The sequence below is a fragment of the Salvelinus alpinus genome, chromosome 18, assembly GCF_045679555.1.
Source record: "Salvelinus alpinus chromosome 18, SLU_Salpinus.1, whole genome shotgun sequence".
NCBI classification, from domain to species: domain Eukaryota; kingdom Metazoa; phylum Chordata; class Actinopteri; order Salmoniformes; family Salmonidae; genus Salvelinus; species Salvelinus alpinus.
In genome coordinates this window covers 15229745-15301833 of record NC_092103.1, presented here as the reverse complement: position 1 = coordinate 15301833, position 72089 = coordinate 15229745, and the positions used below count along the sequence as shown (strand labels likewise).

Here is a 72089-nt window from a genome sequence, read left to right as displayed (position 1 = left end):
ATGGCTGGAACGGCGCGATCGGAATGGCATCAAACACCAGGAAACCATGTGCTTGATGTATTTGATACCATTCCATTGATTCCGCTCCAGTTATTACCACGAGCCCGTTCTCCCCAATTAAGGTGGCACCAACCTCCTGTGGTTAACATTCACAAGGCCACGGTGCCAGACATATTACCAGGACGCGTACTCAGAGAATCTTTGGGTCTGCTGAGCGCAAACTTCAACGATGTGAAAATTCTGTTCAACTTCCAGCTTGCGTTTACTGTGAACACTGAGGCTGTACCCGCTTGAAGTTACAGTTTCAGACAGTGGTCAAGTAGGCTACTGTGGCTATTTGATCATAATTTAGGCCTACCAGAGTGGCCTACAATCAAAAACAATGGAGAAAATGCATCCCATAACACTTTAACATGGAAATAGCTGTTTTATCATTCAGCCTACAGTAGCAGCCAATGTGTGGTGTTCAATGTTGGCTTACATTCCATGAGACTTTAAAAAAAAACATGCAGGGCTTGACATTAACCACATGTCCTTCAGACAAAGGAGGTGACTTAAAATGTTTTTGTGTTGTTTGATGTAAGAAACCACTTCACAAAATAAAATGCATTATTATTCCCATACCATTATTACAGAGAATTAAACAAATTATGCTACCCTCTGCTTATTGTCAATTTAGCTTATTCAAGCCTGTCTCAAAATACAACACTGCCTCTTTAAGACAAAAAAAAGCTCTTTACCCGACTTGCTTTTCAAAGATGGCTAGCAATGTACACGTTTTGTGCTCTTTAGGAAGCAATCACTCCCCCATTGCTGACTACAAATTATTTATAACTGGGCTAATAACTCACAAATTAGCAAAGGATATGAATAAATGTGCACACGTCGCTACATGTAGCTCTCGTTTTGATCTCAAAACAAGTGCATCTACTCACAACCACTCATGCTGTAAACACAGTCCAGTTTAAAGTAAACGACACAGATCCATATATGGCAATGGTCTATTTGCATATAGGCCTACTGCAGCTCTGATTGGTTATGCCGCACCGGTCTGTATAGAGTATGGGCTGAGTCCTGTGTGTCAATGCAATTGAATGCTACTCCGATGCATTCTGACTACAACAAAATCTCTTGCATAGTTTGTTTTGTTTCGGTATGTTGCATTGAAAGTGGCTAATATTACGTTGATTCGATCACAATTTCCACAGTAAAGGGTAACGTTGATAGTGTTATAAGTAAGGGGGAAAACTCTAGAAAGTTGAGTGAAGTTCAATCTCATGCCTCTCTGCGTGGGCTGTGTGGCAGTCCCAGGGAGCTGCGCGCCCGTGCATGTGCACAGCTGAGAGGGAACATTGCATACCGCCCCAACAGATCCACAGATGACGCAATCTCTATTGCACTCCCACCTGGATAAGAGGAACACCTTTGTGAGGATGCTGTTCATCAACTACAGCTCAGCGTTCAACACCATAGTGCCCTCCAAGCTCATCACTAAGCTAAGGATCCTGGGACTGAGCACCCCCATCTGCAACTGGATCCTGGACTGACAGGCCGCCCCAGGTGGTGAGGGTAGGCAACAACACATCTGCCACGTTGACCCTTAACACAGGGGGCCCCTCAGAGGTGTGTGCTTAGTTCCCTCCTGTACTCTCTGTTCACCCATGACTGCGTGCCTGTGCAGGACTCCAACAATGCAGGACTCCAACTCACAGACAACACAACGGTGGTAGGCTTGATCACTGACGACAATGAGACGGCCTATAGGGGGAGGTCAGTGACCTGGCAGTGTAGTGCCGGGACAACAACAACTTCTCTCAACGTCAGCAAGATAAAGGAGCTGATTGTGGACTACAGGAAATGGAGGGTTGAGCATGCCCCCATCCACATTGACAGGGGTGTAGTGGAGCGGGTCGAGAGCTTCAAGTTCCTTGGTGTCCAAATCAATAAGGAATAATATGGTCCAACTTTGATGTTGTTCTACAAACATGTAAAGTGTTTGTTCACAAAATATACACACACCAAAATAGTTGTAAAGAGGGCACGACAACGCTGAATTTTTTTGCCATGGGTCTTCAGATCCTCAAAAAGTTCTACAGCTGCACCATCGAGAGCTTCTTGACTGGCTGCATCACCACTTGGCAACTGCTTGGCATCCGTCTGCAAGATGCTACAGAGGGTAGTGCGTATGGCCCAGTACATCACTGGGGCTGAGCTGTCTGCCATCCAGGACCTCTACACCAGGCGGTGTCAGAGGAAGGCTGTTACGGATACAGGTATCCTGTGTGTGTGTATCCTGTGTATTTATTTTCTCTCCTTCTCCCCTCACAGGTGGCAATCATCATTCCCCAATCAGTCACCAATCAGTCATCAATCAGAAGACACACCTCCTCCTGTTTCCATTACCCTATCACAACCCCTTTCCCTTGGTTTAAAAACCCTGTCAGTTGTCCTCTCTGGAGCTCAATCTCTCTGTCATGCCATCTCTCTGGAGATCTCTTGTTTGGTTTAGCAACTACATCAGCAACTACGTCACTTTGTCCGTTACCCTGTGAGTATTGTTTTTGTTATGGTGTTTGACTGTTTGTTTGATGGTGGGAAAAGGGGGTACCAAGACAAGTCGCCCATGGGCATACACTACCCGTAGGAATACTTTGTCTAAGAACACTAGTTAGAGCTGGGCAGATCACCCACTGTATTTTTGGTTACTTAGCTGTTGTTGAAGTAGGCTAGTCTAGCTTAGTCTAGCTTGTTTTTGGATATTTGTTTCTTTCCTTGGGTCCAGCTCAGCCCCTTTTCCTGCCCCCCCCTTTACTGTGTGTTTAGCAAATAAACCATGAGTGTTTGACAGTAATTTAGTTGTCTGTGGTTATTTCGTTCTCACTGTTACTTTTTCACTACTATAATTTGCATGAGTTATGTTACGGGTCTCGTTACCATCCCCCTAGACTGCCGGGCCAAAGGGATTTGTAACAAAAGCCCTAAAAATTGTCAAAGACTCCAGCCACCCAAGTCATTGACTGTTCTCTCTGCTACCAAGCGGCACAGACGTCTGGCACCAGCAGGACTCTGAACAGCTTCTACCTCCAAGCCAAAAGACTGCTAAATAGTTAACCAAATAGCTCCATGACCCTTTTTGCACTAACTCTTTTTGACTCCATGCACACACACTGGACTCTACCCATACACTCACACATACTTACCCTGACACTCCAACACACACACACACACACACACACACTTACACACTCACCACATACACTGCTGCTACTGTTTATCTATCATGTTGCCTAGTCACTTTATCCCTAGCTACTGTATATGTACAGTTGAAGTCGGAAGTTTACATACACTTAGGTTGGAGTCATTAAAACTCGTTTTTCAACCACTCCACAAATTTCTTGTTAACAAACTATAGTTTTGGCAAGTCGGTTAGGACATCTACTTTGTGCATGACACAAGTAATTTTTCCAACAATTGTTTACAGACAGATTATTTCACTTATAATTCACTGTATCACAATTCCAGTGGATCAGAAGTTTACATACACTAAGTTGACTGTACCTTTACACAGCTTGGAAAATGATGTCATGGCTTTTGAAGCTTCTGAAAGGCTAATTGACATAATTTAAGTCAATTGGAGGTGTACTTTTGGATGTATTTCAAGGCCTACCTTCAAACTCAGTGCCTCTTAGCTTGACATCATTGGAAAATCAAAGGAAATCAGCCAAGACCTCAGAAAAAATATTGTAGACCTCCACAAGTCTGGTTCATCCTTGGGAGAAATTTCCAAATGCCTGAAAGTACCACGTTCATCTGTACAAACAATAGTACGCACGTATAAACACCATGGGACCACGCAGCTGTCATACCGCTCAGGAAGGAGACACGTTTTGTCTCCTAGAGATGAACATACCTTGGTACGAAAAGTGCAACTCAATCCCAGAACAACAAAGGACCCTGTGAAGATGCTGGAGGAAACAGGTACAAATGTATCTATCCACAGTAAAACGAGTCCTATATCGACATAACCTGAAAGGCCGCTCAGCAAGGAAGAAGCCACTGCTCCAAAACCACCATAAAAAAGCCAGACTACAGTTTGCAACTGCACATGGGGACAAAGATTGTACTTTTTGGAGAAATGTCCTATGGTCTGATGAATAAAAAATAGAACTGTTTGGCCATAATGACCATCGTTATGTTTGGAGGAAAAAGTGGGACGCTTGCAACCCGAAGAACCACATCCCAACCGTGAAGCACGAGGGTGGCAGCATCATGTTGTGAGGGTGCTTTGCTGCAGGAGGGACTGGTGCACTTCACAAAATAGATGGCATCATGAGGCAGGAAAATTATGTGGATATATTGAAGCAACATCTCAAGACATCAGCAAGGAAGTTAAAGCTTGGTCGCAAATGGGTCTTCCAAATGGACAATGACCCCAAGCATACTTCCAAAGTTGTGGCAAAACGGCTTAAGGACAACAAAGTCAAGGTATTGGAGTGGCCATCACAAAGCCTGATCTCAATTCCAAAGAAAATGTGTTGGCAGAACTGAAAAAGCGTGTGCTAGCAAGGAGGCCTACAAACCTGACTCAGTTACACCAGCTCTGTCAGGAGGAATGGGCCAACATTCACCCAATTTATTGTGGGAAGCTTGTGGAAGGCTACCCGAAACGTTTGACCCAAGTTAAACAATTTAAAGGCAATGCTACCAAATACTAAGTGAGTGTATGTAAACTTCTGACCCAGTGGGAATGTGATGAAAGAAATAAAAGCTGAAATAAATCATTCTCTCTACTATTATTCTGACATTTCACATTCTTAAAATAAAGTGGTGATCCTAACTGACCTGAAACGAGGCATTTTTACTAGGATTAAACATCAGGAATTGTGAAAAACTGATTTTAAATGTATTTGGCTTAGGTGTATGTAAACTTCTGACTTCAACTGTACATATCTAACTCAATTACCTCTTATCCCTGCACATAGACTCGGTACTGGTACCCTGTGTATATAGCTAAGTTATCATTACTCATTGAGTATTTATTCCATGTGTTATTATTTTTCTATGTATTCTTCTTGTTACTATTTTTACTATTTTTATATTATTATTTTATTTCATTTTATTCTGCGTTGTTGGGAATGGGCCGTAAGTAAGTATTTCACTTTTAGTCTACACTTGTTGTTTACGAAGCATGTGACAAATACAATTTGATTTGATTTGGCTCCACCTTGGTAATTAATTTCACAAATGTCATCACTGATCATTCATCATTGTTTTGGTCATGGTTGGTTAAATCAAAAATGGAGTAGCCGGTTTATTAGTTATAAACAACATCATAGTTGGACCGTCATCATCTGATGAAAAGTGGGCTTCTCTGAAACACAGATGAACCAAACAGGAGTTTCCTGACAAAATCAACTTTTGTGGGTTTCAAGAGATTTGAGGTGTGTCTTGGTTTGGTGTTGGGGACAGAGAGACACTACAGGGTGTGGTACTGTTGTTTCCTGACCCACTTTGGTGACTCTGACCCTTTCTTTACACTGTCTTTTACACACTGGGGAAAGTCTCTTGAGAAACTCTCGTCCTGTGCGTTGAAAAGTTCCCGTGAGCCCACATGCAAGGGTTTCTCTTGAACCTGAAAATGGGTACAGGGTCTTAACTGACACACTGGGAGTTCACTCTGTTTTGTTTCCTCTATATACAAGAACACAGTTAAACAGTATTTTCTTTACTGATCAAAATATAAACACAACATGTAAAGTGTTGGTCCAATGTTTCATGGGCTGAAATAAAAGATCCCAGAAATGTTCCATACTTTTTGTGCCCAAATGTTTATATTCATGTTAGTGAGCATTTCTCTTTTGCCAAGATAATCCATCCACCTGACAGGTGTAGTATATAAAGAAGCTGATTAAACAGCATGATCATTAAACAGGTGCACCTTGTGCTGGGGACAATAAAAGGCAACTCTAAAATGTGCAGTTTTGTCACACAATACAATGCCACAGATGTCTCAAGTTTTGAGGCAGCATGCAATTGGCGTGCTGACTGCAGGAATGTCCACCAGAGTTTTTGCCAGAGAATTGAATGTTAATTTCTCGACCATAAGCCACCTCCAACGTTGTTTTAGAAAATTTGGCAGTACATCCAACCGGCCTCACAACCGCAGACCACGTGTAACCTCGCCAGCCCAGGACCTCCACAACCGGCTTCTTCCTTTGCGGGATCGTCTGAGACCAGCCACCCGGGCAGATGATGAAACAGGAGTATTTCTGTATGTAATAAAGCACTTTTGTGGAGAAAAACTTATTCTGATTGGCTGGGCCTGGCTCCCCAGTGGTTGGGCCCAGTCATGTGAAATTCATAGATTAGGGCCTAATGAATATATTTCAATTGACTGATTTCCTTATATAAACTGTAACTCAGTAAACTCATTGACATTATTGCATGTTGCGTTTATATTGTTGTTCAGTATATATTCCATGCAACTACTATGTGTAACTATGTGGGTTGCTCATATTTTCCGGTCGCTGCAGCTAGCGACTGGAACGAGCTGCAACAAACACTCAAACTGGACAGTTTTATCTCCATCTCTTCATTCAAAGACTCAATCAGGAACACACTTACTGACAGTTGTGGCTGCTTTGCGTGATGTGTTGTTTCCTCCACCTTCTTGCCCTTTGTGCTGTTGTCTGTGCCCAACAATGTTGTGTTGCTGCTGCCATGTTGTGTTGCTACCATGTTGTTGTCATGTTGTGTTGCTACCATCCTGTGTTGTCATGTGTTGCTGCCATGCTATGTTGTTGTCTTAGGTCTCTCTTTACATAGTGTTGTGTTGTCTCTCTTGTCATGATGTGTGTTTTGTCCTATATTTTTAATCCCAGCCCCCATCCCCGCAGGAGGCCTTTATCCTTCTGGTAGGCCGTCATTGTAAATAAGAATTTGTTCTTAACTGACTTGCCTAGTTAAATAAAGGTTAAATGAAATACATTTTTTAAATTGATGTTGTTCTCTAAAGCGCATAAAAATAACTTTGATGATTTAACCATATGTACTTTGGATGGTGTGCATACTGATCGTGTCCATGCTTACAAATATCTGGACATCTGGATAGATGAAAACTGTCTTTTAAAAAGCATATTGATAAGTTAGTAAAGACGCTGGGAATACAAATGGGCCTCTTCTATAGAAATAGGTCCTGCCTCTCGCTAAATAGTAGAAAGCAGATTATTCAGTTGACGTTCCTATCAGTCCTAGACTATGGCAAAATCATCTATATGAACACAGCTGCCACCTCATTAAAGCAGTCAGATGCAGTTTATCATAGCACACTGCACTTTATTACGGGAGACAATTTTAGTACTCACTGCATTCTCTACCAGAAAGTTGGTTGGCCCTCTTTGATGTCACGTAGGTTGATACATTTCTATGTTTTCATGTATAAAGCACTTTTACAAAAAGTCCCACTGTATCTAACATCATTACTAAACTTTAGACATTCGAGTCACCGCACCAGATCTCAGGGATGGCTAACTCTGGACATTCCTTTGGTCTCTACTGAGTTAGGTAAATCAGCTTTTCGTTTTCTTACACCTTTTTTGTGGAACAATATTCAAAATGTTGTTATATTTGATGTTCTGGTGCCTATAAAGCAATTCAGAAAGCTCGTTGAGGACCTTATTACTGATGAATGTGTTTTGATTACCGTTTTTTTTCTTTCTGCTTGCATTCTATATTTTGATGTCTCTATTTTATGTAATTCAGGGCTAATCTGTAAAAGAGACCTTTGGTCTCAGTAAAATAAAGGTTAAATAAACAATTGATAAAAACTATAAGGAATTTAAAACGATATCATATGATACCCAAACTGAACAGATTGCAACACTGCATTCACTTCTTTTAAAACTTCACAACCACTTACTCTAGGAGGCGACAGCACTACTACAATGAATTGTGTCAGAGTGGGTTGACCTCTTGTGACTGGTATAAAACAAATGACCTCACACATGCATAGGTTATTATATGAATTTGTTAGCACAGCTTTTACAGTACACTACCTCAACTCAAATATTGTAATCCATTGACAGTTATAGTGTTTGTAAATGTATGTGCTCAATCCTGAACAAGGCAGGTAACCCACTGTTCCTAGGCCGTCATTGAAAATAAGGATTTGTTCTTAACTGACTTGCCTAGTTAAAAAAAGATAAATAAAATGTTTTAAAAAATTATATACAAATTAATATACCTGCAATGCTGTAATATATACTGTAGATACATCTGGTATCTGTGAACCCTGTGGGAGTGAGCTCAGACCACAGACAATGCTGAACATACACATACATTTAGATTTGGTACATCAAATAAAGCAATTCAGGTCTGAAAAACAAATCTGGGAAATGCAGTTGCTTCACAAAGAAAGAGCTGAGCACGTCATTTCCTCCAATGACAAATGCGTGGTTTCAGTCTTTTAAAACGTTTTTCAGGGGAGTGATCATGACTAGTCTGTGTCTAACACTTGGCCTGTGTCATTGTATGGGAAATGAGTGGTCATGTAAAGAATATGTGTCCTCAGCTGACCATATCACAAGCAGCAAGAAGTAAGTAAAATTACATTATAAAACCATTATTGCTATATTTCATATACGGTGAATAACTATATATTCAACCATGTGGATACTGTACTGTACTTGCTGTAATGTCACATGTATTTATGGAACATCAATGTGCCGACATTAAATTAAGGATGATGTGCAAATGTTGAATATTGATTTTTTTTTGTGTATGAATGATTGTACTCATATGGATAGGTACAAACTTAGTATGTGTCCTCTCAACTTTTATTGTGTCCTTTGCTCATTATATAGACATTTTAAATACTGTAACTGTTACCACAGCTACTTATCGCAATATATTTCATACTTCTAATTTAGATTGTCATGTAACTATGCTAAAGTCTGTGATATAGGTGTTAGTGTGGTGTTTTTAATTGTCTCACCTTGCTCCTCAGCATTGCTCTCTCTGTTACTGGTTGCTGCCATTGATTCAGTGAGTGCTGGAGTAGTATGTAGGAAGCAACCGTGTGGGAGTTCCCTACAAAGAACTTTGAAGCTAACCAAACTCATACACAAGGAATCTGTGGACCTCTTAAAAACATACGTAAGTCAAGGCATAATATTTGTCTAGTATTTTAACTGGGTAGTTCGAGCCTTGAATGCTGATTGGCTGACAGCCGTGGTATATCAGACTGTATACCATGGAAATGACAAAACATGTATTTTTACTGCTCTAATTACGTTGGTAACCAGTTTGAATGCTGATTGGCTGATTGGCTTAATTATAGCCTCGGGTAACATGTACACTTGAAATCGGAAGTTTACATACACTTAGGTTGGAGTCATTAAAATTTGTTTTTCAACCACTCCACAAATTTCTTGTAAGCAAACTATAGTTTTGGCAAGTCGGTTGGGACATCTACTTTGTGCAAGACACAATTCATTTTTCCAACAATTGTTTACAGACAGATTATTTCACTTTATCACAATTCACTGTATTAATTCACTGTATCACAATTCCAGTGGGTCGGAAGTTTACATACACTAAGTTGACTGTGCCTTTAAACAGCTTGGAAAATTCCAGAAAATGATGTCATGGCTTTAGAAGCTTCTGATGGGCTGATTTACATCATTTGAGTCAATTGGAGGTGTACCTGTGGATGTATTTCAAGTCCTACCTTCAAACTCAGTGCCTCTTTGCTTGACATCATGGGAAAATCAAAAGAAATCAGCCATGACCTCAGAAAAAAAATTGTAGACCTCCACAAGTCTGGTTCATCCTCATCAACAGCAAAGGACCCTGTGAAGATGCTGGAGGAAACAGGTACAAAGTATCTATATCCACAGTAAAACGAGTCCTATATCGACATAACCTGAAAGGCCGCTCAGCAAGGAAGAAGCCACTGCCCCAAAACAGACCAAAAAAAAGCCAGACTACAGTTTGCAACTGTACATGGGGACAAAGATTGCACTTTTTGGAGAAATGTCCTCTGGTCTGATGAAACAAAAATAGAACTGTTTGGCCATAATGACCATCGTTATGTTTGGAGGTAAAAGGGGGACGCTTGCAAGCCAAAGAACAGCATCCCAACCGTGAAGCACGGGGGTGGCAGCATCATGTTGTGGGGGTGCTTTGCTGCAGGAGGGACTGGTGCACTTCACAAAGTAGATGGCATCATGAAGACGGAAAATTATGTGGATATATTGAAGCAACATCTCAAGACATCAGTCAGGAAGTGAAAGCTTGGTCGCAAATGGGTCTTCCAAATGGACAATGACCCCAAGCATACTTCCAAAGTTGTGGCAAAAAGGCTTAAGGACAACAAAGTCAAGGTATTGGAGTGGCCATCACAAAGCCCTGACATCAATCCTATAGAAGATTTGTGGGCAGAACTAAAAAAGTGTGTGCTAGCAAGGAGGCCTACAAACCTGACTCAATTACTACAGCTCTGTCAGGAGGAATGGGCCAACATTCACCCAACTTATTGTGGGAAGCTTGTGGAAGGCTACCCGAAACGTTTGACCGAAGTTAAACAATTTAAAGGCAATGCTACCAAATACTAAGTGAGTGTATGTAAACTTCTGACCCAGTGGGAATGTGATGAAAGAAATAAAAGCTGAAATAAATCATTCTCTCTACTATTATTCTGAGATTTCACATTCTTAAAGTAAAGTGGTGATCCTAACTGACCTAAAACAGGAATTTTTACTAGGATTAAATGTCAGGAATTTCTGAAAAACTGAGTTTGAATGTATTTGGCTAAGGTGTATGTAAACTTCCGACTTCAACTGTATATGATGGAATCATCCACAGTCTAATGGGGAATGTAAAACTACTTTTAAGCTATTTTATGGCCAAATCATAATGGATTATAGGCTACCTGTTGCATTTTGTAAAAGTGCTTCCAAGAACTTCCACTCATTTGATATTTTTTTTCATTGATCTCCAGAAGGTCAGTCAAGGAGACATGTCAGAGCTGTTCTGCCAGATGTCAATCAACAACGTTCCTGACCCAAACATCTCTGGCCTGGACCCCTCAGAGCGGATGCTGAGCATCTACTCCCACTGTAAGGCTTTCCTACCACACCTGAAGAGGGTCACTGAGCAACAGACAGACTTACAGCCACCATCCAGCTCACTGCTGAGCAAACTCTCTACTGCCCATAACCGCACCAATGGTCTGGCCAACCAAATAAACTGCATTTACCAAACCCTCTTTCCAAACCTGCCCACCCCACCTGAACCTGTAGACGGACCGACTTCAGTACCCCCCTCCCAGAACGTGTTCCAGCAGAAGGTCTATGGCTGTGTGGTTCTAAAGAGATTCAAGGAGTTCCTGTCACGGGTCACACGTGAACTAAGGACCCTAAAGAGCCAAGTGTGCACTAGGAGGACAACATTTGCAGACACAAATGCACTGTTCTGAGGCTGACCTTCTATTTATTTTATTTATTATTTATTGTACACTTGAAGGTATGGAGGCTTATTGCTGCCACTGAAAGATAAAATGGCCGGCCAATATTTTTCAGTGGCAGCAATAATCCCCTGTGCATACCACATCATTTGAACATCGTCATTTCTGTAATATTTGGTTGAGATGTTAACCAATGAGATTTCAATCTTCATTCATCCACTCAAAAAGACAGCCAGAATTTTGTTGAATTCCCAATGTGTTATCGATATGCTTTCAACCATCTAAAAGCACAACCAAATTCCATTGAAAAACAATGTCAGATTATAATTTTTTTTTGTCATGTAAATGTATTATCGCTGCACTTTCAACCTTAGCACAACAAAGTTCAAATGGGAATAAAATGTCAGATATTTTGTATTTATGCAACAACTTAATGTGTTATCACTGTGCTTCATCTAATAGCACAACCAAATGACGTGTATTGCAGCTGAGATTACATTAAAAGTACATAGCGCAAGCGATCAATGCTGTTCAAGATTTTGTGCAGATTCAAATAGCAATTGTGAAGATCTCCACTGACCTGGGACCTTTGCATGCTATCTTGAACATGAATGCTTTCGATGATTATAGAAGACATTTATAGTTACAGTAACCTCAACGTGGCAGTGGATGTGTTGCTCATTTTAAGTTTCTATAAATACTGTTACATTCGTTTGTAGGACAGCCTTAAATTTGGGCTTTAAACTGTATTGCCAAATGTCAACATTTGAAGGAGATGTATCTTCTGCTTGGATAGTTCCATCTGTTCCACTGGCTTAGTATAGCATTAATTCCACTTTGTCTACAAATTCATAATTGATACACTACTGGTCAAAAGTTTTAGAACACCTACTCATTCAAGGGTTTTTCTGTATTTTTACTATTTTCTACATTGTAGAATAATAGTGAAGACATCAAAACTATGAATTAACACATATGGAATCATGTAGTAACCAAAAAAGTGTTAAACAATTCAAAATACATTTTATATTTGAGATTTTTCAAATAGCCACCCTTTGCATTGATGACAGCTTTGCACACTCTTGGCATTCTCTCATCCAGCTTCATGAGGTAGTCACCTCCAATGCATTTAAAATTAACAGGTGTGCCTTCTTAAAAGTAAATTTGTGGAATTTCTTTCCTTCTTAATGCGTTTGAGCTAATTAGTTGTGTTGTGACAATGTAGGGTGGTATACAGAAGATAGCCCTATTTGGTAAAAGACCAAGTCAATATTATGGCAAGAACAGCTCAAATAAGCAAAGAGAAACGACAGTCCATCATTACTTTAAGACATGAAGGTCAGTCAATCTGGAACATTTCAAGTGCAGTCGCAAAAACCATCAAGCTCTGTGATGAAACTGGCTCTCATGAGGACCGCCACAGGAATGGAAGACCCAGAGATACCTCTGCTGCAGAGGATAAGTTCATTAGAGTTACCAGCCTCAGAAATTGCAGCCCAAATAAATGCTTCATAGAGTTCAAGTAACAGACACATCTTAACATCAACTGTTCAGAGGAGACTGTGTGAATCAGGCCTTCATGGTCAAATTGCTGCAAAGAAACCACTACTAAAGGACACCAATAAGAAAAAGAGACTTGCTTGGGCCAAGAAACACCAGCAAAGGACATTAGACCAGTGGAAATTTGTCCTTTGGTCTGGAGTCCAAATTGGAGATTTTTGTTTCCAATCGCATTGTCTTTGTGAGACACAGTGTGGGTGAAAGGATAATCTCCACATGTGTATTTCTCACCGTAAAGCATAGAGGAGGAGGTGTTATGGTGTGGGTTGCTTTGCTGGTGACACTGTCTGTGATTTATTTAGAATTCAAGGCACACTTAACCAGCATGGCTACCACAGCATTCTGCAGCGATACGCCATCCAATCTGGTTTGGGCTTAGTGGGACTATCATTTGTTTTTCAAAAAGGACAATAATCCAGCACACCTCCAGGCTGCGTAAGGGCTATTTTACCAAGAAGGAGAGTGATGGTGCTGCATCAGATGACATGGCCTCCACAATCCCCCGACCTCAATCGAATTTAGATGGACCACAGAGTGAAATAAAAGCAGCAAGCAAGTGCTCAGCATATGTGGGAACTCCTTCAAGACTATTGGAAAAGCATTCCAGGTGAAGCTGGTTGAGAAAATGCCAAAAGTGTGCCAAGCTGTCATCAAGGCAAAGGGTGGCTATTTGAAGAATCTCAAATATAAAATATATTTTGATTTATTTAACACTTTTTTGGTTACAACATGATTCCATATGTGTTATTTCATAGTTTGATGTCTTCACATGTAGAAAATAGTTTTTAAAAATGAAGAAAAACCCTTGAATGAGTAGGTGTTCTAAAACGTTTGACCGGTAGTGTATGTTGGATTCACATCTCCATTTGAACCAAAACTCTAAGTTAAAGAATAGGACTAAATAACATCAAACTACACAGATGGAGCTATCCAAACAGAAGATACATCTCCTTAAAATGTTGATATTTTGTGGCACTGACAGCTAAACATAATTCAATATTCAGTTTGTCTACAAATTAATAAATTATATGTTGGATTCACGTCTCCATCGCAACCAAAAATCTAAGTTAAAGAATAGGATTAAATCAAATCAAACTTCAAATGCATTTCAAATCAAGTTTGACCTGATTAAGTCCTATTCTTTAACTTAGATTTTTGGTTGAGCTGGAGACGTGAATCCAACATATGAATTATTGACTTTAAGATTCAATTTTAAAATAGCCAAAACTTGAAACCCTAGGTGTATATCTATTGTCTATTTTTAGCTGAACCCTGGGTTGAATTTAAGCAATAGCTGTTGAAGACTTGGCACATGTTACACTGAGTGTACAAAACATTAAGAACACTTTCTAGTCGCCGGGGCATGGACTCTACAACATTCTTAATGTTTTGCAAATAGTGTCATTAGTGATATACACTAAATGTAAAAAAAACATTAGGAACACCACATGACATAGACTGACCAGGTGAATCCAGATTAAAACTATGATCCCCTATTGATGTCACTTGTTAAATCCACTTCAATCAGTGTAGACTAAGGGGAGAAGACAGGTTAAAGAAGGAGTTTTAAGCCTTGAGACAATTGAGACATGGATTATGTGTATGTAACATTCAGAGGGGGAATGGGCAAGACAAAATATTTAAGTGCCTTTGAACGGAGTGTGGTAGTAGGTGCCAGGCACACCGGTTGGAGTGTGTCAAGAACTGCAGCGCTGCTGGGTTTTTCACACTCAACAGTTTCCTGTGTGTATCAAGAATGGTCCACCACCCAAAGGACATCCAGCCAACTTCACACAACTGTGGGAAGCATTGGAGTCAACATGGGCCAGCATCCCTGTGGAGCGCTTTCGACACTGTGTGGAGTCTATGCCCCGACAAATTGAGCCTGTTCTGAGGGCAAAATGAGGTGAAACTCAATATTACGAAGGTGTTCCTAATGTTTCGTACACTCAGTGTATAACAAAGTACGGTTACATTTCATTTGCTCTGTTAAACCTACCCTTTGGAATGACTTCAAGCAACAGTGAATCTATTTAGTTGTTAAGAGATCTCTTAATAATAATTCTCATGATAGCACATTGGTAATAGTCAGTGACAAATATCGAAAGCAAAGCAGGGATGGCCTAAGTTAGAACCCTGGAAGGGAGACCAGATTGATAGTTGTAGATAAATCAACTACTATGTGCTGACCAGATGTATTATTTAATTATGATAGTGGATATAACATTGAAGATCTGACATTGTTTCAAAGGTACAAATTCAACATATTTTATACAAGGTTGTCTATGTTGAAATTTGGTTACCATGATGACATAATCCTGTGGTTGAAATTTCACCCTCAAAACAACAGTTTATGTTGATTATTTTTTTCAAATCTAATGTATTTTCCATGTAGATCCCACATCACCATACGTTGACAAATTAAGTTGATTCAATCAGTTTGTGCCAAGTAGGAAACTTCCGTTGGGAGTATAATTAACGTACGTAGTTATATTATGTTTGTGTGGAGAATGTATTAACTTGTGTTAATATTGCCCTGCAGTATTTTTGTACAATAGGGTCATAAATACTGTGAGATTTTTTTGTCAAATCTGAGTCACTTTTATAGTTTTGTAAGCTCAAGTAAAGTCTATGATGTTAACCTTACACTGCAAAAATTCAACCCAGTGGTCCAAACATGAGAGATTATTCTAAACCAGGAAGCAATTGAGACACTGAGTCTGTGAGTCTGTGATCTCATCTCACAATGACGCATGTCTTGAAGACAGCACAGCATCTGATTGGAAAGATTTTGTGAAACTGGCGGGCTTCTGTCTGGCCAGTCACAAGGTGTGGGTGTGTATGGGTCAGATTATCTGTGTGTTCCTGGGTGATGTGTTCATATAGATGTAATGGTAATCTGCATTACACCATATAAGGCAGATCTGTACTGGCACGCAATACAAGAGTTCCATGATTATTCAAACATTCTATGTCAAACTAATTATCAATAGACTATCAGTTTACATGATCAGGTGCCAATTACAACCAAAGTATGTTGTGTGAGTGTTTCTTGGGTGGATAACGGTTGTTAAGTAAACGTGTTGGCAGTTGACATGAATGAATGAATGAATGTAACTGATAGTTTGGTAACAGTGAGCATCTGTCGAAAACAATCCAAATAAGCAGTACAGACAAATACCATCAGAAATATTCTAGGCTTTCCTTAGATCACGAGCTCATGCAAAACTGGAAGTTGAGGAGGGATACACTCTAGGTCATGAATCAAGTTCCCTGTTTTAACCCAGAACTTTACTTAAAGAGACAAGTGGGTAAGTCTGGGCAACATCTGAAATCCTAAAACATCACTGGAATAAAAGGTCATTAACACAGATTCCCTTTGGGATTGAAACATACGTGATAATCATCCTTTTTAGGTGAACCTAAGCTTTCTATTTATCATGTTATTTTCTATATCCAAGATGAGGCGAAAGGTCATATATATATACAGGGAAAATGGGAGGATGATGAAAGCTGCTACAGTCAGCTAAAAGTCAGTCAGCTCACAAAGAACAGACAGAGAAAAACTCCCTTCAGATAAATTTGGCAAATAATGGGAGAACCAGGAAGTCTGCAGGATTATTCTCCTTTGGAAGTTGTTCATGTAAATGTAATGTACTGTGCTGAAAACTACAAATAAAACCAAATTACAGTCAACTATGGTAAATCATTGTTCATTTACAAGAATGCACGCACAATACAATTAGGTCAGTATGTTCAAGTTCAAGTTTCAACTTTATTGTCCCAGTGGGAAATTGGTTTTGCAGCAAAGGAGGATTAAAAACAACATTGAACAAACAGTATAAAATCCACATGGATTACAATGACACACAGTTCTAGTGAATACAATGGTCTAGCTGGTCCATCAATACTAATAGCCATCAATACTAATATATACAGTAGGCCTACTAGTGACCGACATTAGCAGAAGCACAAAAGTACAGTGAGCCAAAGTTGTCTAATAAGTAAAGTGTTCTGTGCAATCTTAGGTCATCTTGTCAACAACATATCATCAATGTGCTGACAAAACCCCAAAAACAACGGCAACATCACCTTCATCATCATCAACAACATTTTACCACCATCATCATCCTCAAAATCACCCCTAGCCTACCTCATTATCTTCCCTATATTCAAAAGGGCAATGGCTATAGTGGTGACAGAGTGCTTGTACCTATTAGTATTACCAGTGGGGAATCTACATCGGGAGGCAGAGGGTAGGACCTGGAACTCAAGGTGTAGGGGATGGGCACAGTCAGACAGGATGGATTCTGCCTTCTTCACCATTTATCTGTTCTCTTGTACAGGTCAGACAGACTACTCTGCTGGACTTCTGTGATCTCACTGCCCACTTTCACTATTCTAGCTATCATTGTGCCAAGATACTTGTAGTTGTCTACACTGTCTATCACCTGTCCTTTGATGATAATGCTCTCAAGGTAGGGGGGTGATGCCTGAAATCCATACACATATCTTTGGTTTTTGTCACATTCAGTTGTAAGAATCCACTTCCACACCAATGTACAAAATCCTCAACAACAGGGCCATGGGGCAGTTTCATTGGACTGAAGGAGACTAACTACTACAGTCATCCCCAAACTTCAGTGTCGGTTCTCGTACTGGCTACGACAATCACCAGTGTACAGGATACAGAGGAGGGATGAGAAGACAGACCCCTGGGGTGAGCCTGTTGATGATGACAGCTCCCCTGACAGGCATCCATTCACCCTCACGCTCTGGGTTCTGCTGGTTAGAAAGTCGAGGATCCAACCCACTACACGAGAGTCTACACCAAAAGCATTAGTGAGTTGGTTCACAAACAGATGGGGTTGAATGGTGTTAAAAGCAGATGACAAATCAACAAATAAAAACTTGCCATGAGTTTTTTTGCTACCCTAGATGTTTGAAGCGCTTTCTTAATCAGTTTCTCAAAGGACGTAATGACCAAGGAAGTCAAGGTGACTGGTCTGTAGTCATTAAAAACCTTTGGGTGGTTGTTCTTGGCGACTGGTATCACAGTAGACTGTTTCCATAGATTTGGCACCCTCTGCTGGCTGAGCGACTTAAAGACGTAATTAAAGATGGGGCCTAGTTTCTCTGCACAGGAGGTGAGCAGGCGGCTACCTATATTGTCTGGTCCCGGGTAAAACTCCTGTGCCAGTTGATTGTCAGAATTAAAGCCATCTAGTGACACCTTAAAAAAAAAAAAAAAAAAGTATCCCCACAATAGTTTTCATACCATCCCAGGCCGAGACTAAATTGTTACCGAGATCTCTTTCAATTGTGTCCTTGTACACCTGTTTAGCTCTCCTGATTTCACCTCTTTCTGCAGCCTATTTAACTCAGTAAGGTTTCCATCTTAACATTTATCTTACTGTTTATCCAGGGCTTAATATTTGGGTACGTAAACCTTCACAACATTATCTGGGATGACTACATCTTCACAATATGAAACCCAGGAGCTAACAGCATCAGTGAGATCGTCAATATCAGCACAACTCTTTAAACATGTCCCAATCAGTACACTCATTCAATACACCCCTGAAGGGTCAGGGAGGAATCTCAGTCCAGTTCTTAATCCGCTATGTAAGCACTTTACCCCTCCACAGGGCTGTGCGATACACCGGGATAAGGGCCATGCAGTTGTTGTCAGCTGTGCCCATTTCGGAGGTAGGGGGGGATTTATACGCTCCCTTAAAAGAACCGTAACACAAGACCAGGATCTTGTTATTTCTGGTGGGCATGTGACGTACTGATGAAATTTCCTCAAAGTTTTTGACAAAGTACGGTGGTTAAAGTCCCCAAGGATGATGTTCGGGGCATCTGGAGATTTTGTTTGTAATTTCTGCGTTGCCTGGAGTATTAACTACGCGGCATTACTCTCATTTGCCTTCGGGTGAATGCAAACCATGGTGTGGAATATTTAAGGAAATTCCTGGGGCAGATGGTGGGGGCTCAATGACACGTATAGCAGTTCAACATCCTTCGTGCATAGTTTTTCCCTAAACAGTAGGCTACAGTTTTTTACCAGCGCTCATTCACATAAAGACACTCCACCACCCAGTGTCTTACCGGTAACCTCGGGCCTCTCGGTCCTTATATGTGTATATAGGTGCCCCAAACCAGTCAATCACCAACTCACAGTCCAAGTCCATATTCTAAACCATGTCTTTGTAAGAGACAGAGTACAGGCATTTCTGAATTCATGTTGGAAACGAACATAGGCTTGCAGTTCATCAGTTTTACGAAGAGACTGTGCATTTTCTAGAATGATAGAAGGCAGGAGAATGCATGACAGAGATTGGCGCTTTGCCCTTTCCCAGACTCCACTCTTCCCCCGCTTTCTCATCTTGCGGTGTAGCCCGCCAGCAGCCCGCTGGTAGAATCCCATTGACCATTATTATAATCAAATGCATCAAGGTTTGGGTAGATTAGATCCAGGGGAGGATTGGCATTCTGGGGATTATTCCATTGGAGAAGAACACTTGTGGCTGTACTGGATCCATTGATTATGAATGGGGAAGTTCTTGCAAACTTTGTGCCAGGTGAAACACCGTCCACTATAAAAACAACGCTGCTAACGCCATGTTCCCGAAAGGAAATAGAGGAAGAGTTCAACACTGCTCTTTCTATTTCATTGATCTACGAGATCATTGTATTCAGTGATTTAAACCAGATGATCTAAAACTGGTAAAATATAAAATAACAAACACAGACAGAGAAACACTTTGCGGCTGGTCGCTGCAAGAGCATGCGGACCATGAGAGTACAACCTGAGTTGAATGGAAACTAGTTTAGATGGGCAGTGAGGTCTGTGGTGTGTTTGTCATGTTTGGCTAAGGTAAGGGTGACCACCCTCACCACAGCATAAACACTATGACTGAGGGAGTAATGATTTAACTGATGTCTGGGGAAAACAGTATATGAGGTGTGTGGAAGTTGAAGGTTTTTGAGAAGGTTAATTACATAAATGCACTTTGATGTTGATTAAGCTCAAAGTAAATTTAAGTTTCACTCTAGATCTCTCTCCAAGGCTGTACGAGTTTTAAAAAATGCTGCAATTCCTACATCATCATTCAAATTAATACCAAAATCATACACATGTTCTATTTTAATGTTATCCCAATAAAAAGAGAAGGTCACATCATTTACATTATTCCTTGCTACAATAACATCCCAAAAAAGGAATGGAAATATTTTATTTTACAGTACAAACATACAGTATATGGACATATGTATATTCAAATACAAAGACAGCTAACATGCGTAGCTAACATTCATATATGAGGGGATAACATTGTTCCCATTTCTAACAGTCAACAAATGCTTGTCTGCGAAGGTTTCATTCTTTGTAAAAGTCGGATGCACATTTGACTTGAAAGAACAATCTTCAATATCAGGAGGGTGTTGCCATAGCTCAAGTACATTTGCAGTATGCTATACTGTATACCAGTATGCTAGGCTGGTCAGTCAAACATCGCAACGGCAATAAGTACTTTGTTTCTATTGGTCAGTAACTTGTTAATGCACATGGAAATCTAACTTTTGATTCCAAATTGATGGCAGTGGCAGCACAACAATTTTGGTGTGCAGGATGGTATAGATAGAAGACGCATGCTCTTGGTTTTCCTTGTGCAAGTTTTTTTTTAGCTCATTCCACACAGTGCCATAGATACAGTATAATAGGAGATGAATTGCATGCACTTTAATCATAGCGCTGCATGATTGGCTATTGCTTTATTGAGATAGTATTACTGGTTTATTGCTTTGCTATTGAATTGATTATCGATTGATAACATTTAGTGCATTGTTTATATTCTTGCATAAAAAAGTATGTTGTGACAGATACAGGTTGTCATCAAAACTGCATGCTAAATTCATAACATACCAACTGTTAATCTGTGTATATTTGCATAGTTACTCATTCATATTTTCAATGCAGTCCATTTGTAAAAACATAAGTGTCAGAAGCTACTAGACAGTAGAAGCTTAAACCTTCCCCTGATCAAAAGCTCATAACAACCCAAAACCAAACCATAAACAGAGCTTTCTAATAGTTTGTCAGTGTACTTAGTCAGTGACGTGCAGTCAGGGTAGGCCCTGTTGACCCTGTGATAATGTAATAAAAAAAGCTGTTATGAAAAGCCAAAAAAACAATAATTTTTTTGTTCATGTTTTTTCTCGGTGAATCTGGTGTTTTTTTTATGCAAAACCTCAGGAAAGGCGCTAGGGTATTCATGCCTTCCTTTCCAGCCATTCAAATCGTTGACACTGCGGCCGTTCCTGACTCCAGTCACTGTTAATAGACAGGGTCAGCTTAGGCATCGCTGCTTTGCCTAGCTTGAAGTATCTTCATGTGTTGTATTGAGCCAATTTCATATAGGCATGCGTATTGCCTAAACATGTTGTGTGGGTATTGCCTGGGGTAAACTGTGCATATTTGGACATGTCTACATGATTTCACGCTTGCACCGCTTGAACTGAACAAAGCTAGCTAGCTAGCAAAAATAACCTGACAAATTGACACTATACTGCACCTCAAACAATTTTCCAAGTTGACATAATGGAACGCACTGTTTAGAGGGTTCAAAGAGTGGAATGTCAACTAAAATTAAAGTTAAGACCATAGAGAGGCAGCATACAGGATCTCTACAAGACGTGGCATGACAGGTGTCATGTGTCAGGCAGGTGAAAAGTGAGTACTGGGCTGTCCAATTGTTTGAAACATCATTACCAATTAAGACTTTTTACCCCGACTTTTAGACATCTTGGACATTTGCTTTAGCTTTGTGGACGTAATGGGAATGGGAATTACTTTTTGAGTCAATGTGAAAATGGAACCGAAGGAGGCCTTGGAGATGTGTATCCCACACGACCGTTTGAATGCATTTTTCAGTCATTTCGATTGTTGATATGAACATTTTGTTAGAACCTTATTTATTATATACAGTGGGGAGAACAAGTATTTGATACACTGCCGATTTTGCAGGTTTTCCTACTTACAAAGCATGTAGAGGTCTGTAATTTTTATCATAGGTACACTTCAACTGTGAGAGGCGGAATCCAAAATAAAACAAAAATCCAGAAAATCACATTGTATGATTTTTAAGTAATTAATTTGCATTTTATTGCATGACATAAGTATTTGATCACCTACCAACCAGTAAGAATTCCGGCTCTCACAGACCTGTTAGTTTTACTTTAAGAAGCCCTCCTGTTCTCCACTCATTACCTGTATTAACTGCACCTGTTTGAACTCATTACCTGTATAAAAGACACCTGTCCACACACTCAATCAAACAGACTCCAACCTCTCCACAATGGCCAAGACCAGAAAGCTGTGTAAGGACATCAGGGATAAAATTGTAGACCTGCACAAGGCTGGGATGGGCTACAGGACAATAGGCAAGCAGCTTGGTGAGAAGGCAACAACTGTTGGCGCAATTATTAGAAAATGGAAGAAGTTCAAGATGACGGTCAATCACCCTCGGTCTGGGGCTCCATGCAAGATCTCACCTCGTGGGGCATCAATGATCATGAGGAACGTGAGGGATCAGCCCAGAACTACACGACAGGACCTGGTCAATGACCTGAAGAGAGCTGGGACCACAGTCTCAAAGAAAACCATTAGTAACACATTACGCCGTCATGGATTAAAATACTGCAGCACACGCAAGGTCCCCCTGCTCAAGCCAGCGCATGTCCAAGCCCGTCTGAAGTTTGCCAATGACCATCTGGATGATCCAGAGGAGGAATGGGAGAAGGTCATGTGGTCTGATGAGACAAAAATAGAGCTTTTTGGTCTAAACTCCACTTGCCGTGTTTGGAGGAAGAAGAAGGATGAGTACAGCCCCAAGAACACCATCCCAATCGTGAAGCATGGAGGTGGAAACATCATTCTTTGGGGATGCTTTTCTGCAAAGGGGACAGGACGACTGCACCGTATTGAGGGGAGGATGGATGGGGCCATGTATCGCGAGATCTTGGCCAACAACCTCCTTCCCTCAGTAAGAGCATTGAAGATGGGTCGTGGCTGGGTCTTCCAGCATGACAACGACCCGCAACACACAGCCAGGGCAACTAAGGAGTGGCTCCGTAAGAAGCATCTCAAGGTCCCGGAGTGGCCTAGCCAGTCTCCAGCCCTGAACCCAATAGAAAATCTTTGGAGGGAGCTGAAAGTCCGTATTGCCCAGCGACAGCCCCGAAACCTGAAGGATCTGGAGAAGGTCTGTATGGAGGAGTGGGCCAAAATCCCTGCTGCAGTGTGTGCAAACCTGGTCAAGAACTACAGGAAACGTATGATCTCTGTAATTGCAAACAAAGGTTTCTGTACTAAATATTAAGTTCTGCTTTTCTGATGTATCAAATACTTATGTCATGCAATAAAATGCTAATTAATTACTTAAAAATCATACAATGTGATTTTCTGGATTTTTGTTTTAGATTCCGTCTCTCACAGTTGAAGTGTACCTATGATAAAAATGACAGACCTCTACATGCTTTGTAAGTAGGAAAACCTGCAAAATCAGCAGTGTATCAAATACTTGTTCTCCCCACTGTACGTGTGTGTGTAATAATATTTCACATGATAATATTATTATGTGTGTGTGTGTGTTTACGCGAGAAGCGCATTGGAAGAATTGTAAATCCACTGTGAAAGGCTATGGAGTTAGTGTTGCAAATTATTCGGATGAAATGTGTCCATATATTAGTCTTTTAGTGCCACCTACCAGTTGTAATTGTGGATGCTAGATTTGTCTATTGCTGAGTTGAGCAGTGCATCATTTTGTAAGATGATATGAAATATGTCGCAATCGTATCTTGGCTACATAGGTATTTACATTTGTGACTCGTTTCAGTTAACTAGGCATATGTTGTGCATCACTACTTGTGAAAATGTAAACATTTTAAAAATCAAAATGTGTTTTTGGGCAGAAATGCCTTCTGGGACATGTGAAATTTCATGTGCCTTAATAACAAACTTGTATGCAATCTGTAAATACGAATAAAAAATTGTTAAATTACGAGCTTAGTTGGTTTAGCCACGGAAAAAGACAGGAACCTTCCCGCTAGCCAGGATTGGCTGACATAATGGATGGACTGGACATGCCAAGAGATGAGTTCAGATTGTTCTGCCATGTAGCACGCTTCTGTCTATAACATAAGCTGCTCAGTATGTGTAGGTAATCCTTTCTAACGCAGCTTTTTTTTAAAGATATCACGAAGAACTACAAAAGTGTTGTTAATGCGCTCCACTTTTTGGAGGACCACGTTTTGAAATCAGTGGAATGTCCGGTGAAAGCAGAGTATGATAGCTAAGGAGATGGAGAAAATTCTGGCGTTTGATAGCAAATATGCGGAGGGAGTCAAAAATAGAACACACTGTTCTATCTAGGCTGTTGTGTAAAACACCAGTCTCCGGATTACATCTTCAAACTAAAAGAAACTATGGCATCCGTGAGAGGGAGAAGCGTTCATCCATGTACACGGGTCAGAGAGTCTAGCTAGCTACATTTTCAGAAATGAACTGTTTCTAATTTTGTCAGAAAGTAATTTTCATTGCAAGTTAAAGCGTACTGTTAGCTAGCTAGCTAACGTTAGCTGGCTGGATCGCTAGCTTACGTTACATGTATGATCTGTGTAGTAATATTATTTGTATCTAAGAGCCATTTGCATTGCTAGTTATAGCCTAATGTTAGCGAGCTAGCTAAAATTGAACCTAGTTGGCTAGTTTTTAGCTACCAGCAGATTCATGCAGGCTAGTAACGTTATGAGTTGGGATTATCGTTTATTGTTTAACTAGCTAGCTACATGTCTAAACAAAAAACTCCACTATAAGCAATCATTTCACTGTACCGTTTACACATTCTGTATCCTGTGCATGTGACAAGTAAACTTTGATTTTATTTGATAAAGTTTGTGTTTACCAGAGATGGTAAGGTGAAGAACAAAATGACCTGCACCAAAGTCAAATTAGGATATAACATTAGGCCAATGAGACAGTGTTCAAGTTCTAAAATTCTCCAGTAGAATGCCCTTTTATTTTGTCACACTCACAACCTTAAGCTATTTTCTGTAATTAGCTCACCATTAACTTGTAAATAATGATCTTGTTGTGAGTTTATTTTCCTGTAATAAAGAATATAAATTAGTTGAAGTAAAGACATTGTCAGCAATATGATATGGTCATTATTTGAACTGGCTAGCCAGCTAACTCAACATTAGATAGCTGGCTAACAAGCAAGAAACGAACCACAACATTGTTTAGAAAGTTGGTTGGTTTTAGTTGCCTAGTTTGCTAGATTGACACATACTAAATACATTTTTAAACGGATGGATTTATTGGTGTTAAAATACACCAGTTATGCTATTTTGGACCACCAGGGTGCTGATTACATGCAGCCTGTCAGTTTTGTGTTTATACTTTTTCATAACAACAACGACAAGTTTGTTGTCGGACGACAATAGAATGTCCATGATGTTACTGCGACAACTGTCTACAGACATGACGCTAGACATAGTGTAAACCAGCCTTAAGTCTTGAAAGCTTTGGTTGTTTAGTACACTACAGTACTCACTCTGCATAGCACATGGCCTCACATGTGAATCCTTAAAGAGATGGGTGGGGCTAAGGCTTAAGAGGGTGTGAACGATTCTGAATTGGAGTAGACAAAGATGAGCTCTCCAGTAGGTGTACCAAAATATTCAAGGGACATTTTCTCAAAAGTGGGGTTATAAGTTTATCAACGTTCTAAGCAGAATTACTTTCCCATTGTTCCTCAACTGTAGTGTATGATATACCATTTTCTAGATCTCTGAGTCTCTACTTTTATCCAATGTAAAAAACACCATTTCAAATTTTGATGCATAAGACCGAATCGAGCCGGTTGGTCACATTTGGTGAACATTGTTGTCAATTTTGGTTAATAGCCTGTGTCATTCTGGTTGTTGGAGCTATCTGTTGTATGGTGAACTTGGGCTTCATGAAGGTTTATTTGTGAGTAAATCTGGCTTTGATAACAGCCAGTGCTTACCCAGACACCAACCACACGTCACTGCTTAAAGTGTGCCCTAACTGGCCACTAAATAAAATACCATAAAAGAGTGCTGGTGCTGCGTAGTAATAAAAAAGGTGGAAGATCCTCACTTGCACAGGTTCGTCGTGTCCATATTCAAAAAGCGAATGTTCATTCTTGTCTCGATCTCAATATCTTTCAGTATCTGAAAATAAATTGTTTTACTACCAGTATATTACATAGTTACTAAACTCTGATGATGCCTTCAACTATGTGTACTCTAATAACAAGACAACAATTGTGCTGCTATTGGCAAACAGCAAACAGCAGAGGGATGGGGCTGGAGAAATGTAACCACTTTAATATTCTAAGACAGAGCAATGGATGCAAGGACAGACCATCCATCATATCAAAATGATAGTTTTAACCATATTTTGAAGCTATACAGTGTTTGTTTGCAAAACCATTGAAAAAGAAAAGCTAAAGCCATGACTTTTTTTTAGATACAAAATTATGTTTTATTACAAACCTTTAGGAAATGTTCAAAAGTGATCCCCTCGTAAAACTCATCTGGTTCCTGAGAATGAAGAATGAGATTATTGAATATAATTAAAAAAACAACTAATAATAGGTTCCAGGTCTAACACTCAGAGTGAGGAATATAATGTTTATAAAGCAGCCGTACCATGTGACCCATGGAGATACTGGCTACCTCCAGCATGGCAGCGTCTGCTATGCCTTTAGCCGTTTCCTTCCCCAGGGCTCCACTCCGAGACAGCAGCTCCTCCACTACCTACAGTACATACAGAGGCAAGGCAGTCACGGTTACAACAGTGATAGGCCGATAGTGTATTTTTGTATTTCGAAAGATAGGGCTGAGCAGTGGCTTACATGTCGGTACTCCTCCAGAGTGATTGTTCCGTCATTGTCTGTGTCGTGCATGTTAAACAGGACTGGGGAAAAAAATAAGAAAGTGTTAAACTCTTTTCTGTTGGTCTGTCTTTACAAATATTTCCTTAACAAAAGGTCTGCAAGTGTCACGAGGCATCACTGTAATGCATTTGCTGAGTAATGCTGTATATTATGGGATATTTTTGTTATTGTTTGTTTATTTATCTTTTGCAGAAGCAGCAGCTAATCTTCCTGGGATCCACAAAAAACACAAAACATGACAAGTAACAAAACACTGATACACTGTGTGGAGGAAAAATGTATAGTCTGGAGGGACAGGCTTGAATTGTACGTCTTGTCTCATACAATCATTGGTTCCTGTAGGTGCTGGGTAGAGATATGAGGGGGAGACTGTCATGACCCCCCCCAGAGCCCTTTTGGAAGAATACCCAGAATATGTTCTATAAGTTAAGATATGAGACGGTGCCAGACACACGCAGGAACCAACCCTATGAACCATGCCTATGTAGCTTGTCTGTGTAAGCAGTACATAAGAGAAGTAACGGGACTGCCCGGCAGAGCTCACTTCAGACCGGTACTTTATGCATCTAAGTTTGACTGTGACCTCTCCAGCTTGCTGACAATAAATAGTGATTCATTTAAAATTGACTTCGAGTGTCCCTGTGTTGAATTTCGATGACAATTTGATCAGTGATTCCACCTGTGGAGCATCCCAGTGAAGGTCTGCAAGGGAGACATAGTGAAAAAGCGTAAGTGAATTTCCCGTCTGACCAAAGACAACGTGGACCCGCCCAGACCAGACTTTTACTGAGAGCTGCCCGGGAGAAGATACCTGATCTGTGAACCTCTGAGGGACATGTCATCTGAATTTTAGTAAGTCAATTTAAATTAATTTGTATAATTAAAACTAAAATAAAACTAAACATAAAATGGTACTACTAGTCTTGAGGCTAGAACTAGTCTTAAGAGAAGACTAGAGTGAGGGCAAGTAACGGTACCTTGGTAAAGCCCTGCTGACACCTGTCTGTAGGCATTTATAAGAGAAGTGTCTACGTGGTCTGCAGCCACTACTAATAGCACGAGGTGTTATTCAGCATGAGGTGTAATTTGTTTATGTATAGGAAGTAGTGGCAAGAAAAATGTTGAAGATACATATTGTGCATAGGAAATAACAACGAGAATCATTCAAGATGCAAATGGAGTAATAAGGGACATTACTGAGTGTGTTTGGGAATAGTACTAAGTGAATGTGAGAGTTGTGCGAGTGTGGAAAGGACGTGTTAAGCTGATTTAAATGTGGATAATAAGAGAAATTATTAGTGTTAAGAGAAGAGAAAATGTGGATAATCAGTGGTAAACTGAGTTCAACAAAGGATTTACATTTGGGATAATAAGAAGGTTTAACTTTGGATAGTAAGAGGATTGAAATTTGGATATTAAGCTGATTGGAATTTAGATAATAACAGGATTGAAATTTGGATAATAAGAGATATTATTATTACTATTAAGTACTGAGTGAATGAGAGTGTCAGGGGACTAGCTCCGGTGTGAAAAATGTGTGTTTGAATGAATAACCCACCCAGTTCCGTGTGAGCTGAGTTTTCCAGTTCTGTGTGAGCTGAGTTTTCCAGTTCCGTGTGAGCTGAGTATTCCAGTTCCGTGTGAGCTGAGTTTTCCAGTTCCGTGTGAGCTGAGTTTTCCAGTTCCGTGTGAGCTGAGTTTTCCAGTTCCGTGTGAGCTGAGTTTTCCAGTTCCGTGTGAGCTGAGTTTTCCAGTTCCGTGTGAGCTGAGTTTTCCAGTTCCGTGTGAGCTGAGTTTTCCAGTTCCGTGTGAGCTGAGATTTCCAGTTCCGTGTGAGCTGAGTTTTCCAGTTCTGTGTGAGCTGAGATTTCCAGTTCCGTGTGAGCTGAGTTTTCCAGTTCTGTGTGAGCTGAGATTTCCAGTTCCGTGTGAGCTGAGTTTTCCAGTTCTGTGTGAGCTGAGTTTTCCAGTTCCGTGTGAGCTGAGTTTTCCAGTTCTGTGTGAGCTGAGTTTTTCGATCTATAACGTTATCTAGGGGTTCTGTCCACCACCGCCCGTCGATCTACAGGTAGTGAGCACTGTCAGGAGAAGCCATTGAAAAGTTTAAGAGGGTAACAGCTGAGATGGGAAAGGGCTGTTCATTTATGCCCCCGGACACTGAGATTTCCTCGAGAACATGATATGTGTACCTCTCGGGCTAGCTGCGCTGTGATCGTTGCTGGTGGTGTGGATGCAAATACCTAAGTTGATTTATAACCATATATAGGGATTCTGTGTATGTGAAGAGATGAAAGGAGAGAGTACTATTCCTGAATATGCTGTTAAATAGAACGCTAGTGTAAATTTCAACTTAAATGTTATTTGTCACATGCGCCGAATACAATACACCTTACAGTGAAATGCTTACTTACAAACCCTAAACCAACAATGCAGTTTAAGACAAAAAGTGTAAAGAAAGTAGGTACAAAAATAAACTGAAGTAAATAAAAAATAAAAAAATAAGAAAAATAACAAATAATTAAGGAGCAACAATAAAATAACAGTAGCGAGGCTATATACAGGGGGTACCGGTACAGAATCAATGTGTGGGGGCACCGGTTAGTCGTGGTAATTGAGGTAATATGCACATGTATGTAGAGGTAAAGTGACTATGCATGGATAAAACAGAGAGTAGCAGCAGCATAAAAATGGGTTTGTGGGGGGCAATTTAAATAGTCCGGGTAGCCATTTGATTAGCTGTTCAGGAGTATTACAGCTTGAGGGTAGAAGCTGTTAAGAAGTGTTTTGGACCTAGAATTGGCACTCTGGTACTGCTTAATGTGGCACATTTTTGGGCCTTCCTCTGACACCGCCTGGTATAGAGGTCCTGGATGGCAGGAAGCTCGGCCACAGTGATGTCCTGAGCCGTACGCACTACCCTCTGTAGTGCCTTGTGGTCGGAGGCTGAGTAGTTGCCAAACCAGGCGGTGATGCAACAGGCCAGAATGCTCTCGATGGTACAGCTGTAGAACGTTTTGAGGATCTGAAGACCCATGCCACATCTTTTCAGTCTCCTGAGGGGGAATAGGCATTGTCATGCTCTCTTCACAACTGTCTCGGTGTGCTTGGACCATGATAGTTTGTTGGTGATGTGGACACCAAGGAACTTGAAGCTCTCAACCTAGTCCACTACAGCCCCGTCGATGAGAATGGGGGCATGTTTGGTCCTCTTTTTTCTGTAGTCCACAATCATCTCCCTTGTCTTGATCAATTTGAGGGAGAGGTTGTTATCTTGGCACCACACTGCCAGGTCTCTGACCTCCTCCCTATAGGCTGTCTCATCGTTGTCGGTGATCAGGCCAAACACTGTTGTGCCGTCGGCCAACTCAATGATGGTGTTGGAGTCATGCTTGGCCATGCAGTCATGGGTGAACAGGGAGTACAGGAGGGGACTGAGCACGCACCCCTGAGGGGCCCCCATGTTGAGGATCAGCGTGGTAGATGTGTTGTTACCTACCCTTACCACCTGGGGGTGGCCCGTCAGCAAGTCCAGGATCCAGTTGCAGAGGAAGGTGTGTAGTCCCAGGGTCCTTAGCTTAGTGATGAACTTTGAGGGCACTATGGTGTTGAAGGCTGAGCTGTAGTCAATGAATAGCATTCTCATGTAGGTGTTCCTTTTGTCCAGGTGGGAAAGGGCAGTGTGGATTGCAATAGAGATTGTATCATCTCTGGATCTGTTGGGCCGGTATGCAAATTGGAGTGGGTCTAGGGATTCTGGCATAATGGTGTTGATGTGAGCCATGATCAGTTTTTCAAAGCACTTCATGGCTACAGATGTGAGTGCTACAGGTCGGTAGTCATTTAGGCAAGATACCTTGGTGTTCTTGGGCACAGGGACTATGGTGGTCTGCTTGAAACATGTTGGTATTACAGACTCGGTCAGGGACAGGTTGAAAATATCAGTGAAGACATTTGCCAGTTGGTCAGCGCATGCTCAGAGTACACATCCTGGCCTTGTGAATGTTGACCTGCTGAAAGGTATTACTCACATCGGCTACGGAGAGCATGATCACACAGTCGTCCAGAAGAGTTGATCTTCTCATGCATGCTTCAGTGTTGCTTGCCTCGAAGCAAGCATAGAAGTTATTTAGCTCGTCTGGTAGGCTTGTGTTACTGGGCAGCTCTTGGCTGGGCTTCCCTTTGTAGTCCGTAATAGTTTGCAAGCCCTGCCACATCCGACAAGCGTCGCAGCCAGTGTAGTACGATTCGATCTTAGTCCTGTATTGACAATTTGCCTGTTTAATGGTTCATCGGAGGGCATAGCAGGATTTCTTACAAGCGTCCAGGTTAGAGTCCCACTCCTTGAAAGCGGCAGCTCTACCCTTTAGCTCAGTGAGAATGTTGCCTGTAATCCATGGCTTCTGGTTTGGTTTTTTAAAGTATTGTCACTGTGAGGACGATGTCATCGATGCACTTATTGATGAAGCCAGTGACTGATGTGGTGTACTCCTCAATTCCATCGAAAGAATTCCGGAACATATTCCAGTTTGTGCTAGCAAAATAGTCCTTTAGCTTAGCATCTGCGTCATCTGAACAGTTCCTTATTGAGCGAGTCACTGGTACTTCCTGCTTTAGTTTTGGCTTGTAAGCAGGAATCAGGAGGGTAGAGTTATGATCAGATTTGCCAAATGGAGGGCGAGGCAGAGCTTTATACGCGTCTCTGTGTGTGGAGGAAAGGTGGTCACGACTCAGTGAAACATACGATATTACAGTTTTTAATATCCCATTGGTAGGATAGTCATGATCGGAGGTAATCCATTTTGTTATCCAATGATTGCACGTTGGCTAATAGGACTGATGGTAGAGGGGGATTACTCACTCGCCGTCGGATCCTTACAAGGCACCCTGACTTATGTCCCCGTCGGGTGTCTGAAGTAAATACTTTGCGTCCGACTCATTCAAGATAAAATCTTTGTCCAGTACAAGGTGAGTAATCGCTGTCCTGATATCCATAAGCTCTTTTAGGTCATAAGAGACGGTGGCAGAAACATTATGTACAAAATGAGTTACAAATAACGTGAAAAAACACACACAATATCACAGTTGGTTAGGAGCCCGTAAAACGGCAGCCAACTCCTCCGGCGCCATCATCATCAGATATTTAATATTTAAACCCCTTTATGAATAGAACACTAGTGTAAAGGAGGAATTTGTGAAGAAGAGTATAATGGGTTACTAGAGATTTGATAAAGTAACAATGGAAATAATAATAATAATAATAATATACAACTTGCACACCCACACATAGACGTACGCAAGTGGTGTAAAAAGTATTAAGATAAATGTTCAGAGTTGGCCCTTTATGGATCATTTGATGAAGATAAGGTTAAAGCATTGTATGACTGTCTAAAGGGTCTGGGAAATAAAGTCTCGGGCAAAGATTGACTCGACTTACCCCTAACAATAAAACTATGAACGCTTATGGGACTTCCTCAACCCCGGTAATACATGCCCTGTTGAAAGCAACCAATGAATGTTGAACATGATTTTCTGTATTCACCTACTCAACCGTTTAACTTGCTAGGTAGAGACCTATTATGGACAGAGCATGCCATCGATAGAGGACTGATAGACAGTGCCAGCCTAGTTATAGTGAAAGTTGATGCCAGATGCAGACTCTAGTCTCGAGAGCTACCTTAAAAAAGGAAGCTACTTCCAAAGTTTATTTCTTCCCTTCTGAATTGGCCGATGTATTTTATAAGGGAGCTCCCAAATTAAGTAAGGCCTGGACATTTTGTTTGTTTTTACCCTACATTTTACCACACACCAGCACCCACACACAGCCCACCTGTTATGAATATTTGTTAGTGGTGTTAACACTGTGTTTGATTTATTGTGTGGGGTCTTTATATTTTGGTTTTAGTGGGTTTTTCATTGGTTAGAAAGGATGCACCTTAAAGGGTACACAAATAACATTTTCTGAGGTATCTATTGTCCGATTTTTGTTTGCACACATGTAAATTCTCTTGATAAGAAATGCCTTTAAATAATGAGTCTGAAGTACACAAAATGTTTGAAACGAAACACTCACTTAAATGGGGTTTAATGACCTTTGACCTCTGTTCTGATTTTCTGGTGAGGCCTGATCACGCTCACTAGAAAGGCTAGAGACATTGGGCGAGATTTAAATGTAATATGTAAAAACTGATAATTACAAAGAAGTTTATAATTTATCAATAGTCTTATGTGTGATTCGGACCACGATATAGAGAGAGATAGAGCGAGAGCGCTGCCCCTGAACGAGGGAAACCTTTCTCTAGTCTATTTTACTATTCCTTGAATTACCTTATGGGATACAATTATTTTAAGATGGAGTTATCAAGGGTTGTAATTCTAAGTTTATTTGTTATTTTGATTTAACCGGCATTGTTGTTGTTTTTTTGAGACGCATGAATCATGATGTGAGTTATGTGTCAAAAGGGAAGAAGTGTATTGTTGTTGTTGTTTTGTGTGTATTGTTGTTATTGTTTTGTTTATTAGTTTTTTTCTTGCTTCAACACAAATCTCACCAGATTGGGTCTGCTGGATGGTTGGGACTTCTCCCTAAGGATTAGCCCTCTAACTCCTTGACAATGTAACTCTGCGGTGAGATCGGTAAGATGATATGGGAGTATAAGCCAATTTGCAAAAATGGATTCAACTGTGTGCTGTTATTCTCTTTGACATTTGTCTTGACATTTGCATGAAGAATATTGGTAGAAGTAATACAGTTCATTCAGAAAGTATTCAGACCCCTTGACTTTTTCCACATTTTGTTACATTACAGCCTTATCCTAAAATGTATTAAATAGAATGTTTTCCTCATCAATCTACACACAATACCCTATAATGACAAAGCAAAAACAGGGTTTTAGAAATTTAGCAAATGTATTAAAACTAGAAAACAGGAATACCTTATTTACATAAGTATTCAGACCCTTTGCTATGAGACTTGAAATTGAGCTCAGGTGGATCCTGTTTCCATTGATCATCAATCAATCAATCAAATGTATTTATAAAGCCCTTCTTACATCAGCTGATGCACAAAGTGCTGTACAGAAACCCAGCCTAAAACCCCAAACAGCAAGCAATGCAGGTGTAGAAGCATGGTGGCTAGGAAAAACTCCCTAGAAAGGCCGGAACCTAGGAAGAAACCTAGAGAGGAACCAGGCTATGAGGGGTTGCCAGTCCTCTTCTGGCTGTGCTGGGTGGAGATTATAACAGAACATGGCCAAGATGTTCAAATGTCCTTGAGATGTTTCCACAACTTGATTGGAGTCCACCTGTCATAAATTCAATTGATTGGACATGATTTGGAAAGGCACACACCTGTCTATATAAGGTCCAACAGTTGACAGTGCATGTTAGAGCAAAAACCAAGCCATGAGGTCGAAGGAATTGTCTGTAGAGCTCAGAGACAGGATTATGTCGAGGCACAGATCTGGGGAACCGTACCAAAAAATGTCCGCAGCATTGAAGGTCCCCAAGAACACAGTGGCCTCCATCATTGGTTGGAACCACCAAGACTCTTCCTAGAGCTGGCCACCTGGCCAAACTGATCAATCGGGGGAGAAGGGCCTTGGTCAGAGAGGTGACCAAGAACCCGATGGTCACTCTGACAGAGCTCCAGAATTCCTCTGTGGAGATGGGAGAATCTTCCAGAAGGACAACCATCTCTGCAGCACTCCATCAATCAGGCCTTTATGGTAGAGTTGCCAGACGGAAGTCACTTCTCAGTAAAAGGCACATGACAGCCCGCTTGGAGTTTGCCAAAAGGCACCTAAAGACTATCAGACCATGACAAACAAGATTCTTTGGTCTGATGAAACCAAGATTGAACTCTTTGGCCTGAATGGCAAGCGTCACGTCTGGAGGAAACCTGGCACTATCCCTACGGTGAAGCATGGTGGTGGCAGCATCATGCTGTGGGATTTCTTTTTGGCGGCAGTTACTGGGAACCTAGTCAGGATCGAAGAGAAAGATGAACAGAGCAAAGCACAGAGAGATCTTTGTTGAAAACCTGCTCCAGAGCGCTCAGGACCTCTGACTGGAGCGAAGGTTCACCTTCCAACAGGACAACGAACTTAAGCACACAGGCAAGACAACGCAGGAGGGACAAGTCTAAAAATCGGTTTGCCTTTTCATTATTGTGGGTAGATTGTTGAGGTTGGAAAAAACGATTAAATTAATTTTAGAATACGGCTGTAACGTAACAGCATGTGGAAAAAGTCAAGGGCTCTGAATACTTTCCGAATGCACTGTGTACTGCATGTCAATGTAAACGTACATACAGTGTCGGTGTGGGCCTGTCTCTGAGACAGAATGTTTCTATAAGGCTGAGATAAGTCCCGAGCCAAATGGACCAACGCAGGCCTGGAGTAGTGGCCCAGAAGATGGTAATCGTAGAAGGAGTCCTGAGCCAAAGGGACCAACACAGGCCTGGAGTGGCCCAGAAGTGATAGAAGTGCAGATGGTGATGATGTGCAAGTAGAGATACTGGGGTGCAAAAGTGAAAGAAGATAAATAACAATGGGGATGTGGTAGTTGGGATGAGGTAGTTGGGTGTGCTATTTACAGATTGGCTGTGTACAGGTACAGTGATGGGTAAGCTGCTCTGACAGCTGATGCTTAAATTTAGAGAGGGAGATATAAGTCTCCAGATTCAGTGATTTTTGCAATTTGTTCCAGTCATTGGCAGCAGAGAATTGGAAGGAAAGGCGGTCAAAGGAAGTGTTGGCTTTGGGGATGACCAGTGAAATATATCTGCTGGAGCGAGTGCTATGGGTGGGTGTTGCTATGGTGACCAGTGGGCTGAGATAAGGCAGGGCTTTATCTAGCAAAGACTTATAGATGACCTGGAGCCAGTGGGTTTGGCGACGAATCTGTAGCGAGGGCCAGCCAACGAGAGCATACAGGTCACAGTGGTGGGTAGTATATGGGGCTTTGGTAACAAAACGAATGGCACTGTGATAGACTACATCCAGTTTGCTGAGTAGAGTGCTGGAGGCTATTTTGTAAATGACATCGCCGAAGTCAAGGATCGGTAGGATAGTCAGTTTTACGAGGATATGTTTGGCAGCATGAGTGAAGGAGGCTTTGTTGCGAAATAGGAAGCCGATTCTAGATTTAATTTAGGATTGGAGATGCCTAATGTGAGTCTGGAAGGAGAGTTTACAGTCTAACCAGACACCTAGGTATTTGCAGTTGTCCACATATTCTAAGTCAACCGTCCAGAGTAGTGATGCTAGAAGGGCGGGCGGGTGCGGGCAGCAATCGGTTGAAGAACATGCATTTAGTTTTACTAGCATTTCAAAGAAAAGGATGTGGTGATTGACAGAGTCGAAAGCCTTGGCCAGGTCGATGAAGACTGCTGCACAGTACTGTCTTTTATCGATGGCGGTTATGATATCGTTTAGGATATTGTCCGGGGTAGGGGTAGCCAGGTGGAAAGCATGGCCGGCCGTAGAAAAATGCTTATTGAAATGATCGATTATCGTAGATTTATTGGTGGTGCCAGTGTTTCCTAGTCTCAGTGCAGTGGGCAGCTGGGAGGAGGTGCTCTTATTCTCCATGGACTTTACAGTGTGCCAAAACGTTTTGGAATTAGTGCTACAGGATGCAAATTTCTTTTTGAAAAAGCTAACCTTAGCTTTCCTAACTGACTGTGTATATTGGTTCCTGACTTCCCTGAAAAGTTGCATATCGCGGGGGCTATTCGATGCTAATCCCACAGGATGTTTTTGTGCTGGTCAAGGACAGTCAAGTCTGGGGTGAACCAGGGGCTATATCTGTTCTTAGTTCTACATTTTTTGAATGGGGCATGATTATTTAAGATGGTGAGGAGAGCATTTTTAAAGAGCAACCAGGCATCCACTACCGATGGGATGAGGTCAATATCCTTCCAGGATACCCGGGCCAGGTCGATTAGAAAGGCCTGCTCGCTGAAGTGTTTTAGGGAGCGTTTGACAGTGATGAGGGGTGGTCGTTTGATAGTAGAACCAGTACGTACGCAGGCAATGAGGCAGTGATTGCTGAGATCCTTGTTGAAGACAGCAGAGGTGTATTTAGAGGGCAAGTTGGTCAGGATGATATCTAAGAGGGTGCCTATGGTTACAGATTTAGGGTTGTACCTGGTAGGTTCCTTGATAATTTGTGTGAGAATGAGGGCATCTAGCTTAGATTGTAGGATGGCCGGGGTGTTAAGCATATCCCAGTTTAGGTCACCTAACAGTACGAACTCTGAAGATAGATGGGGGGCAATCAATTCACCTATGGTGTCCAGGGCACAGCTGGGGGCTGAAGGGAGTCTATAACAAGCGGCAACGGTGAGAGACTTGTTTCTAGAAAGGTGGATTTTTAAAAGTAGAAGCTCAAATTTTTTGGTCACAGACCTGGATAGTATGACAGAACTCTGCAGGCTATCTCTGCAGTAGATTGCAACTCCGCCCCCTTTGGCAGTTCTATCTTGAAGGAAAATGTTGTAGTTGGGGATGGAAATGTCAGGATTTTTGGCCGCCTTCCTAAGCCAGGATTCAGACACGGCTAGGACATCCGGGTTGGTGGAGTGTGCTAAAGCAGTGAATAAAACAAACTTAGGGAGGATGTCAGGTTTTGGCCAAGACTGTTCGGGTTTTGGTCACTAGATGTCCCCATTGCACCTTTTTTGTACCTTTTGTTTTTTCTTGCTCTAATTATTGTTTGCACCTGTGGGTCGTTCCCTTGTTAGTATTTAAACCCTGTGTGTTCCTCAGTTCCTTGCTCAGTGTTTGTAAGTTAGCACCCAGCCCCAGCCTTGTTTTATACAGATATTTCTCTTGTTGGATTTTCCAGAGGTTCTCTGGTTTAGTTCTTGTGTATTATTTGAGTAGTCTTTTGAGGTTTGTTTTTCCCTGCTGTTTTTTACCACTTTGTGGAGTTTCTTTTGTATTGTGGAGGATTTCCATTTTGTGCCTCTTGGCTTTATTTTTGGACATTGTGGATTTAGTTTCTTTGCCTGAAGATTTTGTTCTTTAATTAAACCACCATCTCTAGTACTGCTGTGTCTGCCTCATCTTCTGGGTTCTGACGATTATTAGTGACTGTTTCTCGCACCGGGTCCTGACAGAGGAGGCTTCTAATGTTAACATGCATGAAACCAAGGCTTTTACAGATACAGAAGTCAACAAATGAGAGCGCCTGGGGAATGGGAGTGGTGCTGAGGGCTGCAGGGCCTGGGTTAACCTCTACATCACCAGAGGAACAGAGGAGGAGGAGGATAAGGGTACAGCTAAAGGCTATAAGAACTGGTCGTCTAGTGCGTTCGGAACAGAGAGTAAAAGGAGCAGATTTCTGGGTGTGGAAGAATAGATTCAAGGCATAATGTACAGACAAGGGTATGGTAGGATGTGAGTACAGTGGAGATAAACCTAGGCATTGAGTGATGATGAGAGAGGTTTTGTCTCTAGAGGCATCAGTTAAGCCAGGTGAGGTCACCGCATGTGTGGGGGGTGGAACAAAAGGGCCATCTAAGGCATATTTGGCAGGGCTGGGGGTTCTACAGTGAAATAAGACAATAATCACTAACCAAAACAGCAATAGACAAGGCATTAGGGAGAGGCATGTGTAGCCAAGTGATCATAGGGTCCAATGAGTAGCAATAGGTGAGTCAGGGAGCCATTACGTAGTTGCTACTACGCTAGGCGAGCTGGAGAAACAGCGATTCAGACAGCTAGCGGGCCGGCGACGTCACAATGGAAGAGCCTGTTGAAACCACCTCGGACGATTACGTCGGCAGACCAGTCGTGATGGACCTAGGGATGACCAAATTGCTCTGGAACAATTGAATGGGGAACTAAAAGAATTGCGTAAATTGGCTCTGAAAAACAGAGAGGGTCTTGACTATCTTTTGGCAGGTCAAGGGGGCACTCGTCCAATCATTAACGATGAATGCTGTACTTTTGTCCCAGATCACTCTTCTAATATGACTGATCTCACCGAATACATTGCCACTGTGGCTAAGAATAATTCCCCACAACCAGAGTGTTAGCTTGCAACTTGGTTGGAATCCCTGTTTGGAAGTTGAGGATCCCAAATTGCCAAAATAATTGCATAATTGTGTTATTAACATGGTGTGTATGTGTGTGTATTTTTGATAAATTCACTCCTGTTAATAAAAGTATAACCTTTATTATGATGATACTAATTAGATTGTATAACCCAGAATGAAGGGTTTGAAAGTGTCTCTCATTAAATGTTTAACAATTATTATCATAGAAGTGATAAAAGTAGGGAATGTGGTGGAAAAATGTATAGACTGGGGGGACAGCCTTGAATTGTACATCTTGTCTCACTCAATCATTGGTTCCTATACGTGCTGGGTAGAGATAAGAGGGGGAGACAGTCATGACCCCCTCAGACCTTTTGGCATAACGCCCAGCTCGCTGACAATAAAGAGTGATTAATTTAATATTGACTTTGAGCGTCCCTGTGTTGAATTTCCACGACAACTGATAGACAAGGAGAGTCACACAAATGTAAAATACAACGCTATACAAACAATACAACAACAAAATGACACCAACAATACAACTATAAAATAATGTGCGCGTTCGAGTGTGTCTGTGTGTGTGTGTATGCCCTCACAGTCCCTATTGTTCCATGAGAAGTTGCTGAATCCATTTTGTAAAGGTCACTTTAATATAGATCTGTTGTATCCCAGCAGAAAGTTGACAGATTATTGAGCCCATTATTGATTCCAGTCACAGTGTGAGCCATAGTACACCTCAAACGTGCACAGTATCTTGTACAACCAATGTTTTCAATGTCATTGTAGTAAGTACACACGCTAACAATAATGTTGGGTATCCATTTCAATGTAGTGTAACACTTGCCAGTGATACTGAACTGCAATACATCTATCTTAACACCACTCCATACAGTAACATTTTAATGATGGCACTCACAGCGGAGTTTTTCCCTCCTGATAATCTCTCTCTGTTCCTCTGTCATGTCCAGTGCTGGAGGTCTGAAGTGGGACATGACCACCAGGAACTCCTCAAAGCTGATCTCCTGGACAGTCCCCTCACCATTCTGATGGAAGTTTCTATAGAGGCATACGAGCAAGGAACATAAATATCTTCATTGTGTGAACATATATTTTCTGTATTGCTCATTAGAAATTAACCTTCTAGGCACTTCACATAAATGTCAAAGAAATGGATACCGTATACAATATGGTAATAGCTCCAACTTGCATATTGATATCTTAGGTTGTGTGACTGCCATATAGATTATACATATTCAATCCTTTCCGATCTACACAAATATAGTGGGTAGGGGTAGCTAGGGGTTGTTTTTGGACCAGGCTCACATTTGACTAATCCTGTGCGGTACCACCAAACCTACTGTATAATGAAAATCATACTATGTAGGTTAAAGCTGGGGGCATATTGAGAGCAGTTAACCTTAAGTCTTGTTCTTGTTGAGGTACTTAACATAAACATGATAAACACCAACCTTTTGTCAAAGAAGGCCTCTATAATTTGGGTTCGGATCGGATTGCATGACAGGTCTGGAATTGTGTTGAGGTCATCTCGTCTACAAGTGAAAAGACAAGAAGATAATTAGGTTTGCAGCAGGAAGCTGGTCAATTATAACACCTGCTAAACAAAAGGCAAAACAAAACCTGTTAGGCTGGTTTATGCTAAAGAGATGGGAAGAACCACTTAATCAGAAATGCATTATGCCAGGAATACACCCATGTGTGTCTAAAACCCCCAAAGTAACAACAGCACAAGTTAAAAATAAAGTGTGTTAGGATGTGTATGAATGCCAAAAATGATTAGAGAGTCCTACCTCAGCATGTCTTCATTGTGGCTCAACTGCTTGAATCTTTTATGCAGGATTCCAATCTGCTCGAAGGAAACTGAGGAACAAAAAAGGGACTGTCATGAGTCCAAGACAGAGAGGTACATCCTGCCAAACTACCACAGCAGGTTAGAGGCCTAGATGGATGGAGCGGAAATTATGTGCATCTTCAAGAAGCATCTCCAATTAGCAAAATGCCAGGCAGCACATCAGTTACCACTGAATTAGCAGGAAACCATGACAAACTGCAGAGTAATGCTGTTAATGGAACACAATTGTTTTTTAATCTTTGCAAATACAATTTATGTTTGTGTCCTGTTCTTATCTCTAATGTATCATTCAGGCTGCCTGATTTGACATCCCCAGGCCTAACACATTATACACACGGTGTAAGCAGAGAGCAGTGCTGAATGTTTATTCAGCATCTATTTTCAGTTGATGCCATCTTTCCTCATGTGAAAAGTGTATATTTGTATATTCAGATGTAAAAACTATTTCACTTTGCATTCTTTCATTGTCATTGTCTATGTGAGTGCATAGAGTATAGAGAAATACATTGTTTTTAAATGTATATTTCTAATGTAACTTAAATAAACTGTAAATTACATGTAGTCGGAAAGAGAAAAAAAGTGTTCTGGCTGAACAACAGGGATAAGCTCAAAGTATTGAAATTCATTCAAACAAGGACTGATGTCTAACAATCGCCACAATATTTGAATTGAGAGCGAGTGAGTGTTTATGAGTGAGTGAGTGATTGTGTGAGTGAGACAAAGTGAGTGAGTGTTTTTCAGTGTGTACAAACAATACATTCCTCAGGTTATTGTATGGACAAACTAGTATGAGCTAATATTGGATTACCAGTGGTATGAGGAAACTCACTGAGGGTGGGGATTTCAGACAATGTTAGAGACAGTGAAAAAAAAAGCCTCTTTGTTCATGGCCTCATTGCTTGCATTCTTTCTGAAGCTATAAACACAATATCTAATCTATTATTCATGGTGGTTCAATCAAGCCTACACTGTAAACGTACATAAGATACCCAGAGAAAAAAGTTGCTACTCCACATGCAATTTGCAGGTTGAATATTTTATAGCCACTGCATGGAGATACAGTACCTGGCCTATACTAGTGTCTTTCTATCATCATGTCAGAATACAGCCCTTAAATAAATATAGGAGATTCATCTGGTCTAATACTATTACCAAGTTTCATTTCTTTCATCTGACTTTAGTCACAAGGACATTCCATAGTTGCTCAAACTGTAAAGGGGTGCGTAACTGGTGGCAGGGAAGTCAGACGCAGGAGAGCAGAACTAGGTAGTAGCCGGAGCAGTTTAATCCAAAAAACCCGACGCGCACCAGTAAACAAGTGCACAAGCACTTACAACAAACAATTCCACACAAAAACACGGGGGGAACAGAGGGTTAAATACACAACAAATAATGAGGGAAATGGAAACCAGGTGTGTAGGAAAACAAGACAAAACAAATGGAGAATGAAAAGTGGATCGACGATGGCTAGAAGACCGGTGACGCCGACCGAACAAAGAGAGGAAACGACTTCGGTGGAAGTCGTGACACAAACAGTCTTCTCCTTGTTCGGCTTTTAATTTAGACATGGTAGTGTGATAGAATGAAATGTGCCTGAGTGCTATAATGAAAATAATACTACAGTATCATAATGTGTACCAGCAAGCAATATGCTAATCATGGTATATGAATGTTGATAATACGATCTGTGTGCTCAGTGATGTCTGTTTTTGCTGTGTTTGATTGGTTATGCCTAGGAATTCCTATAGTGGGTTGGAGAGGCTATATTGACACGCCTGGTGCCAAAATTGATGATGACATACACTGAGTGTACTAAACATTAGGAACACCTGACTTTCCATGACAGACTGACCAAGTGAATCCAGGTGAAATCTATGATCCCTTAGTGATGTCACCTGTGAAATCCACTTCAATCAGTGTAGATGAAGGGGAGGAGACAGGTTAAAGAATGGTTTTTAAGTCTTGTAAGAGGGTGAATGGGCAAGAGAAAAGATTTAAGCCCCTTTGAACAGGGTATGGTAGTACAGTAGGTGCCAGGCGCACCGGTTTGAGTGTGTCAATAACGACAATGGTGATGGGGTTTTCACGCTCAACAGTTTCCTGTGTGTATCAAAAATGGTCCACCACCCAAAGGTCATCCAGCCAACTGTGGGAAGCATTGGAATCAACATTGGCCAGCATCCCTGTGGAACGCTTTCAACACCTTTTCCGAATGTTTATATACTCAAAGTATGTCGCTCAGCTGAGAGTCGAGTGGAGATGAATGGATTAATTTCAGTAGTCCTGATGAGCCCTTCCCTGATAGCTACACTGAACAAAAATATAAACGCAACATAAAGTAAAGTGTTGGTCCCATGTTTCATGAGCTGAAATAAAAGATCCCAGAAATGTTCCATACGCACAAAAAAAATATTTCTGTTTACATCCCTGTTAGTGAGCTGTTCTCCTTTGTCAAGAAGATCCATCCACCTGACAGGTGTGGCATATCAAAAAGCTGATTAAACAGCATGATCATTACACAAGTGCACCTTGTGCTGGGGACAATAAAAGGCCACTCTAAAATGTGCAGTTGTGTCGCACAACACAATGTCACAGATGTATAAAGTTTTGAGGGAGCATGCAATTGGCATGCTGACTGCAGGCATGTCCACACGAGCTGTTGCCAGATAATTTAATGTTAATTTCTCTACCATAAGCCGCCTGTAAGGGGTGCTTAACTGGTGGCAGGGAAGTCAGACGCAGGAGAGCAGAACTAGGTAATAGCCGGAGCAGTTTAATTACAAAACCAATGGCATAAAGAAATAACATGGGTACAAATCTCGACACGCACCAGTAAACATGTGCACAAGCACTTACAACAAACAATTCCACACAAAGACATGGGGGGAACAGAGGGTTAAATACACAACAATAAATGAGGGCAATGAAAACCAGGTGTGTAGGAAAACAAGACAAAACAAATGGAAAATAAAAAGTGGCTCGACAATGGCTAGAAGACCGGTGACGCCGACCGCCGCCCGAACAAGGAGAGGAACCGACTTCGGTGGAAGTTGTGACACCGCCTCCAACACAGTTTTAGAGAATTTGGCAGTACATTCAACCAGCCTCAACCACAGATCATGTGTATCGCATTGTGTGGGCAAGTGGTTTGCTGATGTCAACATTGCGAACAGAGTGCCCCATGAAGGCGATGGGGTTATGGTATGGGCAGGCATAAGCTACGGACAACGAACACAATTACATTTTATCTATGGAAATTGTGATGCACAGAGATACCGTGACGAGATCTTGAGACCCATTGTCGTGCCATTCATTCGCCGCCATCACCTCATGTTTCAGCATGATAATGCACAGCCCCATGTCACAAGGATCTGTACACAATTCCTGGAAGCTGAAAATGTCCCTGTTCTTCCATGGTCTGCATACTCACCAGACATGTCACCCCACCCATTGACTCTGAATCGATGTGTACGACAGTGTATTCCAATTCCCGCCAATATCCAGCAACTTCGCACAGCCACTGAAGAGGAGTGGGACAACATTCCACAGGCCACAATCAACAGCCTGATCAACTCTATGCAAAGGAGATGTGGTGCGCTGCATGAGGCAAATTGTGGTCGCACCAGATACTGACTGGTTGTCTAATCTACGCCCCTACCTTTTTTTAAGGTATCTGTGACCTATAGATGCATATCTGTATTTCCAGTCATGTGAAATCCATAGATTAGGGCCAAAGTCATTTATTTCAATTGACTGATTTCCTCATATGTACTGTAACTCAATAAAATATTTGAAATTGTTCCATGTTGCATTTATATTTTTGTTCAGTATAGTTTATGCTGGCAAGAAGAGCAGCATGGCACTAGTTAAAATGAAATTATGCTTATTTCAATGGGAGAAATAACTGGTAGTATTTGTCACCTTGACCTGCCAATTAGCTAACGTAACAACAAGCCGATGAGAATGACCAGTGCAATATCAAGGTACTTGCCAACGTGAGTTGCTTCTCACTGGGCAACTGTATCACATGTTGCCGGCATTAGCTAACGTGGCCAATTTGTCCATCCCACTTGATTTTATTTAGAATAGGATAGCAGCCTACACAATAAATAATTTGTAACCATCTCGATGTCACCGTGATACAGTCTAACTACAATGGGGAGAGTTTGTGCTGCAAGCCGGCACCACAACAACACAGGCACGGTGTTCTTCACTTCCACTTGTTCAAGAACTGCTGTCCGGCAGTAAAGAGAGGGAAGTAGCTAGATAGAGTAGCAAATATAAGGCCAGGGTGACAGCTAAAGCACATTTATTGCAGTGATTTTCACTGAAAATGTACAACTACGGCATTAACATCTACATTTTAGTTTTAAAAAACGGAAGAATTACGGAATGATTCTGAACACTCCCAAGTTCCAATCATGGTAGCCAAGTTTCAAATTATCGCTGAAGTTTCTAGCCACAAGCATAAGCTAGCTAGCTGGGAAGTGTTCATCAGGACGACTAACGGAACCAAATCCGTTTGTCTCCCCGGCCCCTCTCAGTTGCGTTATCAGTTTGGGCACGGGCGTGCCCATATAGCTTCTCCCATACGGGGCAGGTCGCACGGAGCTTTCCAGTTCATTCATTACACTGACGTGAAGCTGAAGTAACTTCTCTGTGTGATTAATTTCTATGTTTCCCCCTATCAGGTACGAATTCGATTTAGAATATATTTCAAATCCAATCAAATAAAATGTTATTTGTCACATGCTTTGTAGACAACAGGTGTAGAATAACAGTGAAACGCGTACTTAGGGTCCTTTTCCGACAATGCACATTTGTGGCCTGCTGGAGGTCATTTTGCAGGGCTCTGGCAGTGCTCCTCCTTGCACAAAGGCGGAGGTAGCGGTCCTGCTGCTGGGTTGTTGCCCTCCTACGGCCTCCTCCACGTCTCCTGATGTACTGGCCTGTCTCCTGGTAGCGCCTCCATGCTCTGGACACTACGCTGACAGACACAGCAAACCTTCTTGCCACAGCTCGCATTGATGTGCCATCCTGGATGAGCTGCACTACCTGAGCCACTTGTGTGGGTTGTAGACTCCGTCTCATGCTACCACTAGAGTGAAAGCACCGCCAGCATTCAAAAGTGACCAAAACATCAGCCAGGAAGCATAGGAACTGAGAAGTGGTCTGTGGTCACCACCTGCAGAACCACTCCTTTATTGGGGGTGTCTTGCTAATTGCCTATAATTTCCACCTTTTGTCTATTCCATTTGCACAACAGCATGTGAAATTTATTGTCAATCATTGTTGCTTCCTAAGTGGACAGTTTGATTTCACAGAAGTGTGATTGACTTGGAGTTACATTGTGTTGTTTAAGTGTTCCCTTTATTTTTTTGAGCAGTGTATTTATTTGTGCACTTGAGAAATGTATGTAAATTGTAAATTGTTGATGATTTTATGCAAAAGATGAATTACACTGATGTGAAGCTGAAGCAACCTCTGTGTGATTCATTTCTATATCCCCCCCTTTCAGGGGTATAACAGTAGCTCTTCTCCTTGCAAGGCATCCGGGAAAACACTGCTATAGGCTACTTGTAAAGATTCTCATCCAGTAGTGCTGTCGCCAACAGCAATCTATAACTCATGTTGTTTTGCTCTGTAAATAGCCCCCAGAACACCTACCACACATGATGACGTTGTTATGGGGATCCTGTATTGTAGGGCGTTTCATTTCACAATAATGATACACTTTAGCGCAGGATTACATAAGCCCAGAAATATGATTATTCTCAACAATTATAATCGTATCCTACAGGAAAAAAACGTAATACTCACAGCCGGTCTTCTCTGAGAGATCTCTGTATTCGAATTCATCAGGTAACGACTGTAATGCACCCATAACTCTGTAAACACGCTAGGCGACCAATCCAGACGCATGAAAATAACGATTGGTCTCGCTCAAGACAACGCAGGTAGGATACTGAACTCGAAACGGTGTCAGTTCAATGGAACAGATATTCTTTCATTATCATATCCCCAACAACAAATCATGTCACAGGTCGATATGTACTGTAGGCTGCAAGGTCCTAATGTAAATGCATTTCAAGCTGCCAGCCTCTGCTGAGCGCGCACTTCCGCAACTTGGCTATCCAACGACACAACACTTTCTTCAACAGTGCATTATTTAGGTTCCTGTGATCTAGTTCTCATACTACAGTCAGCAGTGTCCTACTTAGGCTACATTGTAGTACAGTACGACATTCAATGTTGAACGCTTTATTACATGAGCTGCATTCATATCACTTGCCCTGAAGTCCTCTGTAATGTAACCCAGTCATATAAAAGACCCTGCAATATTCCATATTTTTCCATATTCCAAACGTTTGTTGAAATTGACCAATGTTGTGCCTCCAAAGTCTACCTTGAAGCCAAACCTTCCAAAAACAAATATATAGCAGTTCTGTTTTCTTGGGGAGAAGACTCGGAGCATTTCGTATTATTCTGTAAGTAAATCTGAGACATTCCATTTAGTATGATATGTTATGTTTTGTGTAGTTACATAAGGGAGATGGTTACTTAAGCCAAAAATGAAAGTAGGGTGGTTGGTCAGGGTGGATGGGTAGGCATATAATGCGAACGTCTAGCAACTCAAATTTTGCGAGTTCGAATCTCATCACTAACAACTTTAGCATTTTAGCTAATTAGCAACTTTTCTACTGCTTACTACTATTTAGCTACTTATCAACTACTCAGCATGTTAGCTAATCCTTCCCCTTCCCCTAACCCTTCCCCTAACTCTAACTCTAACCTTAACCCTTTAACCTAACTCCTAAACGTAACTGTAACCCATAGCCTAGTTAACGTTAGCGAGCTAGCTAATGTTAGCCACCTAGCTAGAATTCGACATATCATACGATTTGCAAATTCGTAACATATTGTACATTTTGCAAATTCTTATTATATTGCACATTTAGCAAATTCGTAACATATACAGTACCAGTCAAAGATTTGGACACACCTACTCATTCAAGGGGTTTTCTTTATTTTACTATTTTCTACATTGTAGAATAATAGTGAAGACATCAAAACTATGAAATAACACATATGGAATAATGTAGTAACCAAAAGTGTTAACAAATCAAACCAAAGGACAGATTTCCACCAGTCTAATTTCCATTGGCCGTGTTTCTTGGCCCAAGCAAGTCTGTTCTTATTATTTGTGTCCATTAGTAGTAGTTTATTTGCAGCAAGTCGACCATGAAGGCCTGATTGACGCAGTCCCCTTTGAACAGTTGATGTTGAGATGTGTCTGTTACTTGAACTCTGTGAAACATTTATTTGGGCTGCAATCTGAGGTGCAGTTATTCTAATGAACGTATCCGTATCAGTTTCATCTTAGCGCTTGATGGTTTTTGCGACTGCACTTGAAGAAACTTTAAAAGTTCTTGAAATGTTCCAGATTGACTGACCTTCATGTCTTAAAGTAATGATGGAATGTCGTTTCTCTTTGCCTATTTGAGCTGTTCTGTCCATAATATGGACTTGGCATTTTACCAAATAGGGCTATCTTCTGTATACCTTGTCACAATACTAGAGGTCGAACGATTAATTAGGGCCGATTAATTAGGGCCGATTTCAAGTTTTCATAACAATCGGAAATCGGTATTTTTGGACACCGATTTGACCGATAGTTTTTAAAAATATATATATATTTTTTTTACACCTTTATTTAATCTTTATTTAACTAGGTAAGTCAGTTAAGAACACATTCTTATTTTCAATGACGGCCTAGGAACGGTGGGTTAACTGCCTCGTTCAGGGGCAGAATGACAGATTTTTACCTTGTCAGCTCGGGGGATTCAATTTGCAGTTGGACTAGTTAACTAGTCCAACGCTCTAACCACCTGATTACATTGCACTCCACGAGGAGCCTGCCTGTTACGCGAATGCAGTAGAAGCCAAGGTAAGTTGCTAGCTAGCATTAAACTTATCTCATAAAAAACAATCAATCAATCATAATCACTAGTTAACTACACATGGTTGATGATATTACTAGTTTTTCTAGCGTGTCCTGCATTGCATATAATCGATGCGGTGCGTATCGTTGCTCCAATGTGTACCTAACCATAAACATCAATGCCTTTCTTAAAATCAATACACAGAGGTATATATTTTTAAACCTGCATATTTAGCTAAAAGAAATCCAGGTTAGCAGGCAATATTAACCAGGTGAAATTGTGTCACTTCTCTTGCGTTCATTGCACGCAGAGTCAGTGTATATGCAACAGTTTGGGCCGCCTAATTTGCCAGAATTTTACGTAATTATGACATAACATTGAAGGTTGTGCAATGTAACAGGAATATTTTGACTTATGGATGCCACACGTTAGATAAAATATGGAACGGTTCCGTATTTCACTGAAAGAATAAACATCCTGTTTTCGAGATGATAGTTTCCGGATTCGACCATATTAATGACCTAATTCTCATATTTCTGTGTGTTATTATGTTATAACTAAGTCTATGATTTGATAGAGCAGTCTGACTGAGAGGTGGTAGGCAGCAGCAGGCTCATAAGCATTCATTCAAAGAGCACTTTCCTGCGTTTTGCCAGAAGCTCTTCGCTGTGCTTCAAGCCTATCAACTACCGAGATTAGGCTGGTGTAACCGATGTGAAATGGCTAGCTAGTTAGCGGGGTGCGCGTTAATAGCGTTTCAAACGTCACTCGCTCTGAGACTTGGAGTAGTTATTCCCCTTGCTCTGCATGGGTAACGCTGCTTCGAGGGTGGCTGTTGTCGTTGTGTTCCTGGTTCGAGCCCAGGTAGGAGCGAGGAGAGGGATGGAAGCTATACTGTTACACTGGCAATACTAAAGTGCCTATAAGAACATCCAATAGTCAAAGGTTAATGAAATACAAATGGTATAGAGAGAAATAGTCCTATAATTCCTATAATAACTACAACCTAAAACGTCTTACCTGGGAATATTGAAGGCTCATGTTAAAAGGAACCACCAGCTTTCATATGTTCTCATGTTCTGAGCAAGGAACTTAAACGTAAGCTTTCTTACATGGCACATATTGCACTTTTACTTTCTTCTCCAACACTTTGTTTTTGCATTATTTAAACCTAATTGAACATGTTTCATTATTTATTTGAGGCTAAATTGATTTTATTGATGTATTATATTAAGTTAAAATAAGTGTTCATTCAGTATTGTTGTAATTGTCATTATTACAAATAAATAAATACAAATCGGCCGATTAATCGGTATTGGCTTTTTTGGGGTCCTCCAATAATCGGTATCGGTATCGGCGTTGAAAAATCATAAATCGGTCGACCTCTACACAATACAACTGATTGGCTCAAATGCATTAGGAAGGAAAGAAATTCCACAAATTAACTTTTAACAAAGCACACCTGTTAATTGAAATGCATTGGAGTTGACTACCTCATGAAGCTGGTTGAGAGAATGCCAAGACTGGGGCAAAGCTGTCATCAAGGCAAAGGGTGGCTACTTTGAAGAATCTCAAATATACAATATATTTTGATTTGTTTAACACTTTTTGGGTAACTACATGATTCCATATGTGTTATTTCTTATTTTTGATGTCTTCACTATTATTCTGTAATGTAGAAAATAGTAAAAATAAAGAAAAACCCTTGAATGAGTAGGTGTGTCCAAACTTTTGACTGGTACTGTATTACGAGTTGTAATTTGTAACATATCATACGTAATAGGTCATGGACATCCACAAATTAATAAGATATCATACTATATGAAGTATCTCGGATTTACATACAGAATAATACAAACTGCTCTGAGACCAGGTTGAAACCAGGAAAATAGAAAGCAGAAAAAATAAAGAAACTGAAAATAGAAGAAAGAGGACCATGGGGGATTACAGAGGAAGTACTAATAAAGTTAAAGCCTTTTTTTAATTGCCAAAAATAATGTAATGAGTAAAGAAAACATAAGTAGGACCCAATTGAAGGATTCATGAGTAAAACACTCCTTCACATTGTTATGTAGACAGAGTAGACTATTGGGGTGGTTGAGACTTGGACTGACTGATTACTTGTACTTGACTATTTGGGGTGAAATGGGCAATAGCAATTATGGCCTATAGCCTACATAAACGTATGTTACCACTATTGAACAAAATCTGATGAGTTGGTTTTTTCAAGTGAAACCACAATGTTTTCTATTACTCAAGCTTCACGCCACAAAATGCACTGTCACAGTGAACGAGGGAACTGTGGTGACCTTGACATGCTGCAGTCATCATTCACAATGTATCATCTTTGGAACAGATACAAGATGCACTTGTAGGATAGTTTATAAAATAAACTATTAACCCCCTTATAACATAATCTTTTATTTTAGAAGGATTTACAATAGATGTGAAGTGTTTCACAAAATTAATTCGTTTTTTATTCTTTAATAATAGGGAGAACAAAAATATACCACACTTTTCTCTGTATTCTGTTTCAACTTGTATTTATTGAAGGATACCACATGGTGGCAGCAGTTATTTACTATAGAAAGCATTTTCTGGAACCCATCTCACCAAATGACTGAAAAGTAATTACATGTACAGTAGATGGCATTGTTGGACCCTCAGACCATTTTCACAGAGGCACACCGGGTTTTGTGTATGTATTTTATGCTTTATAAAGACATAATGTTTATTATACAAGAGCACTATACATACAGTATGTTGCGTTATAAGCATGTTGTGGACTATAGTTACACTGTTGTAACACGCCTCTATGTTAGTGTCAAATCGAAAGCAGTGTGTGGGTTTTACATAATGGCTACTGATGCTGATGGTTTGTGTCACTGACTCATCCATGATCATTCATGGCAGTTTAAACAGACACTTTTTTCTTATGCACATTAACAAATATTAAATTAATGAGTCTAGCTGCCACTTAACTAAGGAACAGGTGCACACTAAGTGCCATGTTGTGTCTAGCTTAATTGGCAACAGTTTGCCCACAGGGAAAGGTAAGATTGTAATTCTGTATGAAGGAGATTATGAACTCTTTTTAAAAATACATATCCATTGCTGTTGTGTGCATGTTGAATGTAGATGGGGAAATGTTGTGCAAACAGCAAATAACCAATCCAAACCTGCCACAGACAGCGTGAGTGCATTGTAAATGTTGTGCTTCTGACAAGATACCTCTGCCTGCTCGCTATCTAGAATCTCATACACTTGCATTTACTTGAAATTAAAAAGCCAATCTGAAAATCTGAAAGCTCAATAGTGGGAGCTATTACACAATGTCACGGTTCTGAGATTACAGCCTGGCTCAAGACTGCAATCTCCTCAGCCGACAGGCACCCAACACTGACACCTCCGTGGTTGCTTAACAGAAAGTTTACAAATCCAAATTTTCACCATCTCCCATCTCATTCTGAGACAGAGGCGGATGTCTTGTTATGCACACATGGTACATAATAATAAAATGCAGGACGACAGGATCTTTATAAACTCGCTATACTTTATTAGCTAGACTCAGGCATGTTCCTGTCTCTGGCCATGAATAACTGCAATGACCTCATGATTGGTCTTAACCAATCATAGCACAGTATGTTATGCAGGACAATTTAACCAATAGTAATTCAGTATGCAAGCACATATGAATTTTACAGTGGGTTATCGTTGAAATATTTAGCTCCTATGTCCGTTTGAACAGGTTCTTTATTATATTCCTCAGTCATTTATGGATGGCCCCCTGTTGGCAAATGGCTTTTTAAATTAGCCTGTACTCTCAGTGGAACAGAGAGCACATTAGAGGGGGCAGGTCAAAGAGGGGAGAGTATCACTGCATGAAAAGGCACATTTACGGGTCGAACAATCCAGTGCACATTTCCAAAAACATGCAATCACTGGAAATTTGTGGCAAGTGTCCAGCCGTGTACGGCCCTGCACACGTCCCGTATGTCTTCGATAACGGACCACTTTTGTGCGCGGACATGCATGGGCGTGTATATATCCGGAAACAGTTTTTGGGCTCGACGTGCCGCTAGCGCCCCACCTCGACAACATCTGGTGAAATTGCAGAGCGCGAAATTCAAAATACAAAAATCGTAATATTTAACATTCATGAAAATACAATTGTCTTACATCGTTTAAAAGCTTAACTTCTTGTTAATCCAGCCACTTTGTCAGATTTCAAAAAGGCTTTACGGCGAAAGCATACCATGCGATTATCTGAGGACAGCGTCCCGCGTACAAAAGCATTAAAAACATTTTCCAAATCAGCAGAGGCGTCACAAAAGTCAGAAATAACGATAAAATAAATCACTTACCTTTGAAGATCCTCCTCTGTTTGCAATCCCAAGGGTTCCAGCTACATAACAAATGGTCGTTTTGCTCGATAAAGTCCTTCTTTATATCCCAAAAAAGTCAGTTTTGTTGGCGCTCATGATTCAGTAATCCACCTGTTCCTCTCGTTCAAAATGCATACAAAGGAATCCCAAAAGTTACCAATAAACTTCATCCAAACAAGTCAAACAACATTTCTAATCAATCCTCAGGTACCCTAATATGTAAATAAACGATCAAATTTAAGACGAAGAATAGTGTGTTCAATACCGGAGATAAATAACGTAGTGCGCACCCTCATCCACGCGCGCCACAAGACTAGAGTCAAAATGAGAGCCACCTAGAAAAACTACAAATTCTAGCTCATTTAAAAAAGAAAAACAAGCCTGAAACCCTTTCTAAAGACTGTTGACATCTAGTGGAAGCCATAGGAACTGCAATCTGGGAAGATTTCCTTTGATTTTCCAATGGCAGCCATTTCAATGGGTGGTCATCTCAACAACAAAAAACATTCCGGATGGATTCTTCTCGGGTTTTCGCCTGCCATATCAGTTCTGTTATACTCACAGACATTATTTTAACAGTTTTAGAAACTTCAGAGTGTTTTATATCCAATACTACCAATTATATGCATATCCTAGCTTCTGGGCCTGAGTAACAGGCAGTTTACTTTGGGCACCTCAGTCAGCCGAACTTCCTAATACTACCCCCTATCCCTAAGAAGTTGAGTAAATCCCTGAAACGACCACACATGTCCACCCACTACCAGGACATATCTTGAAATTCCAGTGCACGTTTTAACGTCAGTTGCATTACATCTCCGTCCACGTCTGCCCACATCTCTCCAATAAATGTCAGTCAATTACTGTGCGCTTGCTCAAGGCTGCGCATGCTTATTCACCCCCTTAGTGGCTGTCACTGGTATATTAAATACACAATGAATTATTGAATGCATTAATTACAGTGAATTATGAATAAAGGAATAATTGTTATTTTATTTTAATATTATTAATATCACATATAAGGGTTCCGACACCTTTTCAGAATTTTTTCCCCACCACTATCAAGGTTTTCCCAGCATCTAATGACATCGCTATACTATGCTATCGCTAAACATCTCTTATTTCCTTGAATAAAACATACAAATCCACTTAATCACTTCTTGAAGGATGATAATTTAGGCTAAGCAGGGCCTGAAACTAAAGTATCCAACATGCAGACATGACATGGGCCAAGCTGGACGACTTCTGCCAGTACTCTGCTTTAAGACTGACCCCAATTAGTTGACTGGTCGATTGTTTGGTTGTTAGGCTGTTGGTCGACCGAGATTATATATATTATATTATATTATTATATTTGCGCCCATCTCAGTGAACTAATCCATTGCGGAGGCCTAGACTAAATGCCAATTTATGCTTGATCCGAAAATGTGGTCGGAGGCTCAATATGAAGGTTGTGACGCAATTGTGGAGCCTCCAGAGGCATGAAGAGACCAAATCGAGCTCTGTACCACATTGCCATGTGCCTCCCAAATGTTGTAACAATGCGGAGGGCTCTGTATAGCTTCGCATTGACATGCTTGTTTGACGGTAGGTGGGAGCGTAGGGGTTGGTAATGTTCTCTAGTTGCGCCGTGATTGGCTGTGTTCTGTCACTCATGGGGATACTACGTCACCGCCAAATCTAAGGGTAGAGCTCGAAACATGAAGTCCCTTGAGTGCTGCCATAGGGTTACAATAGAAGTGCCCATCCAAGAAGGCTCAAGGTCATTGGCCACAGATAAAATGACGTCAAATCACGTTATATCTACAACAGCTTTCATTGGACTGATCATGTCAACATCATACTTTCAAAATCTTAGCTAGCAAGCTATCAGTCATCATTATGAATCAAGTCGACAATCTCCTTTTTAATCCTTGTCATATGAAGAGAAATTATAGATGAAACGTATCGGTGCTCATCGGCCATTGGACAAAAACATTACACAACAAGTTGGAAATCGCAATTCAACAGTGAGTGATCTGGAAGGAATCAGTGGCTAACCTCAATCATTGCAAAGCAATCATTAGCCTGCTATTCAGTGGAGTGGGTGTGTGGTCCCAAGTCTGGGTTTAAGGGTCTCTTTTCCAAGTTTAAAAGGATAAACATTCAACATTGGCCATGGTGTCAATCCAGCATGACTTCTGCCGTGCTCAAAACTACTGGAAAGTCAGAACTGAATGAGTTGGAATTCTGTCGCTGTACATTTCAAAAGTGCTGACCATAGTGACTGCATCCACTTATCCACTCTTCGTGCCCTTATGCTATAGTTTGTACATCTCAATTGTCAGTAGAAACCAAATTTTTTAAGCAAGTCAGCCATATCAGCTATATTTTTTTAAGAGGCAGCAAATGAGGTTGAATGAACTGTTTTGCTGCCAGACAAGGCTCTGCTGATAGCCAGGTGTAACAGTAGTAAGGTTTTGGGACTGCTGTTGGGTCTCTGCTGTTGGGACAGCTTTATGTAGGCCCTAACAGTGTGTGGGCACCTTTTTTCACCGTTATAGTGCAATTAATTTATTGTTTAGTGTTGCGTTGTGTAGTGGGTTTGCTGGCATGCATCTAAAAAACATTTGTTTAGTTTGCCCCACCACGATTTACATGCTAAAATCACCACTACTCCCACCAATTTGTCCACATTCATTGTTGCACAACTTGTGTGAATTGTTTGCATTTGATTGTTAGTGTATTACATATATCACCAGTAGTACATTTACCGTTAATTCTTATCATTTCTAATTTACAATGTTTGTTAAATCGGTTACTGTAATTATTTTAATGCATTCAATATTATTATTCCAGTCTTCCCGTTCTCATTGTCTGAGTGGACACATTGTTTGCAGAGTGCACAACCTATGCTACACTTGTGAGAAACACGTTTTGGTTTATTTCATTCCGTTTAAAAGTTTTGTGAATTTAGTCATTTTCTTTTGTTTGTGGAGCGCTCCTGTCAATGTTGAGTAAGGATGCATAGAAATACGCCTATTGGCTACCTGAGAAATCTTTCCAGCTTTTTGACTTTTGATAACAACTCAGCGTGAAAGCGAAAAATGTCATGCTCTGATGGACTGAAATATGTTCCGGAACTCATTTGCGGTGCAGATACTGTTTATATTTAGGTGCAGGAGCTCCACAATACGTTTGAGCTAATATTCAGGAGCTCAAGCAGTAGAACAGGGCACAGAATTTTTTATACAATGTTGCAAGTTCGCAAGCTCAGGGTTGGACCCAACTTAATAGTTGATACAATGTTTCAAGTTTGTTGCAGACAGGACATGTGTAGCCAATGTGATTTATAGGATGTACATTTTTATCAAATCAAATGTATTTATATAGCCCTTCTTAGATCAGCTGATATCTCAAAGTGCTGTACAGAAACCCAGCCTAAAACCCCAAAGAGCAAGCAATGCAGGTGTAGAAGCACGGTGGCTAGGAAAAACTCCCTAGAAAGGCCAAAACCTAGGAAGAAACCTAGAGCGGAACCAGGCTATGAGGGGTGGCCAGTCCTCTTCTGGCTGTGCCGGGTGGAGATTATAACAGAACATGGCCAAGATGATCAAATGTTCATAAATGACCAGCATGGTCAAATAATAATAATCACAGTAGTTGTCGAGGGTGCAACAGATCAGCACCTCTACCGCTCCTGCTGTCTCTAGAGAGTTGAAAACAGCAGGTCTGGGACAGGTAGCACGTCCGGTGAACAGGTCAGGGTTCCATAGCCGCAGGCAGAACAGTTGAAACTGGAGCAGCAGCACGGCCAGGTGGACTGGGGACAGCAAGGAGTCATCATGCCAGGTAGTCCCGAGGCATGGTCCTAGGGCTCAGGTCCTCCGAGAGAGAGAAAGAAAGAAAGAAAGAGAGAATTAGAGAGAGCATACTTAAATTCACACAGGACACCGGATAAGACAGGAGAAATACTCCAGATATAACAGATTGACCCTAGCCCCCCGACACATAAACTACTGCAGCATAAATACTGGAGACTGAGACAGGAGGGGTCAGGAGACACTGTGGCCCCATCCGATGATACCCCCGGACAGGGCCAAAAAGGCAGGATATAACCCCACCCACTTTGCCAAAGCACATTTTCTACCTGAAGGCTGTAATGTTTTTATTTGTTGGCTTTATGTAGGATTTTTATTTATTTATTGGCAACGGCAATAAAAGTTACTTTTAAGATTTTCATTTAGATTTTGATTAACCACATGACAATGATTTTGAGATATGAAGACATGTTTCAAGAAAATCTGCATATGAAAACCATAAATGGCATGCAGATTGGTATAAATGGTAAGATAAATTGGCATTCAACATGAGAAAGGTTTCCACGGCAACTTCAGGAGAGTAATGGCAGAATCTGTGAAAGCTAGCAGGAGCTGGAGGAGAATAGTTGGGTCAGGTTAAGTTTTTTTCTTCTTGTTATCTTGATCTCTGGCGCCCTCGTGAGGCATTTGCCTTATTTCATCAAACTGTAAGCTTTAAGCATCAGACAAGCTCAATGCATATAGTTGATTTTATTAAAACAAATAGGGTGTGTATATGTGACCGACCGGCAAAATTGTAAATGGTGTTTTTGTTACATTGGATAAAAGTAGACACTCAGAGCTAGACAATGGTATATCATACACTACAGTTGAGGAACAATGGGAAAGTCATTCTGCTTTGAAAGTTGATAAACTTGTAACCTCACTTTTGAAAAAATGGCCTTTGAATGTTTTGGTAGACCTACTTGAGAGCTCTTCTTTATCTATACCCATTCAGCATCATTTACACCGTCTTAAGCTTTAGTCCCACCCATCTTTTTAACCTCTTTGGGCTTGGGGGCAGTATTTTGACATCTGGATGAAAAGCGTGCCCAAAGTAAACTGGCTGTTACTCAGGCCCAGAAGCTAGGATATGCATATAATTGGTAGATTTGGATAGAAAACACTCTAAAGTTTGTCTGTGAGTATAACAGAACTGATATGGCAGGCGAAAACCCGAGGACAAACCATCCAGAAAAAAAAAATGTTTCAGCCCACCACTGATTCCAATGGCTGTCATGTTTAATATGAAGGGAAAACCTCCCAGATTGCAGTTCATAGGGCTTCCACTAGATGTCAACAGTCTTTAGAAAGAGTTTCAGGCTTGTTTTTGGAAAAATGAGATAGAATTTGTAGTTTTTCTAAGTGGCTCCCATTTTGGCTGTAGTGTTTTCACGCGCGTACTTTTTTTAATTTTTATTATTATAATTTTTTTTATCCCCTTTTCTCCCCAATTTTCGTGGTATCCAATCGCTAGTAATTACAATCTTGTCTCATCGCTACAACTCCCGTACGGGCTCGGGAGAGACGAAGGTCGAAAGCCGTGCGTCCTCCGAAGCACAACCCAACCAAGCCGCACTGCTTCTTAACACAGCGCGCCTCCAACCCGGAAGCCAGCCGCACCAATGTGTCGGAGGAAACACCGTGCACCTGGCCCCCTTGGTTAGCGCGCACTGCGCCCGGCCCGCCACAGGAGTCGCTGGAGCGCGATGAGACAAGGATATCCCTACCGGCCAAACCCTCCCTAACCCGGGCGACGCTAGGCCAATTGTGCGTCGCCCCACGGACCCCCCGGTCGCGGCCGGCTGCAACAGAGCCTGGGCGCGAACCCAGAGACTCTGGTGGCGCAGCTAGCACTGCGATGCAGTGCCCTAGACCACTGCGCCACCCGGGAGGCCTCACGCGCGTACTTTGTTGTTTATCTCCGGTAAAGACAATAACGGTTCTCCGTCTTAAATCTGATCATTTATTTACATATTAGGGTACCTGAGGTTTGATTATAAACGTTGTTTGACTTGTTTGGAGAAGTTTATTGGTAACGTTTGGGATTCATTTTGTATGCATTTTGAAGGAGGGAAACCGGTGGATTATTGAATTAAGCGCACCAGCTAAACTGAGTTTTTGGGGAAATAAAGAACGACTTTATCGAACAAAATTACCATTTGTGATGTAGCTGAGACCTTTTGGAGTGCCAACAGAAGAAGATCTTCAAAGGTAAGGCATTTATTTTATCGCTATTTCTGTGTATGACACTTGTATTGTCATGAATGTTCAATATGACTATTTCTGTAATTTGAATTTCGCGCTCTGCAATTTCACCGGATGTTGTCGAGGTGGGTCGCTAGCGCCACGTCTAGCCCAAATTAAGGGTTGATCCGAGCGTTCTGTCCTAACAACAGCAGTCAAGCACCCAAGCTAACTGGCTAACGATGGCTAGCTTGCTAGCTACTTCCAGACACAAATGAGTGAACAGCTCACTCTGACCATTTTACTCACCCTAGCAGAGCTGGTTAAGCGTTTTTTATGTTATCCAGAGCATTGCGACTGCAATTGTATTACTGGCAACAATTGACGTTTTTTTGCCAACGCTTACTGACACCGGTCATATTTAACGGGTGTCGACTGTTCATAAATTCATTAGTTATTCTGCGCTCTGGCACACTCAGATGGGAGTGCTGTGAAATCGGTCTAGATTGCCAAAGCGAATTTACCAGCTACACATATCAACAGTTGTTGTAGTGACATCATTAACATTCTATTGAAATGGTTACTTGCATAGTGGAGTCTTTTGTTAAGACATGTAGCTTGCTAGCTAAACAATGAACCATAATCCCAACTCATGACGTTACTACCATGCATGAATCTGCAGGTAGCTAACCAACTAGGTTCAATGTTAGCTAGCTAACATTAGGCTATAACTAGCAATGCAAATGGCTCTGAGATACGAATAATATTACTACACAGATCATACACGTAACGTTAGCTAGTGAGCTAGCCAGCTAAGCTTAGCTAGCTAGCTAACAGTACACTTTAACTTGAAATGAAAACTGCTTCCTGACAAATTTAGAAACATGTAATATCTGAAAATGTAGCTAGCTAGACTATCTTACCCATATACATGGATGGACGTTTCTCCATCTCTGTCACAGATGCCATGGTTGCCCTTAATTTGAAGATGTAATCCGGAGACAGGTCTTTTCTCCATCTCCGTAGCTATCATACTCTAATTCCACTGATTTCAAAACTCGGTCCTCTAGAAATTGGAGAGCAACACTTATACAGTTCTACTATGCAATATATATTTTTTTTATGGCCACATTAGACAGGATTACCTACACATACTGAGCAGCTCAAATAGACAGACGCGTGCTACATGGCAGACCAATCTGAACCCATCTCTCCAGCCCACTCATTATCACAGGCAATCATGGGTAGCGGGAAGGTTGCTGCATATCTCTGTGGCTAAACCAACTAAATCAATTTTCACCTAAAACTGCCTGTAGCTCAGGATCTGAAGCAAGGATATGCATATTCTTGATACCATTTGAAAGGAAACACTTTGAAGTTTGTGGAAATTAATGTATATTTCTTTTTTTGTTCCATCTTTGAAATGCAAGAGAAAGGCCATCAAATAATATTGCAGATTAGGCGCAATTTAGATTTTGGCCGCTAGATGGCAGCAGTGTGTGTGAAAAGTTTCAGATTAATCCAGTGAAGCATGGCAGTACTGGACAATATTTTGTATCAAGTCTGCCCAAATGTTTCCCGAATAGGTCAATTGATACATTTTCAAGTACATAACTATAGAGAACATACAAAAATGACATGGTAATACAAAATTTAAGTTTACACACTCCCAAGAATCTCATACATGATGGATCATTAGCTTATACACTAACTTTCACACATCTAGATGGCTGGACGGGGTGGGTGTGGAGCCAGAGACAGCAGAGGTTCAAACTGTAGAATCCAGTACCTACATTTGAATTTAAAAATAGATTTTATCAAACAAAACTATGCTACATTTTATCCCTGGGACCCTCAGGATGACAAATCAGAGCAAGATTACTGAATGTAAGTACGTTATTTACCTTCAGAGGTGAATGTATCAAACCAGTTACTGTGAAGTAGGGGGGCTTGACGAACCACACCGGTTTGCCGTTTTGCAGGCCATCCTCCTCATCGCTCATCAGGTCAACATTAACTCCCGTCCAAATGTCTCTCTCATCCTCTGCAAGCGCTCTCAACCGTGCCTCTAGAAGCAAAAAACTGAGAAAACAATAGAACACAGTAAACAAATGCATCAGTCTCAAGTCATGCATATTCATAAAATTCAAGTCTGAACTTTAAAGCCCCACCAACTCCAGATTGAGAGATAATAAAGAGGAATTCCAACCTTTGACATATATCACTCTGGCCTTGATGGTAGTTCACCCAAACAATTTTTGCTATCTTGTGGAATTACTGAGATTATTGGACTATTTTGGCTCTGTGCACTGGATGTATCACCCACAAACACCTACCAAAAGGTAATTATAATCAAACAAGATATGCAACAAGTTGTGCATATGATACTGGCAGTGCACAGAGCTACAGGCATGTGGACTAGAGTAGTAAACATAATTTTTGCCAAAACGTGTACCTAGCTTATGATTACTGCTATTTTCAATAAAACCATCAATATAGTTTTGATACAGAGGCAATTAGTGTTCCAACAAGTACAGCAATCAATGATTATTAATGGAACTACGGGGGCAATAGCAACGTCTGTTTTCATTCTTCTCTTCTAGACTCAAATATATAACTTCAAAAATGTAATAGGGCCATGTATGCACTTTGCATTCCAAAGACCAGGAGTAATAAACCTAGAGGTACACAGAAGCTACTTGCTCAGTTGGTAGAGTATGGCGCTTGCAAAACCAGGGTTGTGCTTTCTCCTCTGGCAACTCTTCTTTGCATGTTTCTCCCAAGATTGTGTCCCCTGTGTTCTCAGGTAAGCCTGAGACATATGCCCACCTCACATATTCATAAAAGGTGGCACAAGACAGTGCAATGGGTATAAGCGAAAGGTACATTTTATGTTGTTTTGTTGGCCAGGACACCGGTGCATCGCCTTGCTATCGAATGTAAAAAGGGCATTAAACATACCTTTGAGAGTTTCACTCTTTTTCTCATGCATAAACACAGCCTTGTCTAAGTAGATGTGTATGCAGCTATCACACCCATGCATTGTTGGGCAAAAACAGTACATCTCATTCACTCTATTTATACAGTACTAATTGTACAAGCAAATGATATGAGTGCTGTGTATTAAATGTAATATAAAAACATGAACAGCTAGCTAGCAACAACATAAGCTAGCTAATAGGGAAGAATGTAGGCTAGCTAGCACCTGGCGCTGAGCTAGCTAACGTTTGTGTTTAGCAATTAGCATGCGACTGTAAGATAACATTTTTATGAAAAGTAAACTTTTAAAATACATAGAATTTGCATGGTTCATATGTACACATGTCAATACACTTAATTTGAGCCATTATTTGTAAAAAAATAAAAACATTTAAGAACCAAAATATTTATAACAGAAATAAAAATCACCCGAGACGCCATCTTGTTCTCATAAACTTAACTACATACAAAGTTAGCTAGCTTAGCTAGCTCACTCGTTTTTCACTTGGTCAAAACACTTAAATTATACATCAAAATGTCCAGAATACTCATAACAGTTTGATTTTGAAAACTAAACTATACAAACCTGAAAACAGGATAAATATGCAGATACTGAGAGTTGGCTTCTTTTCACTGGGCTTCTCTTCCAACACATGACGAAATAGGGAGTCACGCGCCTGTAGCCGTTGAACATTTACGTGACATGCAAAGTCTGGAAATTTTCTGAAACTTGTTAATGCATAGTAGGAAATTATCCCAGAAATTCCCGTATCACGCAAGTGTTTGGGGATACGCGGGAGTTTGCAGGAATGCGTAGGAAATTTCCACCTACGACCATGCACCTCAAATTTCATAGGAATATAGCAGATCCGATTTCACCCAGAAACACAGCTTTTCACACAGTGTATGAGCTCTGAACAGATCCAACCTTGTGAAATCACGAGTTCATATTCTACTGCAACTACACCACTTGTTGCTCACAGTGCCTTTATATAGCACTCCTAACAAATTCCATGCAGTAACCTATCACTCGTATGGATATACACACTAAACAAACCACCTGTTCGTAAAAACAAAACAAAAACAGAAAAGTCCCCAAAAGTGTAAAACAAATGGTGAAATGGACATGATAGTGGTTATAGTCAATATCTGGTGCCTTGTATTTTAACTTCATACATATGCATGACTGGTGTAGTTCGTACCAATGAGAGACTCGATTTAAATTGGTACCTTGAAGCCCGAAGAATAGTTTGACATGGTTTAATTCTCCTCTTGCAAATGGCTTCTGACAGCTGAGGGGAGCAGAGAACATTACAAGCTGCACAGGTCAATCAATTTCGAACATCTTATTTCGGGAAATGTCTTAGAGGTGCTGCCTATTTAATACATAGTCAATTTGGTCTGATAAATTAGTGGTTTGACCGATTTGCTTTTGTGTCTGGCTCATGCACTAAATAATGTCCTATGTTTTGCTTGTGTCTATAATGAGAGAATGTGACATCATGCAAGAGAGAGAGAGGGAGAGGGTGGGGGGCAGTATGTAACTGTTTTGCATGCACAAGGTATTCACAGGAAAATAAGTTGACAGGGCGCCGCAGCCCTGCCTCTAGCTCTCAGACAACAGCTGCTCAGAGAGAGAGGACGTCCTGGGGGTGCCGAGGAACAGAACATCTCTCTCTTTATCTGTCTCTATCTCTCTCTGTCCTTTTCTGTCTCCCTCTCTCCTTCTCACTTCATCCCATACAGGAACAGGTGTGGTGTGAGACGCATGGAAAGTTGACCGATGGCCAGTTGTGAACACCCAAAATGAGGCAGGTTGAGCAGATTGTTTTTTATAATTGAGGTCAAATCCTTTGTTTGTTGTTCAGAGTTGGGAAATAAATGTCTTGGAGAAATTTAATGAAGGTATAATTCTGAGGCCTGGACATTTTCCAAATGGCTCGCCTAGCGAAGTAAAGACACCCTGTGTGAAAAGTTGTATGAGAAACAGTGGGATACTCTGAATGACCTAAAATGATAAATCCCATATTAGTCTTTCACAGTCATGCCAACCCAAGCTGTACTGTCCACGTGGGCTTATGGTAGGTCTATAGAAAAAGATGGATGAGGCTTTCAACTGAGTCAGAAATGCACAGGTTTCAGATTTTATTCCCCCCATAAGGTGGGAAAAATCTAGGACTGTAGTGCACATGAGATGGAGTTTGCAAAACAAATGGCCTCTGGATTGATGCAAATAATCATTTTATCATTCTGCCAGGTAAGCATAGGCTACTTTGTAGCTAGTTGACATTTAATTGAGAAGATTTTGGGAAAGCCTTTCCATCTATCAGAAGACGGTTAGGCCTATTATTAGCATCACTATATATTTTTCTGTTGCTTAATTGTTTGAAACCTGGACGTTTTACTTCATATTATGAGTCATGTCTTACCTTGCTTTAAAGTAGCGAAGACAAAATCCAACCAGGTAATGCAATAGCACTGTAGTACAGTTTAAATGTTGACGGAAATCTTTTAAAAATACTTCCTCATATGCGCTCTTCTTTTGTATTGGTTTTCAAATCAACTTTCTGTCATTGTCTTGCAGCCAAAGGCATTATCGTAGTCATATTAGCAACCCATGGTAGCTGTTCCATTTTTGATACCCCCTCCCCTCTTTCTACATTTCTAACAGATATTTCCATACCCACTCACATGTGCGGTGCACATTTTAGAACTGTGTTTTCCTGCAAATTGCATTTTGGAACATTCACAGGTACGCCTACCGCCGTGTGCACATAGCTGAACTTAAAATGTGAAGAAATAAGATTGTATCAACATTTTCATTCTGATCTGTTCCATGAGCCTTATTAATTGATTTGGCGTATATCTCCACTACACTACTGTAATATGCATCAGTGGGGATTAGACGTGAGTATATGCAATGCTCACTGAAAAAAACCTCTATTGTGTTGTGATATTGATAGGGGTATTAGGCTTGCAAATGTAATAGGAGGAAAGCTACAATCGCAATGTAAGCATCTCAGCTAACACAATTTATTAATCTCAGAATTTAAGCTGACTGTGTAAAGCCTATTAATATCATAGAGATCCTGACGCGATAGAAAAATGTCAAGAGCTGTACTGGAACTTAAAAGTTACAAAATGACTTCCCTCTAACCAGCCTGGGAGATCAGATTGAAAACTCATTAAAGGGTGAAGCCTGGGGTGTTACATTTCCTGATCACACTGGCCTCACCTCAAAGTAGTGACCAGAGCACTGAGCCATGACTAGTAACTGAATGAGTTGGGGGTAGGGGATGGGTAAAGTTACAGTTATTAATGACTTTAACCTTCCAGTCACCCTCTCTAGAACATGATTGGAAAGTGTTTGCAATCACGGAGTCAGTGCTTACTACACAATGTGCATGACTATCAATCATCTAATGTAAGCTGGGCTCCTGAGTGTCGCAGCGGTCTAAGGCACTGCATCTCAGTGCAAGAGGCATCACTACAGTCCCTGGTTCAAATCCAGGCTCTATCACATCCGGCTGTGATTGGGACTCCCAAAGGGCGGTGCACAATTGGCCCAGCGTTGTCTGGGTTTGGCCGGGGTAGGCCGTCATTGTAAATAAGAATTTGTTCTTAACTGACTTGCCTAGTTAAATAAAGTTTACATTTAAAAAAATTACTCACATAGGTTGTGTCTACACTTGACACTTCAATACGAACGTTGCATTGAAAAGACATGTCTGATGCACAAAAGTCGCTTTGTGTTCAGATCTGGCTGACCACTTCAGGAGGTGGTCAGGAATGCATTGTGTGTGGATTTCTCCTCAGTCTGGATGCAATCAGGCTACTGAAAGCACATACAGTGGGTGACATCATCAGCACAAGTTTCCAGAAGATGTGTGTTTTGGGACCGATAGGCACCTTTTCATGATAACATTGGAGAAAATATGTCCCTAGCCTGTGAGGAACGTGTTTGCTGGCCTCATAAATGCAAGCCACCTAGCTAATATTTAGAATTTAAAAAAAAATGTTTGGCTAAAGTTATGCTAACCTGTTTGTAATCCCTTTAGCATTGCTTGCTAACTTGCTGGCTAGCTGCAGAGGTTAGCTACCGTTTTGTAGAATGCATACTGGCATTTGAATATAGAGTAAAAGGGAATCCGGACACGCTGTGGTCACGGTAGACACATTTAAACGTAGGTGTAGATGCATAACTGGTTCGGAATTCCATGATCAGAACTCAATGAACAGAATACTTCATTGTCAAGTCTAGACATGGCCATACATAACATTTGACAGCTCAAAAACATCTCCGAATGTGATTATCTCAATGACAACTCAAACATAATACAGATTTAACATTAATAGTACATGAATATGATTACATAGGTATATCCAGATTTGTTTTTAATTGCCTTAAATTACCAGTCTTCCTAAGGGTATCACTGGAATTTTTCAATGCAAATAATTTGCCAAGTTAAACTCTACTCCTTACAAAAGAGAGTGAGGGAGAGAGGGCAAGGGAGGGTGAGGTGAAAGATAGAAAAATGAGAGAGAGATGGCGTAAGACAGCAGCAGACATCTGACCCTCTTCCCTGTGATTGAAATGGCAGGAAAATATCAGGTTTGACTATTCCAGGGTTTCCTGGGTGAAAGCAGTTAACTCAAACACGCACACACGCACACACAATGGCATTGATCTTGTTCTACAAACTGCAGTTTTCCCCCATGGTACCCAGATGAGCTCTGCCTGACAAACTAGTGTTTTCTCCATGCCAACTTAATTCACCTCAACAACAATATCCGAGGGGGGACTGGTTGGGGGATAAACAATGATTCATTTGATTGCATGGAAATGCATTCATAGAAGGTTCATTATTTACGTAGCCTACTATTTTCATGCTCTATTAGCCATAGTGTTGTGCGATAGCGCTGAAGTACAGTATGCTTGGCTTAGTCAGTAAACAATATAATGTATAGGAATGACCTTCACAACCTAATTTACTCTATGTAGGCAGCAAGGGGTTGATTTCCCTGCTCTGTCACATCAAAGAGGGAAAATGAAAATGACTCAATCCAAAGGCTGTTTGTGGTATACAGATGCATTTGTATGGTTCCCACAGCTCATTGCTCAGTGTCACAAAGGGAGAGAAAGAGATTCCATTAGGGCTGTCAGCAAAGGTCTCCTAACAATGGGATTAAATAGCTGCATTTTAAGAATGGCGGGTTTGTGAGAATGTCCTCAATGATGTGCAGAGGGAACCCACAGTGTGTAAAATATGACTCATGGTAGCTTGTGTACCTCTGTGTGCAGTAATGTACAGACGGATTAAACCTTCCTGGTATGTAACTGGCATATTTCACTTCATTGTTCATTTCCCATTTTATACAGAAAGGAATTGAATTCTTATAGGGCAAGGCAGACCTAGAGAAGTGTGATGTGGGAAAACAATTAGAAACTCATTTTTCATTTGAGTTAGAAACGTTTTGTTGCTCAGGCTAATCCAATCCGATTTTCTTCCTAGAATGCTGCTAATAGAAACATGAAAACAGTGAGAATGGCATAATTTATCTCCATAAACAGACACATTGGGGATATGTCACATAAACATATTCAGTCTGGCCATTACACTCCATTACACTCCATCGTCTGTGTACTAAAATATTATATTGCAGTTACACTTGAAGTGTGGCTATTGTTGAAACTTAATAGTGGTCTTCTGTGGGTGTTTTAATGTAGCATCAGGTATATGACTGACAGGACATTATAATTAGGAAGTCTAACTCTGGGGAAGAATAGAGTTAGTGGATTCTTATCGATAGCAACTCATCTTTCACATAATAGCAAAATAAATCTGAAGAATGTTCAAGCATTAAGTAAAAAGTTGGTCAAGAAGTTAGTAATCGTCCTTTTCATCATTGATGCATTGAAGCATGGTGCATTGTTGAGGAACTATTATCTATTTATCATGATGCTAGTTTTTGAGGCCCGTATCATATTTCAAGCTCCTGGAAACACTTCCAGTTAATGAAAAATACTATCATCAACTATGATTTAATCATGTCAATGTATTCAGTAGCACTGATTAAATGTTTTGCACTGCTTTTGTACGGCAAGTGATGATAAATGACAGTAAAACATGCTTGAAGTGAAAGATAGGGGAAGACACAATTGTTCTTATTTTAGCAAACACTACAGCATAGGTCACTAAGGAACATATACACGTTTAACTTACGACCTTTAACCTTCTATTTCCCAGATCTTCTCTCTGTTTATTTTAGGTCTCTTTCCTCTACCCTGGCCTCTCACCCTTCCTTAGATTTACAGATGCCTTCTTCCTCTAGATCTGTCACTCCTGTGATGGAGGAAAGGTACAGATGGCTGATGAACCCTGCTGGGTCCGTCTGTAGCCTTCACCTCTTCCCCTCTACAGCCATGACTTCGAGCCCCATGGGCAGGCCACTGTCAAACCTTTATCAAATCAAAACCGACAGAAGGCAGGTGCCCACAATATACACCACCTGTTCCTTACTCTCCCCCGACTCCATGTCTGTGCTTACCGCTGCAGACCCATTACTCAGGATTTGAAGCAGCCATTTGTAATGTCAGTAGGTGAGAGTCTGCTCCTCTCATTTAAAATGAATCGTATCTTTAGCCTTCAAAATGATTCTTGCCACAAACGTGCCATTTTCATATCCACCTGTTAAGTCTGTTGTACTTTACATTATGTCCATAATCCGCAGCACCAACAGCTGCCAATTCCCTTGGCCGCCTCCCAAAACTAGTGTAATAGATAGCAAAACATGCTGGAGACGTTTGAGTATTGCAAGTGAAATATTATAACAAGGCAACTTTATGTTTGTATTTAAAAATGAAGTGTCAATTCGAGCAAATAGGTGTAATACAGCACGGATGTACTGTATACAGTATGTTTTTAATGAATGTCCATACCGTGATGCTGTTTAACAGGTGTTTTTCTTTTAAATAATCAAGTCAAAGATTTCAATAATATCATGAACTAGAAACAACGGAGTGTACGTTTAGCTCCCTGTGCAGATGCCACTGACTGAATTTGGCACAAGGACAGTTTAAATTGACTGTCAATCCTTATATTTCAGTCATAGTGAATGCATAAGGGATGTTCACACTGCAACAATAAATACCCCATAATCACTGTTGTAGTTTACTTTTTGAATACTCACATTTGTGTATACATGTACAATGCCTTTGGAAAGTATTCAGACGTTACAGCCTTATTCTAAAATCGATTAAATTGTTTCTTTTTCATCAATCTACACACAATACCCCATAATGACAAAGCAAAACCAGGTTTTAGACATTTTTGCAAATGTATTAAACAACAACTTAAATTTGGGGAGTTTCTCCCATTCTTTTCTGCAGATACTCTCAAGCTCAATCAGGTTGGATGGGGAGCGTTGCTGCACAGCTATTTTCAGGTCTCTCCAGAGATGTTCGATCTTGTTCAAGTCCGGGCTCTGCCTGGGCCACTCAAGGACATTCAGAGACTTGTCGTGAAGCCACTCCTGCGTTGTCTTGGCTGTGTGCTTAGGGTAGATGTCCGGTTGGAAGGTGAACCTTCGCCCCCAGCCTGAGGTCCTGAGTAATCTGGAACAGGTTTTCATTAAGGATCTCTGCACTTTTCTCCATTCATCTTTGCCTCGATCCTGACTAGTCTCCCAGTCCCTGCCGCTAAAAAACATCCCACAGCATGATGTTGCCACTACCATGCTTCACCATGGGGATGGTGCCAGGTTTACTCCAGACGTGACGCTTGGCCTTCAGACCAGAGAGTTCGATCTTGGATTCATCAGACCAGAGAATCTTGTTTCTCATGGTCTGAGAGTCTTTAGGTGACTTTTGGCAAACTCCAAGCGGGCTGTCATGTGCTTTTTACTGAGGTGTGGCATCCATCTGGCAACTCTACCATAAAGGCCTAATTGGTGGAGTGCTGCGGAGATGGTTGTCCTTCTGGAAGGTTCTCTCATCTCCACAGAGGAACTCTAGAGCTCTGTCAGAGTGACCATGGGGTTCTTGGTCACCTACCTGACCAAGGACCTTCTCACCCGATTGCTCAGTTTGGCTCGGCGGCCAGCTCTAGGAAGAGTCTTGGCGGTTCCTGTCACGATCGTCATAATAACTGGACCAACGAGCAGCGTGATCTGGGTTCCACATCTTTTTATTACTAGGTGAAATTCACAGCAAAACAAAAACAATAAATCTCAAAACGAAACGTGAAGCTAAAAACAATAGTGCTAACAGGCAACTATACATAGTCAAGATCCCACAAAGCACAAAGGGGAAATGGCTGCCTAAATATGATCCCCAATCAGAGATAACGATAAACAGCTGCCTCTGATTGGGAACCATACCAGGCCAACATAGAAATATAAATCTAGATGACCCACCCTAGTCACATCCAAACCTAACCAACATAGAGAATAAAAAGCTCTCTATGGTCAGGGCGTGACAGTTCCAAACTTCTTTCCTTTAAGAATAATGGAGGCCACTGTGTTCCATAGGGACCTTCAATGCTGCAGAAATGTTTTGGCACCCTTCCCCAGATCTGTGCCTCAATACTATCCTGTCTCGGAGCTCTACAGACAATTCCTTCAACCTCATGGCTTGGTTTTTGCTCTGACATGCATTGTCAACTGTTGGACCTTATATAGACAGGTGTCTGCCTTTCCAAATCATGTCCAATCAATTGAATTTACCACAGGGGGACTCCAAGGACCCACAAGTGACAAGTTTAGACCAAGATGGACCTTTCTCCAAGGAAACTACCCAGGACTTTTATTCAGGAAAAGAAACAGAATGCGCCACAGTGCTGGGTAACAATAAACCAAACCAAAAACCTAGCTCCATTTTTATCAATATATTCACCTGTATTTACCCCCCAAAATGAAATGCTACTTAGCTTATAATGTGGCTATTATAAAGAACTACAAATGCCATGATGATCTGGACGAGACTACCGAATCAAGGGAAAGGTAAGAATCTCTGGATTAACGATCTAATGTTAGCTAAATTTAGTAATGTTTAAATGGACAATTCTGTGAATTGACACAATACCCGTTAGCAAAGGTGTCAGCTAGAGGTGACATGCAGGACCTTGCAGGGATTTGTAGTCTTGCATGATGTGTACTTTGATGCTAATAAACATTTTTGAATCTAAGAGTAAATAGAGACTAATATATTGATGAATGTCACCTTGTCCAAGAGAGATTTACATGGTTATCAAAACGTCACGCCAAGGTAAGCCAACACGAAACACAGCCCTTATTTGAAGTGTTTCTAAAAATTCACTAAGGGAAAAATGTATGGCGGATGTTACGAATCCCTTTGGCCCGACAGTCTAGGGGGGATGGTAATGGGACCCGTAACATAACTCATGCAATTTATAGTAGTGACAAAGTAAGAGTGAGAACGAAATAACCACGACAACTAATATCTACCGTCAAACACTCAGGGTTTATTTACAAACACACGGTAATGGGGGGAGCAGGAAAAGGGGCTGAGCTGGACCCAAGGAAAGAAATAATTAGTATCCACAAACACCCCTAAGCTAGACTAGCCTACTTCACCAACAGCTAACTAACCAAAAATACAGTGGGTGGTCCGCCCAGTTCTAACTAGTGTAGTTAACAAAGTTTACCTACGGGTAGTGTATGCCCATGGGCGACCTGTCTGGTTACCCCCTTTTCCCACCATCAAACAAACACTCAAACACCATAACCAAAAACAATACTCACAGGTGGGGACAAAGTGACATGTATCCTAAACCACACAAGAGATCTACAACATATGGCATTTACAGAGAGATT

The 72089-nt window shown here is 41.0% G+C and overlaps 2 protein-coding genes across 3 annotated transcripts; one reads left to right on the top strand and one right to left on the bottom strand.

Annotated features, from left to right (window-relative positions):
- The first annotated feature begins 8491 nt into the window (after nt 1-8491).
- On the top strand, nt 8492-11985 carry m17 (IL-6 subfamily cytokine M17). Of its 2 annotated transcripts, none has more exons than XM_071350357.1 (3): nt 8492-8594; nt 9005-9153; nt 11003-11985. In XM_071350357.1, the coding sequence occupies exons 1-3, from the start codon at nt 8537-8539 to the stop codon at nt 11474-11476; spliced, it is 681 nt and encodes a 226-aa protein (XP_071206458.1). In that variant the 5' UTR covers nt 8492-8536; the 3' UTR covers nt 11477-11985. The 2 variants fall into 2 exon arrangements, with proteins under 2 accessions (XP_071206458.1, XP_071206457.1); XM_071350356.1 differs by having other exon boundaries at nt 11000-11985.
- Nucleotides 11986-20227: 8242 nt separating this feature from the next.
- On the bottom strand, nt 20228-47102 carry tescb (tescalcin b). The gene is made up of 8 exons (XM_071350355.1): nt 46746-47102; nt 40864-40933; nt 40525-40605; nt 39972-40111; nt 26971-27032; nt 26765-26872; nt 26609-26656; nt 20228-26284 (listed from the first exon to the last, which is right to left on the bottom strand). Exons 1-8 carry the CDS (start codon nt 46807-46809, stop codon nt 26207-26209), a joined length of 651 nt encoding a protein of 216 aa, XP_071206456.1. The 5' UTR covers nt 46810-47102; the 3' UTR covers nt 20228-26206.
- Between the last annotated feature and the right edge of the window lie 24987 nt (nt 47103-72089).

Bases quoted from the DNA above. Each gene is read 5' to 3' on its own strand.
- m17 (XM_071350356.1), top strand. From the start codon at position 8,537: ATGAGTGGTCATGTAAAGAATATGTGTCCTCAGCTGACCATATCACAA. The intron at 8,595-9,004 runs GTAAGTAAAATT...CTTGCTCCTCAG, and splicing joins CATATCACAAGCAGCAAGAA to CATTGCTCTCTCTGTTACTG. The intron at 9,154-10,999 runs GTAAGTCAAGGC...ATTGATCTCCAG, and splicing joins TGGACCTCTTAAAAACATAC to AAGGTCAGTCAAGGAGACAT.
- tescb (XM_071350355.1), bottom strand. From the start codon at position 46,809: ATGGGTGCATTACAGTCGTTACCTGATGAATTCGAATACAGAGATCTC. The intron at 40,606-40,863 runs GTAGGACTCTCT...TTTCACTTGTAG, and splicing joins CACAATGAAGACATGCTGAG to ACGAGATGACCTCAACACAA. The intron at 26,657-26,764 runs GTACGGCTGCTT...CTTCATTCTCAG, and splicing joins GTATCTCCATGGGTCACATG to GAACCAGATGAGTTTTACGA.